Source organism: Ricinus communis, chromosome 9 (genome assembly GCF_019578655.1).
Source record: "Ricinus communis isolate WT05 ecotype wild-type chromosome 9, ASM1957865v1, whole genome shotgun sequence".
In the NCBI taxonomy this organism is placed as follows: Eukaryota; Viridiplantae; Streptophyta; class Magnoliopsida; order Malpighiales; family Euphorbiaceae; genus Ricinus; species Ricinus communis.
Window position 1 is genome coordinate 4,040,925 of NC_063264.1, and position 53,728 is coordinate 4,094,652.

The 53,728-nt window shown below is 32.1% G+C and overlaps 7 protein-coding genes and 1 non-coding gene across 10 annotated transcripts in view; 3 read left to right on the plus strand and 5 right to left on the minus strand.

Annotated features, from left to right (window-relative positions):
- Nucleotides 1–9,410: 9,410 nt before the first annotated feature.
- Nucleotides 9,411–17,443, minus strand: LOC8276163 (DNA repair protein RAD5B). Of its 2 annotated transcripts, none has more exons than XM_015725459.3 (18): nt 16,187–17,443; nt 15,970–16,103; nt 15,739–15,874; nt 15,590–15,643; nt 15,036–15,176; nt 14,804–14,955; nt 14,615–14,699; nt 14,294–14,458; nt 13,973–14,116; nt 13,508–13,660; nt 13,259–13,326; nt 12,981–13,103; nt 12,799–12,898; nt 12,535–12,647; nt 11,865–12,441; nt 11,703–11,774; nt 11,518–11,616; nt 9,411–11,142 (listed from the first exon to the last, which is right to left on the minus strand). In XM_015725459.3, exons 1-18 carry the CDS (start codon nt 17,099–17,101, stop codon nt 11,020–11,022), a joined length of 3,354 nt encoding a protein of 1,117 aa, XP_015580945.2. In that variant the 5' UTR covers nt 17,102–17,443; the 3' UTR covers nt 9,411–11,019. The 2 variants fall into 2 exon arrangements, with proteins under 2 accessions (XP_015580945.2, XP_025014913.2); XM_025159145.2 differs by having other exon boundaries at nt 11,865–12,456.
- LOC8276164 (uncharacterized protein At4g14450, chloroplastic) lies at nt 9,476–9,808 on the minus strand. The gene has a single exon (XM_002529266.3). It carries the CDS (start codon nt 9,806–9,808, stop codon nt 9,476–9,478), a length of 333 nt encoding a protein of 110 aa, XP_002529312.1.
- Nucleotides 17,444–20,977: 3,534 nt separating the features above from the next.
- LOC8276162 (enoyl-CoA delta isomerase 2, peroxisomal) lies at nt 20,978–21,897 on the plus strand. The gene has a single exon (XM_002529264.4). It carries the CDS (start codon nt 20,987–20,989, stop codon nt 21,764–21,766), a length of 780 nt encoding a protein of 259 aa, XP_002529310.2. The 5' UTR covers nt 20,978–20,986; the 3' UTR covers nt 21,767–21,897.
- Nucleotides 21,898–22,915: 1,018 nt separating this feature from the next.
- On the minus strand, nt 22,916–23,044 carry LOC112536415. Its single transcript, XR_003080440.2, has one exon. It is a non-coding gene; the product is annotated as a U11 spliceosomal RNA (small nuclear RNA).
- Nucleotides 22,917–32,459, minus strand: LOC8276161 (actin-related protein 9). The gene is made up of 20 exons (XM_002529263.4): nt 32,262–32,459; nt 32,102–32,174; nt 31,895–32,004; nt 31,748–31,807; nt 31,533–31,598; nt 31,311–31,413; nt 30,899–31,101; nt 30,392–30,512; nt 30,177–30,241; nt 28,738–28,827; nt 27,920–27,970; nt 27,243–27,374; nt 26,422–26,511; nt 26,261–26,331; nt 25,971–26,167; nt 25,848–25,891; nt 25,725–25,774; nt 24,929–24,974; nt 24,711–24,761; nt 22,917–24,169 (listed from the first exon to the last, which is right to left on the minus strand). The coding sequence occupies exons 1-20, from the start codon at nt 32,262–32,264 to the stop codon at nt 24,026–24,028; spliced, it is 1,770 nt and encodes a 589-aa protein (XP_002529309.2). The 5' UTR covers nt 32,265–32,459; the 3' UTR covers nt 22,917–24,025.
- A 4,096-nt stretch (nt 32,460–36,555) lies between these two features.
- LOC8276160 lies at nt 36,556–38,952 on the minus strand. Its single transcript, XM_002529262.4, has 5 exons — nt 38,743–38,952; nt 37,519–37,633; nt 37,323–37,412; nt 37,081–37,179; nt 36,556–36,950 (listed from the first exon to the last, which is right to left on the minus strand). The coding sequence occupies exons 1-5, from the start codon at nt 38,808–38,810 to the stop codon at nt 36,849–36,851; spliced, it is 474 nt and encodes a 157-aa protein (XP_002529308.2). The 5' UTR covers nt 38,811–38,952; the 3' UTR covers nt 36,556–36,848.
- Nucleotides 38,953–43,325: 4,373 nt separating this feature from the next.
- LOC8276159 lies at nt 43,326–45,418 on the plus strand. 2 transcript variants are annotated; one of them, XM_002529261.4, is made up of 5 exons: nt 43,326–43,532; nt 44,348–44,462; nt 44,578–44,667; nt 44,788–44,886; nt 45,000–45,418. In XM_002529261.4, the coding sequence occupies exons 1-5, from the start codon at nt 43,465–43,467 to the stop codon at nt 45,099–45,101; spliced, it is 474 nt and encodes a 157-aa protein (XP_002529307.1). In that variant the 5' UTR covers nt 43,326–43,464; the 3' UTR covers nt 45,102–45,418. The 2 variants fall into 2 exon arrangements, with proteins under 2 accessions (XP_002529307.1, XP_015580941.1); XM_015725455.3 differs by lacking the exon at nt 44,578–44,667.
- Nucleotides 45,419–49,377: 3,959 nt separating this feature from the next.
- LOC8276157 overlaps nt 49,378–53,728 on the plus strand; it is a 6,939-nt gene continuing 2,588 nt past the window's right edge. The window contains exons 1-4 of the mRNA XM_048379263.1: nt 49,378–50,009; nt 50,083–50,404; nt 50,825–51,069; nt 52,851–52,957. Of these exons, the coding sequence (XP_048235220.1) occupies nt 49,465–50,009; nt 50,083–50,404; nt 50,825–51,069; nt 52,851–52,957 (1,219 nt within the window). The 5' untranslated portion in view covers nt 49,378–49,464. The remainder of the gene's footprint in view (nt 50,010–50,082; nt 50,405–50,824; nt 51,070–52,850; nt 52,958–53,728) is intronic.

Consider the following 53,728-nt stretch of genomic DNA (forward strand, 5'->3'; position numbering starts at 1 on the left):
TGGATCCTCGTATCTCATCCTGCCATCTGGGTTTTGTCTAGGTAGGAATGTTATCCAAGGAAGGAGTAGGTGCACTTCACTAGTGGTGTATAAATTTAGAGTTTTCTTGCAAGCATTTACTCGATTATTGAGCAATTCCTTTCTTCAATTATTGGAGGATTTTAGGTGTTACCTGCTCCTCTAGTTTCAATGGGTACTTAATTAGTGTTAGAAAATTTGGGTACCTTAATTAGTGTTAGAAAATTTATGTTATTAAAGGAAGAAGACTATAAATGTAATGTCTCTTTCATTTGTAACTTATATTGATTGATTTTGTTATGTGATGAAAGAAAAACAAGCTTTATAATTGGAGTTTTGATTAAAGAAAGGTAGAGTTAGTAAAAAGTTAAACATATAGTGGGAGTTGGTAGATTATGTTTTTTTTTTTCCTTTTTTGTTGAGATGGGTTACTTAATAGCCTAGACCAATCACATGGACATTTTTTGGCTGCCCAAAATTGTAACAAAGAGGAAGATGAAACCAATAAAATTGTGAATATGTGATGTTAACACCTTGAAAGCATTGATTTGTGATGAGACCTAACATTTCGCAAGAAATCACTGTCATTTGATGATATTCATGACCAAATTTATTGTTCAATAAAAATCAGCACAGAAATCTTTAATAATGAATTATGTCAAAAAAATCTTAGAAAAGTTCAAAATAAAACTAGTCTGAATTTTCTATATGATAAAAAATACTAATTAACTAATTCTTATACACTATATTAATATTGACTAACTGTGGTTATTTGACAACTAGAAAGAAAAAGTACAATAGATAAGAGACTTGTCCAAATTATACTTGCCAGTAAAAAGGAAGAGACACAAAGGATTTAAAACATGTTGTTTGTTCTAAACTATATGTTATCAATTTTGAGCAGGGGATATTCTGGAAATCAAGTTTGTTCAGGAATCCAAATGATACAAAGGCAATGGGTATCTTCTTAAGTGTTTATAAATGGCAAAGTTTGGGGGTCCAATCAAAAGCTTCACAAAATGATAGTGAGCATACTTCAACATACATATACTCACAGAATGCTTAATAAATTGTAACCCTCTACTCTTTAATTATATGTATCACGTGGGACTCACTCCCTAATTGCAAGGGCAAATGATTAGCCCTTTGTATCAGGACATGAGAATCACCAGCTATGAACATCTTTTTTCTTTTTTCTTTTTTCTTTCTTTTTTCCAGGACCAGGGACTCGCAGGCTGTTCTTTAAAACTGCAAAAGGACCTGAAGCGCAGCGTTTTCGACTTGTTTATGACTGGAAATTGGGTTACTTTATTGAAACGGAAACGGTGCTGCTCATTGCTCAAGGACCCAAAAGGTGTTAAAAGGTAAGAGGAATGTTACAAGGACCACTTTCACTTTGCCTATCATTTTGTGCTCTCTTATCATTGTGTAGATGTCCACTTTTTACTTTGCATCATAAGAATGATATATTATATTCATTAACAATCCTTTGCTAAATGGACCTAGAAAAGAGGACCTATTTATCTCTATTTCTCTCTCAAACCGAAACTTACCTTTACTAATCCTTGTTTGTAATGGGTCTATTTAACTATCCATAAAAAAACTTCCCACGTTGGTTCAACTAAAACATTGTACTTAGCGCATTTAAGAGTAGGAACATAGGAGTTTAGTTTGGTAGGATAACAGCTAGACCCACATGCAAATGTGGAATGGTAACTAGAGGCATGCATGTTGCAGTCACATGGGACCCTTTTTTTCTTTAGAAAATACAACACGTAATTGTTCGAGTAATGGAACTATATAAGGTGCCTAAGAGATAAGTTTAGGAGAAGAAAAATAAAAGGATTGGTTAACGATGATGGTAACAAATTCCCGCCACATTGGATATGTATGTAGGTTTGTGTTTGGACTCACTTTTGGGTGGAGAATAATGTTTACATATGGGCAATTTGTCCCCAACACTAGACGTTTCTTTTTTCACTTTAGTAATACACAATTTATTAATTAAAGATTGGTCATTTTTCATGACCGGAATGAGAGCTTTGGTTTTGGTTGTTTGTGGCCTGCCTTTTTGACTGTGGTTTCCAATTGATGGGCTCGTGGGGTTCATAATCGAGTATCAAAAGTCATCAATTATTTGTTTTAACTAACCTTTTTATAGCTACCAATCAAGCTTTTCTTTTGTCTTTGTTTGGAAATTATAACTTGGAAGCTCTGAATGCATAATTTTCTTAGCATTAGTCAGATGGTGCCACTAATTGATCTCTCATTTGTCTTAGTTCATCCATTTTTCCCCCAAACATTTTGCCTTAACTTGCGATTCACATTAAACGAGAAAATATACTCTTTATAGTATCATAGGTATCTATTTACATTAAACGAAGAAAAAAAAACTTTTTATAGTGCCATAGGCATCTATTATTGATTAGAGACCGACCAACTGCAAAAAAAAAAATATATATATATATATATATATATCTCGATGGCTTAATCCTCATTCTTGGTTGATGAATAAAATTAAATATTTTTTATATTATAATAAGAAATTACTATTCTTATTATATGGCAGTCTAAAGTAAAATAAATATATTTTTTTCTCATATAAAATTTATATGATTAAAGTAATTTAAAGATTTTAAATAAAACCCATTTGATCCAAATACTATTCAATTTTATTTTATTTAGTCCTAATCATCAATTTAGTTTTAGATAATCCTTGTAAATTTATATTTTAAGTTACTTAGTCCTTATTTGACGAAGTGTACAAAATAGCTTAGGGAACCATTTATTAATTTCCACCTAAACAAATTAGAGAATAGAAAATTACCAGATCCGGCGACAAATGGATGTTGACATGGCAAAAGGGTATAAAAGTCCTTTAATTTAAATTCAGTAATTTTAGAACTACATAAGATACTCTGTTGGCATGTCCATGAACTAGCGAAGGAACAACCAGCCAGCCACTACCATACAAGCCACAGATTCCAGTTCCGGCCTTAACTTTCAAAAACCTTTATGTAAAACTCTCCAACGATGATAATCTTTTAGCCTCTATTTCCTCTAATAAGACCTGAACTATCTAGTAAGCCTCACATTTCTGTTGGGAATTTGGTTAATAACACAAAACACACTAGCTGAATGACCAAATGTATTTTTTTCCCTTTTACTAGATTTAATATGGCTATCTATAAACCTTATGGAAATAACAGAAAACATTATAAAAAAATGAGCCCACTAAGCTTTTAACGAAAATACAACTAAAAAATCAGCCTAATAACTAGCAATTTATTCCTCTACAGGTGATACTGCAATTTGACTATTTCCAACATTCCCTCCCTCGAACTTATTTCCTTGAAGCAATCACTTCATGTCTACAGCACTGCACACTCCCAGTTCTCTGCGTAATTTCTGAAAAGCTTCTAACTTGAGTGGTTTGGTCATCAGGTCAGCAAGTTGATCTTGAGTTCCACAAAACAGTAGCTGAATGACTCCTTCTTTGGTGAGGTCACGAAGGAAATGATAGGGCACTCTCATATGCTTGGTTCTTTCATGAAACACCGAGTTTTTGGACAACTTAATTGCTGAAGTGTTGTCGCACTTGATTATTGTACCATCAGTTTGCTCTTGATTAATTTCTTTCAGAACTTTTCTCAACTATATAGCTTGGCAAGCATACCTGCAGCTGTAACAAACTCTGCTTCCGTACTAGATAGAGTAACTATGGTTGCTTCCGGGAGGACCAAGCTATTGCACCACCACTTAGCATAAAAACATAACCTGAGGTGCTATTGCTGTCTTCAAAATGTCATGCGTAATCACTGTCAGTGAAGCCTATCAAATCCCTTGCGTCTCCTTTCTTGTAAAATGCTCCAAAATCTGTTGTCCCTTGAAGATATACCTTAGTATCCTTTTTGCAACCGCGAAGTGCATATGTGTTGGGTTGGACATGTAGCGGCTGAAGAGACTGACAGCGAACATTAAGTCAGGCCGGTTGCTGTGAGATACATCAAACTCCCCACTATTTGTTTAAATAATGTTGCATCCACTCTTTCTCCACCTTCATCTTTATGCAATTTCTGACCCGGAACAACTGGATATTTTTCATGGTAATTTTATTTTTTTCATAAAGAAATCTCCACTTTATATATAAACAATGCTTGTAGAATCCCGGTCCATGAATCTATATGAACCGAAATCCTTATACACGTGGGGGAGAGGGAGGTACACTTCACTTTTTTTTGAATTATAAATTGCGAGAATTTTTGTCCATGTTTTTTTTTATTTTTTTTTAAATTATATCATGCCCTTTTAATTTTTTAAAATTATTAATAAAATAAATTTATAAAAATTATATTATATTAAGAATTATATATTGAATAAATTCTTTATATATTTAAAAATTGAATCGTTTATTTGCTTATTATACAAATGTTGCAATTATTTTACTGTCGATTTTTAAAGATTTTTGTTTTGATATGTGTATTTATTTTTTATAATGGAATTTTTATTTTTTAAAATTATAATAAATTAAGATTAAAATTGATATTATTATAAAAATAATATTTTTGAATATAATTTTTATATATTTATAAAACTAGTCATTTACTCATCCGTTGTAATGACCGTCGTAATTATTTTAATTATAAATAATAATATAAATTAAATAGATCTTTTAATATTTTATAATTAATCAAAATATTTAAAAATAAAAATAACCTAAATATTTTAACATCTTTATTATTTTTTTATATTTTAAAATTTTATTAATATAAAATATAAAATTATAAATAAATTAATAGAAAAACTATAAAATTATACATAAACTTAAATTCTATGTGTCAATAATAAGTACACGTGTCAAAATCAAAATCATATATATTAGAATATAATAACACATGTCAAAAGAATTTTATTAGACTATATACATATTAATATTTTTTTATTCATTTAGATGTACTAAAATATTTATATATATATATATATATATATATATATATATATATATATAAAATATTTAATTATATGTAATATTTTATAATAATTAATTTTATTTTTGTTTTAAGGAATTTTTTTAAGCTAGCGGACTGCTTGAAAAGTTGGTTGCTTGCTCACTGCTTTACAAAAGCGCTTATCTTGAGACTGTCTTCAAGGCCTTACCACCTGGTTTGAATCTTTCCTTCCTTCCCCATAAGGTGCTAGTTTACTTAGCGCTTGCGTTAAGGACACAGTCAAACTCTATTTAAATATTCTTTAACTATGAACGGTTAATGATTATGTATTATTCACTAGTATTAATATTAATGTTTATTATTAGGTAGTGTAATGTTCTTAATTTTTTGATTTTTTCTATTTCAGTATTTAAATTATCTTTTTGTTCAATTAAGTGTTTGAACGTGTTAATTTACGTATATTATAGTGTCTGTTACCGATATAATAGATTAAATTAATAGTTTAATTCATTTTATATATTGAAATGATTTAAATATTCTTCCTCATTATTTATAATTTTTTTATTTTTTTCTCTTTTTTTATTAAATCTTTTTTTAGCACTAAAGAAGCAAAGAAGTTAGATTAATTTTTTTCATTCATTTTAAAGAAAGAAATTTACTCATTATTTTTTAATTTTAAAATATTATTTTCTTTTTTAAAAAATACTTAATACATCCTCCTCTCTATCATCTTAACTTGAAATAATATTTTTTTTATTTTTATTTTTTCAGGTGAATGCAAAGAAAAAAATAAGAAAATAATGTTTAGCTTTTTATTTGGATTAAAGAAAAAAGAAAGTTATTATTTTTTCTTTCTAATATCTTGAGAAATAAACATAAATTTTAAATAAGATAATGCTGCAAATGGATAGGAAAAAAAAAAGGAAGAGGATAAAAGAAAGAGAATGTAAAATTATTTTGAAGAAAAATATTTAAATTAATTTACTGTATAAAGTAAGTTATATTGAATATTCAGAATAGCTTTAAATATTTAATTAAATAATTAAAATATTAAAATATTAAATTTATAATTTTTATTAGACTGTATGTATATTAATATTTTAATTCATTTACATGTACTAAAATGTTCATTTTCTATATATATATAATATTCATTAAATATAATATTTTATAATAATTAATTTTTTTATATTGAAATATTTATTTTATGTGAACTTATTATTTGCTATGGTTAATGTTCATGTTCATTTTTTTGACGTATTATTCATAAATATTAATATTAATATTTATTATTAATGTTCACTATTTGTATATATAATGTTCATCAATATTTTTAAATAAAAATATTAATTATTTATGAAAGCTTTTATTATTTTAATGATGCATGTGGAAATTGTTTTATGATTGATATAAACATTCATCACTTATATATATAATATTTATCAGTTTATCAATAGATTTTTGTCATTAATGAAACTCATACCACTAATTCATTCAAATGAATATATGTGATATAAACATAATATAAATCGTTCTTACACAATTAATAATAAAAAAATTAAGCTAAAGTTATACTACAAATATTTATATTATAATATACATATCTTTTTAATAAAATTAAATTAACAAACAATAAACATTCAATACATGTTTAATGAATACAAGTTAATGAACATTTGATATAAAATTAATGAACATAAATTAGTTTTTCAAAAAAATTCGCGTCAGCTTTTGATGCGCATATTAGCATCTGACGCATGTATCAGACACTAACGTAAATTTTTTATAAATAAAACGGTGCCGGATATTCCTGAGTCCACAAAGCTATATTCACCGTAATCCATCTTATAATTTAAAAAAAGAATATAATTTTAACTGGGCCAGGTTTTGATGCGCATATTAGCATCTGACGCATGTATCAGACACTAACGTAAATTTTTTATAAATAAAACGGTGCCGGATATTCCTGAGTCCACAAAGCTATATTCACCGTAATCCATCTTATAATTTAAAAAAAGAATATAATTTTAACTGGGCCAGGTCGTAATTTAAGAAATTTGATGGCCCGAGACATGCCTTTCCTTTACAAATTAAAGAAAGGCCCAAGAATAATTATTTGAGCCTGGCCACTGGGAAAGCTTAACAGTAGCTTAGCTGCCGTATCACTCATCAGTCATCACTGGACAATTGGCTTCCTGACATAATCATATTTCATTTCCTCTGTTTAATTTGCTTGTGTGGGAGCAAAGAACATATTTTGCTGAAAGTTTGTTATTTGTCCTTTTAGGGAACCAATTTAGGGACACAACTGGAAACAGGCGAAATCTTTTTATTCATAGTAGGAGGAGTTAAAATAGATCATAGAAACAGAAAATGAATGAAATAATAATAAAACTGTGGTGATTAAAATTGGGATCTAAGAATATATAAGGGTTTAAATCTAATTATTAGGAGTATATTACTAAAAATCAATTAAAATCAATAAGGACTTGGATAAAAATATAAAAAGTTTTGGGAGGCTACTGAAGAGGTAAAATATCAGTAAATATTATTCAAGAAAGCAATATATAGAAATGGTGAATACAAGTGAAAAGAAGTTGCGGGTTAATTTACACTTAAGATTTGCAGAATAATCCATCCATAAGGAGAAATCTAGAAACCAGTCTGTGAATTATGGATTCAGACATGAAACAGAAGATATGATTTGTAAGTGGTTTTATTAAAAAATTTGCAAGTTCTAGATGCACCAAATTAGTCAGAAACTGTTATATGTAGAGATGGAGCTGCTGCTATTCATACTAGGTTTACTTTCTAATGTGTGAATATTATTCAAACCAGAAAGAAGAATCATATCTAGTTCTAGAATCAGAGCCTTGACAAATGACAATTAAAGATAAGAGGTGTGTGGAGAGGGCTTTTCCATTTTAATTTAACATTGATTAGGTTTATTTATAACCTTGGCTACTGTTTGTTTGATGCTATATGCCTGACTTTTTTGAGGGGAAAATCTCAATTGCATAAGTTTAACACTTCTCTTTTCATAATTTTATAATAATTCAAGGGCAGTGTGTCTCTGTCTGTTTCTCAGTTTAATTATTTATGTTTCTTTTTTAAATAAATAATCACATTTTTCCACTCAAGTTGATTTAACTTTAATTTTTCTTCTTCTGGGTAAATATTTTCACACCCTTTGCAATCAATAATTTATTCTTAACATGAAAAAACATCCAACAAAGAAATTCAAATCTATTAGCAAGGAATTATAAAAGGCAATTTGAAGAGTTGGCCTAAATAAGAAGGAAAATTTGGAATGATGAATTGCAAAAGCTGATGATAAGAAAAATACAAGACTCCAACTGTGATTGATCTGGAATCCATGGAAGTGGAGTGGGGTAACAACGTACAGAAATAGATAGAATTTGATGACCAAAAAGACGTTAGCTTCCCATGGCCAGGACCCACACTGTTTATGCTTAGCCATTGATTTGACAATATCGGAAGGAATATGCTCATTATTTTTAGTCAAATTTTTTTACGTCATTGAATGATTGAAACTTGTATGGTTCTGGAAAAATCTCTTTACGAATCATAATCTTTTCGTTTGTCTCCTCTTTTGCTTAAATTTAAACTTTAGTTTTATAAATACCCCTTATCATATAAAAAATATAAATTAAAATAAGACAATTCAGATTTAATACAATGACTTCACTAGCTGATTTTTATTTATCAAAAATCAAAGAAAGTTTCAGAACCTATGTAATTATGGTCTGTCAAATACATATTCTTGAACATATGATTTAAAGGATGGTGTTAATTGGGTAATATAAATTATATAAATTTAGAGGGTGAGAACTTATGATTTTTAAGTAAGAAAGGAATAGAGGGCCACTCTTTTATTAAAAAGAAAAAAGTGTAGAAACAGTCATAAAGGGCATTCATTCAATTGCACAACCGAATATTCTTCAGCTTTTGATTCATCTAAATGTTTTTAAATTCTGCATGGAACATATTTATATACTTTAGGCCTTTAAAATTGTTTATTATGTTCCTTTGAAATGAATCACGTTTGTGTATGACCATTCAAATTGGATCAGATCAAAGCTGTAGATAGAATCTGTCGGTTCATTGGCAGATTTGATTTGGTAACCGATTCTGATTACTATATAATAATTTTTACTTTCATATTTATAAAATTATTAATGCCGTTGACAGACAGAAATTGCCAATTGGAAATGAGTTAGTGATGTTAAATTTACGTAATGCATAACAATTACTCCACATAAAACAGTTTTTTTTCACAATCATTGCAGTTTTATGCAAAATCATAATGAGGATCACAATTCCTAAGTTCCAAAATCTTAGAATGATAATAAAATAATTGAAATGTTAGCAATTTTAATTATATATATATATATATATATATATATATAAGAACATCCTGTATACAAAAAGGTTAGCAAAACCTATAAGAAAAAGAAAAGAAAAACCCAAAATTAGCCCCAACTAATCTAAACAGGCACGAAGAAAGAGGGGGCAAAAGGGGCAGGCTCGTAACAAAGAGGAGCCGCCGGATGCTGCCATTTTTTGAACACAACTGCTGAAGCTGAAGCTTTCTTCTCGGACTCTACTACTCGGTGCTGTTCCTCTCTAGATTTGATTTCAGCCGTCCGAAGATGATGATTATCAATCGCAGTAGGTGAAGTAATCAGAGGAGAGAGAAGAGGAATCGCGACGTTCCAGCAAGGCCGATTTATCTGTAGCGACGCCGGTTTCTTCCGCTGGAGACGGCTGGGCTCACTCCTCGTAGATGATGATGATGACGAAGAAGAGGCAGTAGCCATGGATAAGAGATTGATGTTCTGTTTTAAAATAATTGAAAAGAAAAAACAGTAGATAAAAAAGTAGTATAGAAGTGAAGGTCTTTCAGTTGTAAGTTTGATGGGAGAGAGAAATGAGATAGGTTTATGTTTAAGAGAGAGATGGTTGAGGAGAGACATATATATAAAGAGGCTTGTGGTGTGCACGTTATGTGTGTGTGGCGCGTGTGACCAGTTGTCAATTTGTCACTCGGCTCGGCTCGGCTCAGCTTTGCTTTTCTTTTGTAACGCCTTTATTATTAAATTAAATGATTGGGACTGGGTTGTTGTTGTTAGTATTTAAGCGTGTAGTGTGTTATTGCGGTTTGGCTAAGATGCTTGGATTTAGCTGTACCTTAGCTTACTTTCACCCTTTTACACCTACTGTTTCATCCACCTAAAATTGTTTACATTTTCTTTAAATGAAGCCTGGCAAAACAGATTACAGAAAATTGTATCGGAGGAAAGTTGAAAATCTTAATGGAAGATTGTGCAAATGGGTGTTGTTCCTAATTCAGAAGAAAAAGAAAGGGAAGGCGAGGAAAGCAAAAGATGGAGCTGAGAAAAAGGAAACTTAATTAGAAATAAGGTGTCATGTCAGAGTCTGAATTGGCTTTCCAACGCTTCAAAAAATGAATTCATCAGTCACTTTTATTATCAAACCGACTTCAACTAACTTGTAAAAGCCGCGGGGACTCCCCTTTTGCTTTAGCCTTTTAACTCACACTCTTCCTCCTGTTTTTGACCTTTGAATATCAATTCCTTCACATCAACGTTTAATATTTTTATTTATTTATTTATTTATGACCAGATCTTTTTATCATTCACTCCTTTTCTTTTTTATATGCTCTTCTATGTCCCTATTTGATCCAATGGCTTGAATCTTTCCTACGTGGTTGATTCCTACCCTTTATTTGCTTGGCTTATATTTGTTCCCTTCCCTACTGGACTTTTCTGGTGGCCATTCTTCTGATAAATACATCTTTGTCATTTTCCTCCACATTTTGGCTGTTCCTTGTCAATTTTGCACTATGTGATATCACTATTGTTAGCCAAACGACCTGAATTTACTTCACATCACTATACATAGGGAACCCCTTAAAAAACTTGCATCTTCTCTTTCCCCCCTCTAATATCACAATTTTTCCTAACCCAAAAGAGATTCAATAAAAAAATAAAAAAAAAAGTTATTAGATTTATCTAAATAGCATTTTGAGTTCTTCAATCCTGGCTGACCGGACTTCTTCATCCGTGAGTGCACCGGCTATCATCCGTTGCTTCCTTGCCTGAACTTGCTGCATTCGTTCCTCCAGCGTGTCCTGCTATGACAATTTTAATCAGTTGCTATCAACATGTTGACAATATATTATTAACAGATGAAACAAATTTGTTAATTTCACCTATTTTAAATCGTTGAATGAACTCAAGTCTAACAAGTTGCTTTAGTCTAATATAATTATTCAATTAAGACAGGCTCAAATCTAATTATTCTGGATTTGGGTCCCAGTATCTATAAAATTAAATGATCGACAAACTGTCTGCTTCAGTCCGGCAATCAACTGGGAATCCTATTGAGCTTAAAAGAACCCAGATCACAAGTTTCTGGTCAAAATTTGACGAGTTCAGCTTATAAGTCTTGGAAAGAATTGAACTAATTCTGGAAGTTTCTCAACTATAAGAATAATAGTTCTCACCTTAACAATGAATCTTCTAACAGTAACTGTTCGCTTCTGTCCTATTCGATGGATTCTCATTATTGCTTGTTCCTCCACTGCAGGATTCCACCATGGATCCTACAACAATGAATGTACCAAATCTTAAGGGAGTGAGATTTCTCCTTTTTAAATTACATAAATGCATGAGATGTGAAAGTGTTTACCATTAGGAAGACATTGGAGGCTGCAGTTAGATTCAGGCCAACGCCACCAGCTTTCAGGGACATCAACAATACCTGGTTATTTATGAAAGAAATAAGCAAGCCAAGAAAACATTTTAACCATCGGGCGGAGTCAAAAATTCAGAGCACCGGAAATTTGCTTACCATTTTTTCTTTGGTTTCATTGAACTCCTTCAAGGTCCTCTCCCTTTGCTTTTGCACTAGTTTTCCATCAAACCTTAAGAACCCAATTGCTCTCCTTCTCAATGGAATCTCTAAGAGGTCCAAAAATGACGTCCACTGGCTGAAAATAATGCTCTTTTCGCCACAATCTGACCTGCGGATTCTTTCCAAGCATTCCAGGAGTTTTGAAACCTTTGAAGACTCCTTCCAATTCTCCTCAACATTAACTCTGAATTTGTTCTCTGTTGGACATGTAAGGAGGTCAGCTTTCTTCAACAAAGTTCGGCAGATTGGGCATAGCCCAGTAGTAGGTGTTCGCCAGCTTGAAAGGAGACATTCCCTGCACATCCTATGTGCACATGGTGTGAGCACAGGGTCATCTGCATACTCCATGCAAATGGGGCACTCATTGTTTTCTCCCTTCCGGATGTCCTCAACAACCTCTTCAATGTATGCTCGGGTGGGGACTGTCTGTTCTCGAGCAGCAGAATCAGCATTTGTTTCCAGGAACCTTCTTGCAAGTTTGTTCAAGTCCGTATACTGTTTTGAATCAGCTCGACTGCATATTATATAACTAATAAGGAAAAAAAATAATAGTTGGAGTCAGAAAGAGATTTCTTGTATTCATATTTGCGACTCTCTGTATTCCTACCTCAAGACAAGAAAGGGGTGATTGCAACACTGCCTCAACCGAAGCAATAGCTCAAGGATAGATGCATAATTGTGAAGAACCTTCCCTTGCGCCACAAACTGATCAAACTTAACCTGTTTTATATTGCATAAACAACGGAAGCTGCATTATCAATAGAGGCATATCCCAATTGATTGTGTATAGACAAAGCAATCAAAACACTGAAATTCTGGCTTGGGAGAAAGATGATAACAAGCAGAACTGTGTTAAGAAAGCATAATTTACCTTCGACCTTCTGAAAAGGGCATCGTAGAAATCATGTTCAGCTTCTGAATGTTCACACTCAATGATTTGTATATCCATTGGTGGAAGCACAAGTATGGGCCTGAAGTCATATGGTCAAACATCAAAATCAGAACAGGATTTTCCTGAAGAATCAAAACATAGGAAGTCAAAGAATCACTCACCTTCCTTCTTTATCCTTGGTTTCCTTGGTTCTCCTCAACATTAATGGCCTCAAAATAGCCTTGATCAATTTCATCCCTCTTGGATCACCATTCTCATAAGGCCTCTGAATCAATTTGCTCCACCTACAGAAAAATAAGCTTGTGTTATTTAGTACTAATCCAGCAATTTTATAGCTGTAGCAATTGATGGTACAATGGTGCAGTTTAGTTGAACCACAAACTACTATAGAATTTAAATTGAACAGTAATCAAGAGGTTATGGACATTCAAAATCAGACCAGGCCCAGTTGCACCAAGGTTCAACATGCAAGAAGCATAGAAGGCTGTAGAGGTCTTCCAAGTTATTCTGCAGCAATTGATAACAGAATTCTGTAAATTAATTAAACATCATATGCCAAAACTAACGAAAATGAAACAACTACTAGAAGCCTAAAAGAATAGGATTAACAAGGATGAGAACACATTCTCACAACAACCTTGTACGTGCAGTTAAGAAAAGGTGCATGCCAAAGAACAAGCAGGCAAACCTGAAGGGGTGTCCCTGTGAGACACCAGCGGCAGTGTGAGGATAATTTGAAAGCAGCTTGAGCACCCATTGTTTTCCAGGATTTGATGGTATGAGCTTCATCTAACACCAACCTATACCACTCTACCCTATGAAAAATGCTGTGCTCCAAATCCTACATCAAATATCAAGAAATACAAAAGTTTTGATGATTGAAAGTGAAATAATATGAAGAGAATAAATGGTTCACTTTAGTGTACAAGTGCTCCCCAGTTATAGCAGGGGTAGGGGGAGGTTGGGCAGACAATAGCATGCAGCCTAACCATGACCTAAGGTCACTAAAGATACAACTTTACCAGTTGCACCAAGGGTTGTCCTCATGAAGAAAATAACAAAATGAGAAAAAAAGAGGAATATAAACTTGCAATGTAAATACTTTGAAATGCAAATAAAATTGATTGGGTAATGAAAAAGCACATGTTCTTACAGATTTATAAGCTGCCGTCAGGACACCATATGTTGTCAAGACCACATCATGTCCAGAGATAACCCTGGGATCAGTTGTTCTGAAACCACCATAGTGAACAAATATGGAGATACTTCCCAGCTCTGAATGGGTTTCAAGTTCATCCTAAATTTTTTAAAATAACTGATTAGATACCTTCCGAAGTAATATCAGCCATAGTATTTCTAATGGCACTATAATTAAAAGTACATTGTAATATGCAAACTTGAGCATAGAGCAGCATAGAGAAGTCTGCATTTGATTCATTTCTTCATGTTAGAAAAATAGAGGAGAGAAGTTCACCTTCCATTGTCCTAGCAAAGCCATGGGACACACAATAAGAGTGCCACCCTTTGCTTTCTTAGTGTTTGTGCTTTCTTGGCTATCAATACTTCCCTTGCCAGGTCTTGCAAGTATCAGAGAAATTGTCATCACTGTCTTCCCAAGGCCCATTGCATCAGCAAGAATCTAAAAAGGTGACAATCAAGTTAGATGACAAGCTACAACATCTCCACTACCCTATTCCAGTGAATTCAAAACAAATACTAATGATGTACACAATTCTAATCTCAATGCAACATGCCTATAATGGATTGGGAATGAGGTGACAATATAGAAACTTACTCCTCCTCTGGCCATCTGTGTTGCTGTTGGAAATTGTGTGGTTGCCTCCCCAGAGAAGATGTTCAAATAGATTGAGGAAGCCCTTCTGCTTAGAGCATGGTAAGTATCACATTAAATTAATTTTATTTGCTAAAAACATTTAAATCAAAACTGTCTGCTTGTTTGCGTGTTTTACTAGAAACTACATACGCATCACATATACGATAGGCTGCCCAACACGGACGCAGAGTTTTTGCTGCTTTCTCAACATCGATCCCTTTTTCACATTCAGACATCCAGTACAAAGCTTGTTTCTGGTATGACCTTAAACTGCACATTAGTGTGTGTGGGGGCTCCATCTCCTACATAATCAAGAGAGGAAGGTTGGTTAAGACTTAGTATATTTAACAACATCTTGAAAAGGCTTTAATTACTTTTCTACCTCCAAGTTGTATGTATCTACAGCACCAACAAGCTTGTTGAGAGATGACTCCAAAATAGCTTGTTCGTCTTTGTTTTGTTCTAGATACTGCTGGCAACCCATTCTCCTTTTTACTATTGGTAACATTGCACCAGCTTCATCCTGATCACATTATTTTAACGAACATCAATTAAAATCTTATTATAACATTCATTTACTGTCATGAATTATTTGAATCCTTGCAATTATCTGGTAAGTGGTAACAACAGCACATAATCACTCATATGGCAAGAAGATACATCACACTGCTTTACATGATTTTGCATGTAATATAAACACATGAATCCAACATCATTGCTGAAATAATCAATTCTAAGGTTACATGATATTTGTCACATAGTTGGTGTTAATGGATACTGTTTCTTTTATGACCCAATTGAAGATGATAAATCGATATACTTAAGAAATGTGATTAAATACTTGGACGATGCAATAGATAAGATCATAATGAATAGCATAATGGAATGAAAATGCAATGTAAAAGACGAATGAGAGAAAAGAATAGCTACACATACTTGAAGATTCAATGAACGCTTTCGCGAATCAAGCTCCTCAGGGGTGAATTCCGCCTGATCAAACAAAACGACAAATACAATGCGAGAATCATATCACAATAATTAAGAGATGTTAACATTAACATCAGGAGGGTAGAAAAAGAAAACACCTTCTGATAGGGTCCAATTTTCAGCAATTTGAACAAAGTAAGGAGAGGATAAATTGTAGAATCCACATTTGAATGAGCTTCCAGCCGCCATGTTGACTTATCAAGCTCAGTGAATATTGAACTGTGAATGTAAAAGCTGCCAACAACACAAACAAAATAAACAGACTGGAAAAAATTTGACTCAAGCAGAGAACAAAACCCGCAAAGATAGCAAAATACAAGAAAATTTACCTCACGTACAACATTATCTCTTGCATAATGTGAAGAGTAGGAGGTGCAGCTATACACCGTCCAAGAAATTTCACCTTATTAGAATTAACAAGTGGAACAACACATTTTCCCCATTCCATTGGAAGCCGACCAATCTAAAAAAGGTTTTGAGTCACAATGCATATCAAATTTAAATTAAAGAAAGAAAAAAACCATAATTAATCATTATCATAATTACCTCTCCAGAACGTTTAGTAGAAAAACGAACAATCCATTGGGAGTTGAATCTGAAATTGGTATTGGGAAATACAAAATGGACAATCTCATTGTCGACTAATTTTCTGCCTTTTGTAGTGGACAAGGCGGTGAGCATAGTTGAACCAACCAAGTACCAGTCTTTCTCTTGTGGAAAATCACCATCTTCCACTTTAACACCATTTATGGTCCTTGTATCTTCAACAGCTACTACTTCTTTCTTCACATATTTAGGCTTGTCAAATATACTTCTTTGACTGGACTTCTCCTCCTCATTTACTAGCACTACTAAATCAGGCTCTTCTTTGACTTTAACGCTATCTGGCTTATAGGGTCTGCCTTCTCTGTATGAGCAAGATTCTTGAAATGTCATGTCCCTAATATTTTTTGGAAATACATGTGGATGTGGTGGTTGATTAGTCTCTGATTTCACGTCTTTTTCTCTTTTGCTTATGTTAGTCTCCTCTAATTCTGTTGCTTCTTCCTTCACTTCTTTTACTTTGCATTCATCTGTATTCCCACTGTTGGTTACTGAAACACCAAGTACTTGCTTAAATGTATCAACGTCCTCTTTTACTTCTTTAGGCTCCTGTTTTACTTTAAAAATCTCTAGTTCTTGCGGCTTCTCCTTACATTCCTCAATTGGGGTAACTCTATTAGCCCTTCCCTGCAGAAACTCATCGGAATCCAAATCCATACCTGCTTCATCCTCAAACCCCAAGTCAGGTTCCTCTTTCACCGGTTTTAAGGCAGAAGATTCTTCCTCCTGTTTGATTTCCAAAGAAACACGGAAGCCTGTACTGGTAATAGCACGCTTGACAGGACTACCATTATCAATGTTGTTACTGATTGAATCGGTTGCTGATTGGATCTTATCTTCTTTGGAAATAATCTCCATTGGTTTATTTGTTATAGAATAAACAGAGAGAGAGAGAGAGAGATCAAAATTTTCAGAAAGGAGAAATGGGTGTTTTTGAGCAAAAGCTTTCTTTTTTTTTTTCTCTCTCGTTTATGAAGAAGAGATAGAGAAGACTCAATTTGGCGCCAGAAGGATTTTCCCGCTGTAAAAGTTGGCGATAGATTTTGCTTTTATTTAAGGTTTTGGCGCGACGACAGGTAAAAGAGACAACTTAATAAAAACATTTCCAATTTTCCGCTGATTACTGCTTGCGGCATGTGTGGTTTGCGCTAAGGTAAACCGGCTGGCTCTAATTTGCTAGTTAAATACCTATAATTTAGTATTGATAATAACATAAACCGAAAAATAATAAATTTCTTTAATAAAATTAAATATCCTTTATTGTTATTTTCATTAAACTAAAATATATTTATTTTGTTTTAGACACTATTAATTTATAAAAAAATATAATCTCATTCACTTAAACTTATATTTAAAATTAAGAGTAACTATCATTTTGTTGAGCTATTTCACCGCGCCACATCCCAAATATAAAATCCATCCATATTTATTTAAACAAAAAATTTGATAAATTAACAGAAAAAACTAACTTTTGTTGCAATTAAAAAAATAATGACTATTTTATAGAAAAATACCTTTCATAAATCAAGATAATTTTTTAAATAATACATAAGAATTATACTATTATGAAAATTTGCACAATTTCTAGAAAAAATTTCAAATTAATAAAAAATATAAGTGCGAAAATAATAAATACTTTATGTCACAACCTCATCTCTAGGCCCGTGACCGGCACTAGGGAATGGGTAGGCGCAAAGTCACTGAATCCTGTTGTAAGCCTGACACTCACTCACTTAAATAAATCTCATCTCATTTAATATTATTGATTCCACAATTTCATAACTATTAAATTTATAAAATTAATTCGCTCTGCCATAAGAATTAGGCTAGACCCGAAACTACAAAGCATTACAGCTGATACATCTACTATTTCAATTGCGGAGAATCTAAGATTTTACAAATTAACATACCAAATCAAATACACCACCCGACGATGAAGTCGGGTTACTAGATAAGAGTCGCGGGAATGACTAACAGTAACGGATATGAAAAACAATAAAATTGAGGCTGTCAGTCTCGAGAGTGAGTTAAAATCATATATCCCAAAACAGTTGTAAACACTTCAATAATACATTTATTTAATTTGAAATAAACATAAGTCATGTAAAAACATACGTGTCATGCCATGCTTAAATAAAATAATTTTCACACACAACGGGACGGAGTACTTCAGTAGAACCCTAATCCCAATATAACATCTCGATCAATCTCATTACTGACATCTCGACTAATCTCAACTCTAACATCCCGACTAATCTCATTCCAACAGGACTGGTGCCCAGAGAGAGAAGCTCGATCAGAGACCTTATCTCCAGTCTAGTAACTTGTCTTAGCCTTTTGGCTCTCTTAACTCAACAGGTTTGGCGCCCAGAGAGCAAGCTCGATCAGGGTCCTTACCTCCAGCCTGAACACTTGATTTCCAACTAAGCCGGCGCCTAGAGAGCAAGCATGATTAGGGACCTTACCTCCGGCAAACACACTCTTCTAAGCCCAGAGAGTGATGCTCGACCAGGGCAAATCCTAAACCTTCCTTTTTAAATTTACCATTATACCCTTTTTCCATCACTCACGGATTCATACCGGTACACTCATCAAACTAATATGTTCTATTGTCGTCCCATCCCGTATCATTATGCAATAATAAAATCAATGATAAAGGAAATGATATATAAATGAATAGTAATCAAAAGCATGATACAAATGAATAATAATTAAATGAATAATTTGAACTTGCAATAAAATAATCACGATAGCAAATCAAAAATTTATGCATGACATGTGCATAATCGATATATGACTTTAACTCACAGCTTTGACGACCTTCTAGCTCTGCTCCGGTGCCTCGGGTGGAGCGAGCCGAACTGACAGATCATCGAGACGCTTAATTGCTCGGTCGACTCGCCTCTAGCCGCCGGAGTCCGGTCGAAGATCCGAACACACCATCGGACTCGAAACGACGCACTGATGACGATCCCTGCTTCTGATTTTTCCATCCAACCCCCGATCATCCAGAGCGATTTACAGACGATCTTGGCCGTCGATTTACAAACGAAGCCCGATCGCCATGAAACCGGTGCCGTTGCGAAGCTTGAGCTGAGGAGAGTCGGGATACGTCCTCTGATCGTCCATAGCTCGCCAGATCTCGCCGGAAAACCCAAAAACGCCGGCTGCCCCTATTTTCTCTCTCCACCGCGAACTTCCGTATCCGGCCACCAGGCGCGCTCAAGCATCGCTAAAGAGAGCCTCGCCGAGGAGTTGGCTCCACCGAAGACAAGGCCGACGGAGCAGGCGGAATGGCGCCCGAAAGCCTTCTTTGCGCGCCCGCCGACGCCACCGCCCACCGCCACCATCGTGCTCGCCATTGACGTGCGCTCCTTCCGACGTTGACGCTACCCTCGGCCGGGCCTCCAGCGTCCGTCCACCAGGGACGCCGACGCCCCTCTCTCTCCTCCCTTTCTTCCCTTCTTCTTCCTTCTTTCTTTTCTTCTTTCTTTCCTTCCAATATCGACATTAGATCCCTAAAATTTTCTTTCTTACCTTTTGGTCCCTCAACTCTTTAATTACTGCAATTGTTTCCTGAAAAATTCTCAATTAACCCCTAATTTTTTTTCTAGCTTTTCAATTAAGCTCCTAACTTATTAATTTGAGCCAAATTAGAATTATTGAAAATATATAATTATATATATACCCATGGCCGACATATTTATTTACAAAAATATCAAACATACAAATTTTTATTAAATCTCCATAATAATAAAATTATAATTTTAATCCTTATTCCAAAATAAATTTTTAATTAAATCGTAACACAATTAATTTAATTAATTAAATTGCTAAATATTTTTCAATTAAATTTAACACCATTAACTAATTAAAATACCCTTTTCTCCAATAATTCTTTTATAAAAACATCATTTACAATTTCTTTCATAACTCTCAAATATAGAATTTAACTAAATATATTCATTTGGAGGAAAATTTTAAATAACCAAAAATATAATCTATTTCTCAAATAATTTACTTAATTAATTTCTTAAAAATTCAAAATAATAGGATATAGAAAATAACTCCTTATTTATCTAGCATTAAAATTTCATTTAATTCATTCAAACTAAACCAAATAAAAATTAAATTAAATTAATTTAAATAAAAACTCATTTATTATTCATTATTAATATTATCTTTTATTAAATGAAAATTCCGGGTATTACACTTTATATTAAATGATTATCTTTTATATTTTTGTAAATTAGAATAATTTTTCATTATTTTTGTTACTTATAAAAATTTATGGTATTATTGAATAAATTAGTAAAAATTAGAAAACCATAGACATATGATCATGCTTCATTGCATCTTTTCTCTCTCTTTTATATTTATATATATATATTTCTTGTTCTTTTATTATTATATTTACGAAATTTTAACGTAATTGTAAACATTTGAATTTATAGAATTAACATGAATATTGTTTTAAAAAAACAAGACAATAATTTAGAACAATTGAATTTATAGAATTAACATAAATATTGATCAGAGCAATTTAGAAAAAATAATAGAATTTTTTATAATAATAAAATTTAAGTTATTATTCTCAATGTTATTCTTGAATAAATAATAAAATTTAAGTTAATACAAATTTGCCCTTAGTACCTGTCAAACAAAACCATACGTAACAGATTAAAACATAAAAGTGAGGATAAGTTAAAATAATATTATATTCTCTATATTTAAACCCGTCAAATGTCTTTAATATTACACATACCAAGAAGAAACGACCATCGCCTCCATTGTCACATAATGTGCACCCTATCAAAACAAGGCAATTTCTTCACTTTAACCTTAACCGGCGACGATGATCATCGCCTCAACCCCAATCTCATCGCCACCATACTCTCCGCACTCCAAAAAATCAAATCACAAGCCACGCACGGCTCGGTTCTCATAACCACATCACAAGGCAAGTTCTTCTCCAACGGCTTCGATCTCGCCTGGGCTAAAAAGTCAGCCGCCGCAGACGGTGGATCCGCCATGGAACGCCTCCATGAGATGGTCGTCTCTTTTAAACCGGTAATCTCGGAGATGATATCTCTCCCTATGCCTACAATCGCCGCCCTCCAAGGACACGCCGCCGCCGCTGGATTTTTGTTCGCTTTAAGTCATGACTATGTGCTAATGAGGAGTGATAAAGGTGTTTTGTACATGAGTGAGGTTGATTTGGGGCTTCCGTTGCCGGATTATTTCTCGGCGGCGTTTAGGGCCAAGATTTATAATGTTTGTACAAGGAGAGATATTTTATTGAGAGGTGCGAAGGTTAAGGGCGTTGAAGCGGTTAAAATGGGGATTGTGGATGCAGCGTATGATAGTGAGGAGAAGTTGGTTGAGGCAACAATGAGCTTGGCGGAGCAGTTGGCGAAGAGGAAATGGAATGGCGAGAATTATCAGGAAATAAGAAAGAGTTTGTTTCCAGATTTATGTGGAGTGCTTGGACTGGTTGAGGCAAAACTTACTGCTAGACTTTGAAAGTGTATTTTGCCTGTATCAATAATTTGTACTTAATTGTTAAGTACTTGTTGCCCCTTTGGTTTGGTGTATGATACATATTTGTCTTCAAATTAATTTTAGGCAGGGGAATCAAGTAAAAACTTATTATATAGGCCCGTCTCAATGGAGGAAACACCTGTTAAGTTGAACTGATATGGCATTTTTTTCAAAACAGGCTTAAAAAGCTGGTTACCACCATAGCTCATGTATCAATAATCATGTATTATTTTCTTCTCCACCCCATCGAGTATTTCTTTTCTTCTTTGAACGTACCCCATCAAGTGCCTATAATTGCCTGCTGTGCCCCAAAACCAGCCCTCAAGAAAGGCCCTCGTCCCGGCAAGCCTGTGATCTTTTCTTACATTTGTTTCATCATTGGATGGTCGATTTGGAGAAGATGAATCTTGATCCTCAGAAATATTAATGACTATCATTTTAAGGAGTGAAGCTTTGATTCTAATAAAAATTAAGTAAAATATTAAAAAAGAATCTATTGTTTTTTCTTTAAATATCTATTATTGGATTATCTATTTGTTTACTTAACCATATATCGTTTTTTTATCATGGAATAACTCAATGACTCTTAAGGATAACTCATGTCTAATATTTCATTATTATCATTAATATTAATAATAATATCACATAAATTTTAACTTATACCAAAAATAGAAATTAATATAAAAAATATGTCAGAATTATAAAATGAAAAACTATACTAAGTTCAAAATACAAAAAATACAAAATTCTTCTAACGATGCTCAATAATTTAAAGCAACAGCTCAACGGTTAAAAATTAATTCTAAAAACTCACTAATTTAAAGTAAGATTTAAATAAAGGTTAAATGGATAAGAGATTAGATTATTAAATACTTTTAAATTTTACTAAAATCAAGTAGATTGAAATCATAATGGAAATTACAATAATATCAACAAATGTTGATACTCATCAGAAATTAAAATTGATAATCAATAAATTTTATTACGTGCATCAAGAACTTTTGGTACTCTGTAGAAATTAGAACTAAAGCATTTAAAAGATGAAATTCATATTAAAGCATTTAATTAATGTCTGCTGAAGTTGTAATTGAGGCGATAGAATTGAAGAATAAAGGTTGAGAATATTATGAACAAGAGGGTCGACCAAGCGGGCCAACCCTATAAAGGTTCCACAAATTATGTCGGCCATATGTCTTGATTGCCATACGGCACTCACCGAACAAGGATGAGTGTGGCATAATTAGCCAACCGACCCTTTTAAATCTTTTACGTTACTGCGCAAACCAATTATATAAGAGGCGCTTTACATTGTCTTGTTTCCATTTATCGATGTGGGCTACATATCTGGTTTCTTTTGGTTTTCCATTGAGCTGACTTGACTAGAATCTCATGCAGGAATCAAGTTGTTTCAACAACAAATAGGCTAGACATCATTTTCGAGCAATCAAGTAAATTGTTCTAATTTGACAGGGTTAAGTTGGGTTAATGTGAATATATGAATCTCCAGATTACGCCGACGCCTATACGTTACATGGTGAAGTCCTTTACGAGTCGGTGAACACACAAGAACTGAATCAACAATTCATCCTTTGCAGCCTACAAGTTCTCGGTGTCCAGCGTTTCCATGCATTCCCCACATTATACTATAACTGATAGGAAAACCGAAACTTACTTTCACTTGCTTAAAATCATTATTATTATGCAATAGTTATCCACTTCCATTTGCCCTAAAATCTCCATATTATAATGCGGCGTGTTGTTAACATTCATATCCAAGTTCTAAAGCCATGATATAGCAAAAGAAAAACAATCAGGAATTGATGAACTTGAAAAATTTGATGGTCTCTTTTACAATTACAGTCAGTCAATCTCAGAATCTGGTATTTCTACACGATGTATTGCCAGGTAAGAAAATTACAACCTTCCGTCTGGCAGCTGCAGAAAAGAGTCGGTTCTCCTCTCTTTAATAATCTCCTCCAGCAGACGCCGCTATCTTTAATCCAAAGGTAAAAGGCAGAACTATCTACCCTTGGTAAGATAAAATATAATTGCAGTGAACGTCAGTGGAAGATTTTGGGGCACAATGGTGGTGAGAATCTTGATGTACTTTCAGCATTCTAAATCACCTATCCGGAGAGCAAATTCCAAGTATGCTTCCCCAAAAAAGCATTTAACAATATAATTAATTTCTAATTGTCCAGGGAGAATTAGAATTTGCTTATCTAGAAGGGAAGGCCACCTTTAAGAATTTATATAACACATCGCTTGTGCTTGAAGATAGTACGAATCCTTGTACTTTCTGCCACTACCGATGTGAATACCATTCCGAATCCAGTCCTCCCTGTGTATCCAAGCATCCCTTCCAAAATCCAAAACCCCAAGGATCTGCATTAAGAAAAAAGAAAAGAAGTTAGGCGGTCCAAAATGCCATGTTAACCCATCAACTAAAATTAAGCTGTTATCAGAGTCGGACTATTGAACCATATGAAGATTGTAATATTCAATCCAAGGGTTGCCCCAGTTAACCCAAGTATAGTATGTAAACAACTTGGTGCACTTTCATGACAATAATTGTGGTAATGAGATAGAAGACTAATAGAGCCATGAATTGAAAATTCAATTTGTTACGCTCCAGTATTGCCTAAAAAACGTTCACTTACATACATCACAACAAAATGTGAAAGGATAAAATAGTAATATATATAGCAGCTCAAAGGAATACCTGATGAACACTGCAAATTGACTGAATTTTGCCTATACTATATTGCATAAAAGATATAACAAATTACATCAGAAAATGTTCCAAGTGCTTTGTTTTCTCTTATGTAGACTACTAAAGCATTTATCATCATGACAAACGTGCTCAGTAACCAGTCACAGGAAAAGTGGAAAATGTTAAGACAAGGATAGTGAGTGCTAGACTTACTGCTCCACCTTTCCAGGTTACAAAAGTTGGATTTATTCTTGACTGGAGAACCTATTTAACATACAGAGGGTCAGATGATATCAGTCTCTGGCATCCACAACTTAATAAAGCAATGGAAAAAAGTAGCACACAAAATAATCACATTGTTTACATAGGACATAAAAGATGTATAGTGCAGGATTATCATAAAAATGAAAAATACAGAAGCATAAGCTAACCTCAACAGTGTCAATCACTTCATTTGACGGAATTGCATGTAAAACTCTGCAATAAGATAGGAGAACATGAATAAGGACAGAAAGTTGTTAAGGTCTATATTCATTAAAACTGAATAAACTCATTTGCATAAGCAGGTAATAACATTCTTCCTTAGCAGTTGTTTTAAACATAAGAAAACATTGTAGATCCTATCCGAAGTTTGAACTCCAATATATGTGCCATTCTATCATACCTTAATAGATTTATAAGCTATTGATTCACAAAATTGTACACAATTAGAAGATGCTGAAATAGAGGTTAGGGTTTTCTTGGCATGTTTGGTTACTCTTGGAATTGGAATAGGAATCAAAGTGCATGTCTAGGTCCCAATAATCATATGCTAGGTTTATTTTGGAAAAAATTAATGAAACTTAATGCAATCACATACATATACTGCTTAGAATAGATGTTATTTTAACATAAATCCAAATCATTCAAATACTAACACATTAAAAAAAAAGGATCCCTTGCAAACCAAACAAGAAAATGAAATCCTACACAAGAACTGCATCCCATTCCAGTTCTAAACAAACCAAACTTGGATTATTTTCTTTTCAACTTTATTTAAGTAGACTGCTTTCAGTTAACAAGCAAAACTGCAAGCCAGAAAGATAAGTGCATGGTTTAATGTTTCCCCATCGTTTGATTTATTATTCTGAACAGTCTTGAAATATGCCATATCATAAACAAAGATCATGCTCACAGCACCACTCAGATGATTGCATGCTCTACTTTTAAAATCAAACTGTAACCCACCTATCCTCCACTACAGGAATGAGACCGGGTGTCAAAGCCACTCCACCAATCTAGAACAACAGAAACCTATGTCATATTTCAAGAATATAATCTCATGCAGACAATCTTCTAATCACAACTCACCAATTGTATGCTGCAAAACAATTTTCTCTTAAGGTCTATACGACCTGCCAGCACAAATCCAAAATCATGTAAGTATTTAACAGATCAACCAAGGACAGCAGCAGAATTGTTTGCAAATCTGACCTGTTGAGAGAATGCTACTGGTGATAGCTTCTGCAAGACCAACCTTCTCTTCTTTCTTAGGCTTAGAAGCAAAAACTGGATAGCTATCCCACATAGGTAATCCACTGAATGCAGGAAATAAGCCATCCGACATGTCAGGTCTTCGAGGGTACTCTACATGCCATGTATCTTCTAGCATATCCTCATAATCATGGAACCTGGTGCAATAATAAAAGCAGTAGGTACTATTGTTCTACTGATACAATTGAGAAAACTGGAATAAGGCAAGAAAACTTAATAAATGTTCCTACCAAGAACGTGGTGGTGGAGGATACACATCTGGGACCAAAAGCATTGGGTAGAACAAGCCCATAGGAGGTACCTGTATGAAAAAACCATCAAGAGATAAATACTGCTTGGCTAAACATCAGTTAAGAAAAATTAATCCAGAAAATCATCATTGCAGACATACGTTAAGAGCATTTAGCCTCGTCTTATGAGACCCAGCTGGCATACCATCCTCATAAGACTGAACTACAGCCACAGCATCAACCTCTCCCTCCTGTACACAAAATCAAATTATAGACAAAAGGAGATGCAGTCCAAATATCAGTAATTGTCACTTCTTAGAGGGGTCACCATTTAGTACAATTGTAAAGGCCTTGCATGATCACGTTCAATTTGGATTTGTCTCAATTCCTCGTGAATATAATCCATGTGATTCCGAAACAAAGAATTTGTTACAGATGCAAATCCATAGTCCAAAAAACTCAAAATCCATCCACAACATAATGTATATGATTTGTGATGTACTACTGAAAGAATTTCCGGCGAAACGCTTTAGCAGAAAGAGGATTAACCACAAAAAACCTCATCTCAAGGTTTGACTTCTAGGTAACAAGAATTATGATATTATGTGGCTATCAGAAAAGAAAAGATAATCATAACAAAATAAAATCATAGGATATAATGTTTAGAAGGAAAAACCACACATTCAAAGATCAAAATGAGTTAAAGCCTTTTCAAACAAGATAAAATTGTTCCAAGGACAAAAAAACTGTATAACAAGATAATCCATAGACAACTAACGTCTTCTCCTAAGAGAAGTAGGCCCAAAATTTCCTCACAAGATTAACAGCACAACAGAGATGAATAGAACAGATGATGATTTTTCATCCTAAAGGCAACTGTAAAACAGAATGAGTTGATAAGATGGTTATAATCTGCTTTCTGTGATGTAAATTGTAATCAATTTACAGAAAGAGATTAAGTAAAAAGGCGAAATAAACTCACCTTGATCTCACAATAGGATTCCCTCAGTCTGTTAAGCATCAGGAGATCCAAAGGCTTTGTCAAAATGTCAGTTCGAATTTGGGGCCATGTCTGATGATGCCTCTGAGTCCAGAGTAGGCATCTTGATAAATCCTGAGAAAACAAAATTAGTTAACCAGTCCAAGAAAAACACCAGCACAAACCGTAAGTAAAAGTGTAAACAATATAATTTTACTGCTACTGGATATTGCATTTGAACAAAATATACCATGTTAAATATAATGCTGATCACGCACTTATAACTTATCAGAGAACGGAGTGAAAGTTATAAAGTTAAAATATCATAGTAATAACATTCCCAAAATTCGCTTCTGCTTGAGTAAGGAAACTTTCCATCCTCCCAGGAGGTAGTTTAGAATGACAAAAGGCAATCTATTCCACAGAATTTCATGTTATAGTCCTCATTTCTCAATCAAAAAGTCTAATATTTTCTTCAGCCACACAGTACCTAACAATTTTGATTGACAATAACAGGTAAACAGTATAGTGTGTAAAACACATGAATAAAAATCTTTGCCTTTTAAGAACAGCAGTAAAGCATCCTTAGAAAAAGTAACAGCAATTTTCTTGCAGACTAAAGCTTATAAACCAATTAAATATTTGAATAATGAATTCAAAATTGAAAGCAAAATTTGAACCTCTCCACCAAAGGGCAAAGTCTTCTCTGTATTAGGTAGAGCAACTCCATCCTGAACACCAAAGATGAAAGTAGTTATTACACATCAGACTTATCAGAGTCAAACTGCAGAAGCTACAGACAGAAAACAACATATTCTCCTTGTCTTTTGCTGAATGCAGGAGTATGATAAAGGGGCACGAATGGTAACAATGTGTGAAGTAAGATTGCAGTGGCAATGCTTGTGGACCAAATGCTCCTACTGAAACATCCAGGTGGAGTTCATGATTTTAAGATGACGAAGGAATCATTTAGTATAAATGTTTTATGACTGAAGAGGGCAACAATGATTGCATTACAAAGAGACTACCATTCAGGGTAAACAGGGAACCTGAAAGTGTGATAATAAAGGTAGTAGTACTGATGGCAGTGGTGGTGAGATAGGTGCCCAGAATATGTCTCAAGTAACACAACAATGATTTTGGTGATTCTGAAAGCTCTGGTGGAGATGTTAAAAAAATAGTTGGTTATGTCCTCACATGGCAACAATAGTAATAAAAGGAAAAGCACAAGCTTTTGCCTCCTAAAGAAAAACAATTTTGGTTCTCTATTAAAAGTTCTCTATAGCTGGAACTTTTTTTAAATTGACAGCAAATGCATATTGAAACACCTTTGTGGTCATTGAAAAATCATACCCTTAACTCCATCCTACCAAATATTATGGGGCTGTAAACTGCAAACCCCTCAAATCAGAATTGGCAAAACAAGCATATTTGCACAGCAATGTCTGGCTCATCTGTAGAATTCATATGTATATAATAACTTAACTGCTTATATTACCTCAATGCAGATAACGGATGTCACTTGAGCACCAATATTTATGACACAAGCGGTTGATAACCCATTCCCAAAAACTGCAGCAAGACCTTCCTGGGACAATCATTTTCAGAGAATGATCATTATATACTCGGAGCATAAACCACAACTCTAAGCAGATCAATAAACAAGACTACCTATATTAGTGAGTGAATGGGAAAGAACTGCTGTTATATCAATCTCACTTTATGTATCACTCTCTCCATTCTTGTTCCCAGACTAAAATGAATTGACTGGAATACAGAAATAGACACCAAATGCAAGCGAAAAAACTAATATTTATGGAAGGAGTTGAAGGGAAATATTCAACACTAGAAAATGAAACCAATACTCAGAAGGAGAATTCCGGTTGTTTTAGATGATAAGAGCTGCTGCACGGCTTTGAAAAAAGAAAGTGAATGAGTTTCTTCTTTTCCAGAAAGAAAGGAATTTATATTTTTGTGGTGAAGATGAAAGAATATAAATTTATTAAACATCAAAACAAAACCAACAGTATGCAAAACAATTGCTCTGACATCACCAACCACATTTCATTCAAAGCTCTAACAACAGAAGTAGAACTATCCCCATTACAACTATACCTGTTCAAAATTATGGCATTTCTATTTTGAGATCATTCAACAGAATTATATTCACGAACACAATTTTTAAATAAAATTGTGGCACTTCTTTTATTTTTTAATGATGGTTGACAAGTGGCACATTCTGCTGTATTCAGACTAATAATAATCTAAATGCTCTGGATGGAACTCATTAGAAAGGAAGAGACTCAAAGCAACAAATAAAAGATTCAAAACATGGAGGGTGTTTCAAAACAGGGCATGAAGGGATCTCCATCCATTTTTTTTAAGGGAGAAAATAAAAAGAAGCAATTTCACTCAGCGAATTGATAATACATTAATTTTTCCATATCCATATTTTATCAAACCACCAAACATGCTGTAGAATCACATGGGAAGTTAATGCATTGTCAGTGGTGGTGGTAAATATGGGTTAAATTAAACTGCATTTTTGGGCAAGTAGTATAAAGAAACCAAAAACAAAAGAAAAAGATTGTACTTTACAAAATCAAATGCCAGGTTTATTTTTCATGCACTAGCATATTGCTTTATAAATTGATAACTTAAAAAAATTGACCGCTTCTCAGGGAAGCAAAATTAATTTGATATGCACAAGGGGAGAAATTTAAGAAAGAAAATAACAAAAAGAAAAAGGATCCCATCCAATCTAGTACATTTGTATTATATCTGAACCAAAAGAAAATACCAGAAATATGCATGTTATGGAACACATCAATTGATTCTTCAGTAATACAAGCTTTCTCCACCACACATACCATACTCTGATGTTGGGACCAAAAGATAATCAGAAATAAAAGAAAAATAAGGGAAGAGGTTTCTAACCTGGTGTACTACGGCTGAGCTAAAGCGCAAATCTCGTAGCACAATAGATATCATTTCTTTTATTTCTGCTTATCACAAGTGACAAAATATAATAAGTAATGTATAATGCATAGATCATGCAACAATGTTAATTGACATACAGCCATCAACCAGTAAACTTGAAGATATCAAGATCTGAGTGATCTGTATAGAAAAAACTATCAAACAGTCATTACCTCGATGGTCAAATGTTTCCGGCAAGACAAGGATAGCAGCATACATATTTCTTTCAGATTGAGGGATATGCAGTTTCTCTATCAAAATCCAATCCCAAATAGCATGCAGGTCCTCGAGCACCTAAGCAATAAGAAAGTAATCATAGAAAATCAGAAAAAAATCTCATGTTTATGCTAAAACTTCAGAACATAACAAAATCAGTATTACACTTGGCAATAAAATTTGACAAGTCTTATGTCAAGAATATAATCTCTATCAAAATCCAATCCCAAATGCTAAAACTACTCTTATGTCAAGATGACAAGTCAATTACTATTAAGATATAGACAATAAAATTTTCAGAATTAAATCAGATGCAGTGACCCCCAGTGGAAGCATGGTGTAACCTAAGAACAAAACTGGCATTACCTCAATTCCCCTACCTAAAATGTACACATTAATGCCAGTTGAAGACTAACAATTTATGCATGTTATGAGTAGGAAGCCAATCAACACAAGGACCATACCTGCTGCATGGGATAATGTTGAGAAATGTTTAAGTGACCTCTTCGAATAGGGCGATGTAAGCAATAAGGCTCTGTAGGAGATATTTGTAATGCCTCCTCACCACATATGAATCCTCGGTATTTACTTGTACTAGGCCCCTTAGCATCTGTGCTTTCAAGCTTCTCTAAGGAGCCACCAATCTGACCTTCATTTGTTGGTCTTTCTGCACAAATAATTTGCAGCGAGTTAAGTATATAGGAGTAGTTTCCAAAATAATATAAATTCGTAATTGGAAAACTCAAAGCATTAATTCTAATGGACGATTAATCATGTGCAAGTCAGAATGCCAAACACATATTAAAGCTTTTTATAGGAAATATTATAATTAAAAGCTCATAAATAATAACCAACTATAGAACAAGATTAAATAACCTGATGCCAAAGAAGAACTAGTATCCTGCTCATACACATTAGTCCATGTAAAAGCCACATCTTTCCTTCCACTCTGTGGATTGAATCCATCAACCCGTCCTATCTGAAGAATACACATTACTCATCAATTTCAGTAAACATATGAATTGATAATTTGGCATTGTGTCAATTATTTTTTCTAATCCTATGCACTTAGCACGAAAGAAAATGTATCTACATTACCTTGCGTGGGAAAGAATTGTTAGCAACCTCTTCATCTAGAAACGGTATCTTCAAATATGAAGCAATCTTCAAACAAGTGGAAAACAACGGGAAAAAAAAAAAGAGATCAATTCACAGAACAACCAAACACCTACTGTACTATATAGTGTCATTAAAAAGTAAAAGCCAACAAAAGAAAAAGGAAATCAACATAAACAGGACATGATATGACTTACAATATCATATGCCTTCTCCCGCTCCATGTGCTGTGCAGTTGTAACCTGAGAATTCAGCATCTAAAAAAGAGAGGGACCAAAAATTAAACATTAATATACAATAAAAAAATCATAAAAAAAATAAGAGCAGAGAAGTGGTAAAAAGACCTGATCGCGAACATTTAATTTAGGAGATTGAGAGGAGTAGCGAGCAATACAATGAGGGACATTAAAAGGAGTGTCCTGTGGTGCAAGGCCAATTCTGACACTGGCAGAGCCTAATTTAGTTATAGCCAAAATAACACAATCAAAACTTGGTTACATATATGTATTAATAAAAACTGAATAAGGGATTAAAGTAAAAGCGGTGGTTACCTGGATTTATGACTACTAAATTGGAGCCTCGCTCCGCTACGAGTTGTGAAGGCACCACTGTCTTCAAGTAATCCTGCCGGTAAATCAGAAACAAAAAGTTAAAACAGAGTCGAATTAAGCAGAAAAAGAGAGAATTGTTGTTGATGAGTGTTACTTATACCATTGGCAGTTAAGAACAGTGAAGCTGGAAGTTGCTATCTTCACTTCTTCAGCTTCTCTCTCTTTTCGAGTTTTGCGATTTCTAGTTTCCGAACAAACTACACTCTGATGGAAGAATATATTTGCTCCATTAAAGGACGTCGTTGCCTTGGTTCAAATCACTGCGTCATCCTTTTTTTTTTTGTTTCATTATAAACTTTTATTGAAAAGGAAATTCTTTTTATTTCTTTGGAAAATTTCTTTAGAAATTAAACTAGAAAGCGTTTTTCGCATTATTATAAAACATTAAACTAATAGTCTAAAGTACTCTTAAAATTAGTCAATTAGCTGATGATTTACTCATACATAGGACGGTTTATTATTATTTTAAATATAAGTTAAGTTTATAAATTAATTTAGTACAATTTACAAAATTTAATATTAATTTATGATATTTAAAAAATAATAATAAATTAATTATTTCTAATTATTTCATTTTTTAAAAATTTTATTAATATAATAATATAAAATTATTTTTAAAAATTTATTAATTATTTAATATTATATAATTGATACTTATTATCAAAAATAAAAATTTGTTATATAATTAAAAATTAATTTATTATTAAATATAATATTAAAAATATTATTTTTAAAATTAAAATTATTATCTAACTAAAAATTAATTTATTAGTTTATATAATATTAAAATATAATTAATATATTATTTCTTACGATAGAATTAATATTATTATCTAATTAGAAAACTAGTTATTAATTAATATAATAGTAAAATATAATTAACATGCTATTTTTTTAAAATCGGAGTCCGTGTTTAATTAGAAATATAATTTATTAATTAATAAATAAATAAAAAGTTATAAAGTTATATATAAATTTAAATCAAATGTATCAAAAATAAATATACATAGAAATTAATATATTTATATCCAGATGATTGGGAAATACCCAGGATTCAAAAGAAGCAAATCTATGAGTTTTCAAAGTTTCCTCTCTTCAAAACTGATTTTACTATCAAAACTGAAGAAAGAGATATTCAGATTTCAATGGCTTTTGAAGAAATTTATTTTTGAATCCAAAGACCATCCAGAAGCATAAAGAAAAAACTATAAGTACATTTATATAAGCCTTGTCCAGGTAGGAATAAAGCCCATTACCAGAGAAGTTGATTACCAAAGTAATATTCCTAGACCCGTTTACAATGAACTAAAAAAAGATGATGATATAGAGACCGTCTCTACCCCCTTTTCACCATCACCATCTGCAATAACTCAAAATCTAGAAGCAGAAATCAACATGATTTCAAAAGATTTTCAAATCAATAAAAAGTTTTTACATAAAGATTTCTATTCAAAGAAAAACCATTCCAAAAAACTTTGGTTTTTTAAACATTTTTTATAAGAAAAGGACAGTATCCAAGAAAGATACTACCAATTTTGCATATAAAACAAAATCCAAATCAAATTTTTTGATTGGTTTCAGATTTATTTCAAAGAAAACAGTATTCTTTATCATTTCAAAGAAAAACTTATTAATCCAGTTACTGTAAGAAACAAGACTCCAGAGTGGAAAATCGGAGAAAACCAAACCATCCAGTCTGAACATCCTCCCCTTAGGAAAATAACCATTCCTTATGGAGAAAAAGAAATTAAAGTCACACCTTACAAATTAGTAGGAGAGGAGCTTAAGAAAAATGTCAAGAATATTGTTCAACAGAACAATTTCTCGAATACCTATCTTAACACAATAGGGAAGCAGCTTGTTAGGATAGAAAGCCAAATTCAAAAACCTCTTACAATCTTCACCACTTCAATTCCCAATACTGGTCATCCAAAAGAAATAAGCCAAACAGAAAAGCTCAAAAATCCAGTCTTCAAACCCTACCAAATCTCAAAGCCTAGTCAAGACCAATTTCAGAAGCAAACTGAGTTTGCTAGAGTAGTCAGGGAACAGCTTAGCAAATTAGCAACTTCTGAGCCCTCCAAAAACCTAGTACCCGATACTCCTCAAAGCAGTAGGAATATCAGTGCTATAGACTAAGCTCAATGCAATCTTCTTCAAAAGCTTCATTCTGCTTTTATTTTTTCAAAGTTTGATATGAAATCAGGATTTTGGCAAATCCAGATTCATCCTAAAGACAGGTACAAAACGCTTTTCGTTTGGCGATCTGAATGGAATGTAATGCCTTTCGGATTAAAAAATGCCCTTCTGAATTTCAAAAAATCATGAATGACATTTTCAATCCTTATTCAAAGTTTTGCATTGTCTATATCGATGATGTGTTGATATTTTCAAATTCTCTAGAGCAACATTTCAAACACTTGGAGACATTTTTCTATGTTGTTAAGAAAAATGGTCTAGTAGTTTCAAAGTCCAAGATATCTTTATTTCAAATAAAAATTAGATTTCTTGGCCACTACATCTCCCGGGGAACTATCACCCCAATTGAAGGGTCTCTAGCCTTTACTTCAAAATTTCCAGACAAAATTTTAGAAAAAAACTCAATTGCAAAGGTTCCTTGGCAGTTTAAATTATGTCATGGATTTATATATATATATATATAGATTGATAAATAAAACAAACCACTAAATTCCTTGTTCCATCGTTAGAGAATATAAAAACAAGTGTGGTAATTAGGAGGATGTATTTAATAAAAAAATTTAAAGACTTTTATAGATTTTTTTAAATAAATTACTTTTAAAGAGTTCCTGAATTTTTAATAATTTTTACAGAATTTATGATTTTATAAATAACTTTTACAAATTTTACTTAAAAATACTTTTATAGATATTAATAGATTTTTTTAGATAATTATTATCTATTATTTAATTATTTTAAAATAAATTTAACGATTTATTTTTATTTTTATTTTTATTTTTATTTTTTTACATTTACTTTAAATATTATTCCACGTAATGTTATACGCTATTTTAGACACAAGTAACATATTTCATTTTATTGTTGTGTACAATTCATATCATTTTTAAGTTGTCTACCACACAATATAAACACTTATTATTTTTTACCAAGAGAATAATTTAAAAAAAATTATCATATTATAATTTATCTCTAATTAAACTACCAAATTCATGTCAGATATGTTATTTTTATTTATTACTTATTTGATAAATACTTAAACTAATAATAATCACGCTTACTAATTATTTGATAAATACCTATACCGACAATTACATTTACAAAAAGAAAAATTATCCAAATAGTCTTTTTAATAAAATCTAAAAGTCTATATATGGTGGGGTTGTTTGCTCAAAATAATTTACTAAATGTTTTATTTAAAATTCATATTTTTTTATGAGAGCTATTTTAAAATTAAATTAAAAATTTAAATTAATTTTTTTATATGTTTGAGTATAAAAAAATATTATTATTAAATAATTTTTGGCTTTCGAGTTTCATCCAATTTCTTATATTTCTTCAGATAGAAAATATAGTGTAGAGAAATAAAAACGATAATGCAGGAGAATTTGAAAAAAAGAAAGTTGAGTTTTCAAAAACAAAATCTATTTTTAATTTTGAAAAAATATAAAAAAAATTAAAAAATTTATTCATTAAAATGCATAAAACATTATTAAAAGTATATAAAAGTTCATGCCTATAACAGTTAATGACTTTTTAAATACTGACTTATTTTTAAAGACTTTATAAAAAATTTAATTAAATACTCAATAAATTCTATAGACTTTTTTGAAAAAATTTTAAAAATTTATATTGAATTCTCCGCCTTAACTTTTAAACTCTATAAGTTTTTATTGGAAGCATCTTCCTCGTATTCTCTTTTTCAATTTCTTTGAGAAAAAGAACGCATAGACCAAAAAATAAGAAGATATCAACTTTTATTTGTTAGCATCAACAGTGAAGAAAACCACTTTTAGCCGGACTTTTGGAAGCCATTTTAGGGAAGGCCATTGCAATTCCCCATGGTACATCGGGCAGTTCTTCATAGATGCTAGTTTCATTAAGCTTCTGTACCAAAAGAGAGTTCATATCCCTCTTCCACTTTCTGTTTAAGTAGCAGTGGCTAGCAGCAGCATAAAAGATCAAAACAAGGAAACGGAAATTTAGAACCAAAAGACCAGGTAAAAATTCCTTTCTGCAATTTTCTGGTCAGCTACCGATTATCTATATAAGTTTTTGTCACTTTTCCAGCTCAACCTCATATTCATACAATCAACTCCACAAGCTTCTCTTTATTGCACCAGGGGGGTGCAAATTGTAAAGGACAGCTAAGAGAGCAAAGAAATATAATGATCCATACAGTCAGAACATCCACAAACTCATGAGAATCATAAATATTTTTGCTTAAACAGAAATTCTATTGGACAAAATGGAATGTATGAATGTGCCAATTCAGGCTGTGAGATGACAATATCTCGCCCCATTAATTATCACTATCAAATCTAACAACCCCAAAAAAGAAAGAAATACAAATTTTTGTTCTGGCGTAGAGAGATCAAAAAGACATCCATAGATATAATCATATGTGCAGCCCGTCGACACCCAATTTAATTTCAGCACCTGCATAGATAATCTATTCGGCGTATTCACTAATGTTGAGTCTTTGACATGCTTAACCCGCTTTTGCCTTGGGGGCCTTCTTCTTGATTTGTCTCCTTGGAATCAAGTTCTTCATCCCTAAAAAGAAGAGCAATGCGCCAAAGAGTGCAACACTCTGCCAAAGCATCATAAAACAAACAAACAAAAATTGTCATATGTAAAACAATAATTCAAAATAAATACATGAACTAATACTGAAACATAAGGAGAGGCTAAATGGAATTGTCATAGGGACAAGAACACACCTGTAAGAATTCATTTAGGAGAATGGAGAACCCAGGCTCATCGATTCCATAATTGTAGAAGTCATAAAGAAGTGGAGAAGAGACAGCCAAGTGGAGAAGCTAAAGCAAACACATAAACAGAATATCAGTTCATTCACTATTACATGAATCAACAGCAGCTGCTAGGAGAAATTCAGAATAACTTCTTAGCACGTTAAGAAAATAAATAGCAAATAAAGCCCCAAAAGGAAGGGAATCCTTACCAAGAGATTTGCACCAAATGGGGTGCCAAACACAAAGAGAAGGCCTCCGACACCCTTCAGGAAAATAATAGCTGCTACAAGATTTCTAGGCTGTGCAAATTGCATCCCAATTTGTAAAACAACCATACTTAGCAAGATGGAAGAGAAGAAACAATGAAAAGTAAATGCAAGAACGTGAGGAGGGATAATGTCTCACATCGATATCTGGTAATCCTACCCCCAGTGTGGAGGAAAGGTGTTTCTTCACAATTGCAAGCTTGGGTATCAACTCCTTTGCAGCAGGACCACCATCCTCGCCAAATTCATTGAACCTAAATACGTATGAACAAGGTAAGTGCAGATTAAATGCCTGGTTTTTATTCTGAATACAGGGCATATCAGGACAGATAAATAGAAAAATAAGCGCCAGTGTTCCACTTCAGGATTTACCAGCTTTAAGATGTGCAAAATATTTATATATTACCCAATTAAAATATGAAGCATAGAAGAAAACAACAGACAAGCCATTAGAAGCTGCTGAGCTTTGGGGTTCAAGCACAGCATCACATGATAAATCGCAACATACACCATATTGCTCATCTTAGGACATGTTAGTAAACCAATATCCGTATTGAGCAAATTCTTCCAATGACTTAATTATGTATGTTGTTTTGATGCCTTTTCTTTTCGTCTTGACGTATGATTTCTTAAACCAATTCATATCAATATCCTGAAAAGTTTTAGCTTGAGCCATTTCATTAAATTGTCTGATTCAACTTCAGACTGATAGCTAATTATGCAAATCCCACACATTCACTCTCTAACACAGCTGGCAATTTAAAAGTTGCCCAACCATGCAATGCAACATTTTATAACTCTGAACAATCTAAGTACTGAATCAATTGATAATAATAATCATTAAAAATAAAAAGGGGGATTCCAGTCAATGTTTATCCCAATATTGACCCTGAAATAATGATTTAGTGCTAACATACAATTTATGCTCAAAATTTATAAAGCAAGACCTCCAAATTAATGAAGCTTGGACCTAAGATGGCATGTATAAATATCACTCAAAAAGCAGCAAGTTTCTAAAATTTCTTCAGATATACACAGCAAGCAGAACCTCCTTTTTCTCTTTTCAACAATTCCACAAGCAATAAAATAGCAGATTTCCGCAGCTATATAATCAAACCCACACATTCAAGAGTGAAAAGCGTAACAAAAAGTACAAAAGAAAAAAACACTATACTATTAACATGAGAAATCCTATTATGTCAATCCATCCAAAAACATAATCAAGTAGAGAGAACACGTTGCACGGATCCAAAATCAAAAGACGTAGGGAAAACACATAAATCAATATTGAATAAAAATAAAAAGAGATAATAGATCTAAAGAAGAAGAAACTAAGAGAGAAAGAGAAGGAGAGGATACATACATTTGCCAAGCGGAGAGGATAAAGAGGGAAGCGAAAAGGACTCTGCCGAGGAAGGAGAAGAACCCCATTGGTTGCTGTGAGGAGAAAGTGGTTTCTCAAATCCGGGTATATCTGAGCTGAGCTCTCTCCTTTTGTTCTTCTCTTCTGGATTAATAATAGCACTGAAGCGTCGGGCTCGAGAGCAGAAGGAGAACAAGGGGGTTGGTCGTTGGGTCTTTATGGGTCAATTATAGGGGCAAGTAGCTAGTAGGGCGCACACAGATCAAGATCGAACCGGGGAATATTTTATTATTTAGTTGGACACGCTCATTTTTAGTTTGATTTTTATTTTTATTTTTTCTCTACTTGGCCAGTTTGCACGTTAATGTAGACTTAACGAAAAACGGGGGACTCCAAATTAAAATTTATTAAACTTTCACAAATAATAATCTAACTTCTGTAATTAACCTTTAACAGGTTTTAATCTTAGAAAATTCGAAAATATATTATGTTAATTTATTTATATAGAGCAAATTAATATCTCATTTTATTTTAACAAATATCTTTTAAATTTGTGATTTTGTTGCGATTTAAATAAAAAGACAAAATAAAGATGTAATTTAATATCCGTAACTTACTTAACAATGTTATTAAAACGATATAAATTACTGATAATCTAAGATAACCTTATATATATAATCCAGTTCAAAAATAATAATAATAATAATAATATATTAAAACATATAAATGCCCACTGCTAGTCTTGACTCCAATGACAAGACACGCCATCATCCTGTTAAGACTTGTATAAATAGCATAATCAAATGAAAAAGGGACCCAAAGGAAAAAAAGAAAAAAAGAGTCCATTGACAGAAGATAGTGCAGAGTGTAGGTGCATTTAGGGGTCAGTCAAACCCAACCGATAGGTTCTAATTTTATCTGCAATTCAATTTTGGGATCGGTTTAAAGAAACATAAACCACATAAATTTCGATTAAGTTCAGTTCTTGTCAAAAAAGAAAAAATGTTACGATTCAACAGACAGAAATTTTATTATTTATTGTTATATAATTTGATATTTTATAACATTTAATTATTTATAGTAAAGAATTGTTTTTATCAGTATTTATGTAAAACATAAATTTATTTTAAAATAAATTTTTTTAGATATATTCAAATATTAAAATGTAATTAAAAATTTTAAAATTAAAACTAAATCCAATCTTTCTGGTTTGATTTATTTTTTTTAATTTTTCAGTTAGACTCAATTTATTATTTTCTAAAAATTCAATTTTTTCAATATTTATAATGTTATTCAATCTGATTTTCAACTGAAATAATTATTTGCTTACTCCCAAGTGCATGTCCTCATCCTTTCTGTATTTCTTGCCACGACATACTCCATTTTGTGCATTCAATTAATATACCTCTAGAATTTAATATTGTTGCTGAAATTTATCCAACTAGAGAAATTTTATTTATAATGAAAAATTGAGTATGTGTATGTATTAAGGAACTAATCCTAATATGATAATATAAATGCATTCATATTTATCTTTTGAGATTAAAATCTTTAAATGTTTTAACTCATCTTAATATTTTTCTTAGCTATATCAAGCATACTAATTACTATTTTGTACTTCACTAGTGTCTTATTAACTAATAATGCTTTTGCGCTCGTATTATTTCCATGTGCTGTTGTAATAAAACTATGTGCGGGTTAGAAATGGTGGGTATGCTTATTAAAAGGAGACCTTAATTAATTTAAAAGATTAATTAATGATCATGATGGTCATATTTAAGAGCCGTTTACTTAAGCTAACAGTTAGAAGAATTAATTTCTTTAATACAATTAACAGATCTGATGTGGGTAACACTGATACAGAAATGTAATTACATACGTACCACATTTTTCTTAGTTGTAAACTATAAGATATTCGATCGTTAATTTTGTATAACAAAAAATAACTGCTTCGGCGATAATAATAATAATAACAAAGCGCTCTAGCCTCTAACCACTTGTGCAGACATTTACGTAATTGGGCAACGCAGACAGAACAGGAACAGTAAGTGGATAAATAAATAATTAATGTTTTGAGGAGCAGCTGCCATCCGATCCCTGTTTGAATTTGCAGTTTTAAGGTGAGATGTTATAGTCACATGGCCACCCATCTCCTTCTTGATGAGGAAGTATGGCATTCCGCTAAAATTTTCATTTTTATATTAATAGTAAATGGAAAAGGAAAAATCTAAATAAAAAATAAAATAAAAGACTATATAAAGTCATCAGCTTTGTCCCTGAATTATCAGACTTTATTATTTATTTTTTTGGGATCCAATGGAAACATGTGCAGTCGCATACATACATCCTGCCATCTTTTATCTTCTATTTTACTGTTTTCTTTTTCCTGATGAAACTCGACATCATTTTACATATCTTGTTAAATTCGTTGGCAAATGCTTTTTGATTTGGTAGAACACATGAATTTTGGGTTTTTTTTATTGTTTGATTAGATCTGTACTTTTCTTTTTTGCCAAAACTTATGTTTGAAGTTTGCAAAAATTTAATCAACATAGCTAATTGTTGACACGTTCATACCACGACTGTAGATTCTAATTATAAAGTTCGCCATGCCTGAGCTTGTTTTCTTTTTTCTTTTTTTCTATTGACTGTTGGAACTACGCCCCTGGTCTAATATTGCTGGCCTTTTATATATAAACAAATAAATCTAATGTTTTTAGCATGAAAACAAAATGTCTTTTATTGAAGCAAGTTGTGAAAATAAAATTTTAATAGAAAGAAAAAGGAAAAATCTACCCATGTTTTCTTTTCCTGTAATTACAGTTTTGGTCGTTGGATCAAAGTGCTTCAAGATCTGTTATGTAAGATTATAAAAATTATGAAATTCAACATTTGAAAAGAAATATTCATGTTACTTTATTCTTACTTGCTCCGTCAAATATCTTTTTGCAATATGTGGACATTGTACAACATCAACCTAGAATTTAAAATATTAGGTTAGCCAACTTTTTAATTGTAAACGTGTTTGGTTTAAAATTTAAAATAGATGAGTTTTTAAAAAATTATCGAATCTGTAAAGAGAATAAAACCGTAACATACGAAAAGGGCAAAAATGAATAATATCTCATATAATATAGTTATAATTTATTATAAATGGATCTAAAAATTTTATTTATATTATTTAAATAATCAATAAATTAAAAGGACTTAGGATACATGCATCAACAAAATGTTGCCAATCACAGCATATTTCTTTTATTTTGTTTTTTGAGAGAAGTTTGTCTTATTTTGTTAAACATTTTAAACAAATCTTTCCATTTCATCTTTTTTCCTTCTGATGAGATTTTCTCATTTTCTTTAATCATAAAATGGGTAGTTTCTTTTTCCATAAAATATTAGAATATCTTATTTGTGATTTAAAAAAAAACAGTTGACTAATAGATATTCAAAGTGAGTTAAAAAATTATATAACAATTGTAAGATTGGTATTGCTCAAAACATGTAAACATTATTATTGCAAAAAAACGAATACATTATTCATTCTAAATTGACAGTTAACAAGTTCTTCATCCGTTACAAAAATTAATTAATTTGTCAATTACTGGTTTAGTAAATAATAATATTATTTATTGATTAATATGAACATAACTTTATTAAAAAATTTACAGTAAAAAAACACAAATTAGTGCCTTTTTTTTGTTTTTTTAATTCGTATGTAAATAAAAAACAAACTATTAAATTGAGACAGTGGAAGTATTACTGCATTCCATCCGCCCAGTTTATTTGATCCCAGGAAAGAAAAGAAAAGAAGAATAAAATTAAAAATAAACGCGCAAAGAAGCAATTCAATTACAATAGAAAGCGCGCAAGTGTAAAAATTGGGACTCCACAGACACCGTTTATGGGGCTTTTTAACTTTTTCCAAAACGCAGATACACCACTGTCCTCCAACACGACAATGATTCAGAACCCCTATCTCTTTACTCACTCTCAACTTTATTAAATTCGTACACTCGCTTCAGCATTTCACCACGTCATCATCACAAACCATTCTGATTGGTCCAACGACGTGCAGTTTTCCAATTACTAACACGTCGTTTGAATTCTCCGAGTTGTATTCTTTTCTGTACTCGCAAGATTACACCTGCTGCCGACAGAGCTTTTAGGCGCCCGAGCACCCAAGAAAATACTTCCTTTTGTTTTGATGAACAAGAAAGGAAAAAAAGAAGAATTCAGTCTACTTTTGTATATGAACTAATTGTATAACACCCTTGAAGTTCATTAATATACAATTCAGTCCTTAATCAGTTTAAAATCGCTGGACATAGACTTTCATAATGCTTTACTTTTTAGTAATTATCTGTAAGAATATAAGATTTCTATTACAATTTCTTTAACCTATACAATTTGATTTCACTTTTATTCTAAATCAGTTTAGCACCTTAAAAATTATTTTAAAATACATTATTTGTCAGCCGCATAGTAAAAGAATTAATACTGCTATAATTGAAAAATCATGGATCAAAATGTAAATAATGGAGAACTCAAGGGTGTCTTAGTAAGTGACTCTTCATTTAATTAAGTTGGTGAGAAAATATAAAGCGCCGTCCCTCGATTTGCTCCCTTTATATCTGGGCTGTGTCTCGATTTGAGAAAAAAAACAGAGACAATTCAAAATTTGAAAATTTTGAACTCTGAAGAAGTGTCTCCGTCCGTACAGTAATGGCTTTCGCTTCTTTCGTTGGGAGAGTGCTTTTCGCTTCTGTGTTCATTCTCTCTGCTTGGCAAGAGTAAGTAGTACTTCTCTTAGATCTGATTTCTACGATTGCAATCTTCTTCTTCTTCTTCTTCTTCTTCTTATTATTATTATTATTATGTTTTAGATTTAATTGAGGTTATTTGGTTTGCAGTGAAAACTGAGATGCAATTAAATTTGTTGGTGAATGTAATGTTTGTTTAGTCAATGTCTTAGGTTGTTGTTTTTCCGTTTTAACTGTTTCCCATTTAATTTGGTGATTGTTTTGGTGTAGTGATTTTTTTTGCTTTTAAACGTAAAATAAAATTTATAGATTTCACTTTCTGGTTTCTTCAAGGTTTTGGATCTGATAGTGCAAGTTAGGGTTTTTGGATGTTTAGTTATTGATGGTTGTATTATGTTGTTATGGTCTGGTTTAAGCCAGAGGTATTCTTTTATTGTTTGATTCTTTGGTTGATAATAAAGCTCATAGATTGCCTCTTTGTATTACTAAAAAGATGTGATTTTGCTTTTATATATATATATATATATATATAGGATCAATAGGGATGTCGAATTTTAACGATATTTACATATTTGTAATGACTTGTCTTTATTTCATATGGCATTTATCTCTTTGCAATTTAAATTAGGTGATAGATGTTTATGTTAGGAACTCTCATTGGGAACAATCAGTTGACCGTTTCTGCTTATTTTGCGTTCTTTTTTTGTTAAAGAAATTTCTTAACCCAGTTGCTCATCTCCTCCAAATGCTTCTCATAAGATGTTCTTAGCTCAGTAACAGTTGGGACATTTGCTTTGCTGCGAGGTTTGTTTCCGTTTATCATTGTTAAATCTTGCTCACTGCAGGTTCAATGATTTTGGTGTTGACGGTGGCCCTGCAGCAAAGTCTTTTGCACCAAAATTTAACGTTTTCTCAAGACATGTTTCATCTAATACAGGGTTTCAAGTACCACCAGTTGAAGTGAGTGATACTAATTCCATGCTAGTTATCTCTTCTTTTTTTCTTTTAAATTCTTATTTTATTTTGCTTATTAGTTCTGTTTGAATAATTCATTTCTTGCTGTTTTTATTTATAGATTAAGCATTTAGTTGCTGCTGCCATAGCTGTGAAGGGTCTTGGAGGCCTTCTATTCATCTTTGGCAGTTCTTTTGGTGCTTATCTTCTGGTGTGCACAAGTCTATATATTCCAGTTTTGAACTGGCAGTTTGGCTTACTAAACAAATTTAAGATTTTCTTTTTTTGAGAAGTTGACCAATTTAAGAGTTACTTCTTCTCTTTCTTGCAGCTTCTGCACCAGGCTGTTGTTACTCCAATATTGTACGACTTCTACAACTATGATGCTGACAAGAAGGAATTTCATCAGCTTTTCACAAAGTTCACACAGGTTAGCAATTTTGATTCATTACTCCAAACTTCTTTCCTAATTCATCTATGTTCTCTGCTACCTCTCCCGCTTTGGTATGTATTTGATGAATTCCTAATGAATCTCTTCTGCAGAACTTGGCATTGTTCGGGGCATTGCTCTTCTTCATTGGCATGAAGAACTCAATTCCAAGGAGACAGCTCAAGAAAAAGACTCCCAAATCAAAGACAATGTAGAAAGTAACATTTGAGACACGAAATTATGGCCAGGTGTTTATGTTTTGAGTTTTGCCCAAAATCTAGTTTTGTATGTTCGTATCAGATTTTCCTCTTGTAGAGGTTAGGGATCTATAAAGGAGAAAAAGGAAGGGGAGTTTTAGTTCTGCTATTGTTATCTACTCTGCCATTTTAGGACCAAAATTGAGGTTTAGTTGTGATCTTTGACGTCCAGTTCTCTTTTTAAGTTTGATGTTCTACACCAATTTGAATTTAAAGGTCTAATGTGAAATGTGTCAGTTCTCTCCTGCTAGGCTTGTAGAGAATTTGATGTTGAATGCCGTTAGCCACTTAGCGCGCAAGTCATTTTACCAGTTCAGTTCAGGTGAATTTTCTTGATGATTGCTGCTACAATTTGTTATAGGCACTGGCACACGTATTGGTATCCATCACTAACAGCGAAACATATTTTGCTTCTAAATTTGGCAATTGGCAATTCATCTCTTGCTCTTATGATCCAATTTCTCCGACTTGATGGATTACCACCAAGTTCTCCAATGAGTTGCAGGTAAAATGCTGACGGCTTTTTGTCATATCGGACCTTTCTCTTAGTTATTTCTTCATAATCTAACTTGAGGCGTTAAGACACATTTACCCGGAACCAAAGGCTGTGGGAGGCTGTTGAAGGATGTGAGGATTATTTTTTGGCAAGAATATGGAATAACTTATAATGTAAAAAAGGACAAATTCATTAACTTTACTTAAATCACCCTAATGGCTAGGGTCAAATTAAATTAAATTTGTTAATAATTTATTTATACTCTTTTTATTTTGAATCTTTAGGTCATTTTGTTTAATTTATGGACTGTATTAGTTCATGACTATGGGTTTGAATTAGCTTTAGAGCTAATCTGATTTATATAATATTATTAAGTATAAATTGCGCTTGAGAGGGCAGTGTTGAAGGATGTGACAATTATTTTACATCAAAGAGTTTATAATGTAAAAAGGATAAATTTATTAACTTTATTTAAGTCATGTTGATAATTGGATTTAAATTAAAATTGATTTGTTAATGATTTGATTCATAGATTTCCAGAGAGGCTAAGTAATGTTGATAATTAGATCCAAATTGAAATTAATTTATTAATAATCCATTTACATCCTTTTTATTTCTAATAGTTTTTGGACTCATAGATTTCTAGAGATGGTCTAAAAAAGAGATATATTTATCTATCAAAAAATTATTCCATTTAAAAGTTTAGAGTATTAGTTGAGGTGTAAATTTAAGTCTTTAAGTCATTTTAATATTTTAGCGTAAAAGTAAAATGAAAATGAAAATGCCCTTGATCACGTTTCAAGTCTAATAGACATGCTTTAAGCTTTTCAATGTCAAATACATCAAATTCATTTGTTATGAGAAATAGAAAATGATATAACGTGTTTAGTAAAAGGTACGAATAAAGCTTGAATTTTACTCTAAAGAATAATTAATTGGTCAATGTTCAAAGTGTCTATTTGAAACTTCAAACATATTTAAAAGGTTTAAATAAGCTCAAAACACAATTCTAGAGCTTATTATTGGGGATTGAAAAATTGTTAGATTACACAGATGATTGACTCTGTATACTAACTCGTCAGCAAAGATGACGACTTTAAAATTTTAACCCTGTTAATTTTACATTATTTTATATAATATTAAAATATTTTATTTTATTTTTTTTATTTTTTAAATAAAATAATTTTTTAATAAATTTCAATCATTGAACAAAATATATATGAAAAAGAAGAGGCGATGGTTTGATAGCTAATGATTAGATAAAATAATCTAAAAAGTACCACCGTTTGATAGCCTGATTAGATAAAATAATCTCAAAAAAATCGACTACTAACTTCCATTAAAAAGATGGCACTGGCACATAAATTCTAGTCGCGAGGGTAAAGCTGAAATTTTAGAATTCAATTCAAACTAGTTGTTTATTCGTATGTTGCACGATTGTTGTTATTATTTTAATTATAAAATTAGGTTGATAAATATAATTTAATATTAATTTATACAATTTTAAAAAATAATAGCAAACTAATTATTTTTACTCCACGATAATCCATTCTTAGTATTACACAGTCAGTCCCACATGAGTAGAGGTGCGCAGGCAAGCGAATAGAAAAGTAGCTTTTATCCGCGATAATCATATAAAGTACCGAACAGCCGGAGGAGTAGGCTTCCTAATGCTGAATTCTATTCCTTAGGTTCAGAGGTTTATAGGTCATTAGGCTCCTGTCCTTAATTTTTTTACAATTCTAAAATTTTATTAATAAAATAATATAAAATTATTTTAAAATATATTTATTAATTAATTTTAGTATTATATAAATTAATATATTAATATAATTGATAGTACTATTTTTTAAAATTAAAAATTTATTATATAATTAAAAATTTAATTTATAATTAAATATAATTTTAAAAATATAATTTAAGATGTTATTTTATAGATTAGAATTATTATCTAATTATAAAACTAATTTATTGATTAATATAATATCAAAATATAATTAATATGTTATTTTTTAAGATAGAATTAGTATTATTATCTGATTAGAAACTTATTTATCAGTTAATATGATATTAAAATATAATTAATATGCTATTTTTAGGATTAGAGTCGGTACTTAATTAGAATATAACTTATAAATTAATAAAAAAATATAAAATTATGCATAAATTTAAATTCTATGTATCAAAAGTAAATACACATGTTAAAATAAATATCTTATGTGTCAAAACTTAAACGTACATGTTAAAATAAATATCTTACATGTCAAAAATTAAATATATATGTCAAAAAATTTTTAAGTCTCAAAAATTAATATATATACATATTCAACTATTTTAAAATAAGAGACGAGGGAGTGAAGGCTGATAATCATTTCACTTCTCAAAGCCTAGCTTTATAAGGTCATTATTTGGTATCATATGTTAAATTTTAATAGTTGGATTACTTATTTTAAATCTCAACCATTCAATTTCAGTTATTTAAATAACCTCTGACTTGAACAAATGGTTAAAGAAATTAGATTTAATTCAAAATAATAACAATAGATGAATGGTCATTTTTTCAAAAATAATTAATTTCTATTCATTAAATTAATCATGTTTATTAAATCAAAACAGAAAATTAATATATTTTAATTTATTTTATTTCTAATTCTTTTCTTTTGATTAATACAATTAAGTATTTACTTAAAAATAGAAAATATGTTACTTATTCAATTTTATGAATATTGTTCATATAACTGTAATTGATAGGTCATATAAAAATAATATATTAATGAAGCAATTAATTTACATATATTTATCAAATAATTCTAAATTAAATTATTAATTCATTAATTATCAATTCATATAAATTATATTCTTAAAATTAATTTAATCACATATTGTATATATAATGGTATTTATATTATTACATGTATAAAAAAGATTAAATAAAATAAATATAAAATTTTAATATAAAATATTTATGAAAAATAAAATGGTACCACTTCAAAAATGCTAGACGAAGTCCTATTATGATTGAATTATATTAGGTTATGATTTATTTGTAATAATTGAATAAGAAAAGTTAATGAAATCAACAAAAATATGGTATAGAGAAACTTAGTCCATATAATTGAAAATTATTTAATTTTATCTAATTAAATTTTATGTTTGAACAGTAAAAATTTTATTTGGTATCATTTCCCACTAATTTATAGATATGTATTGTTGGATTTGATTCCATCAAACATTAATAATTCATTACAAATCTCTTAATATAGAATTATTTTCAAATTTAAGTCCATCAGTAAAAAAATTACATCATGGGTTTTTAATTTTTTATGTTTAATAAATTAAATATGTAAGATATAAATTTTTAATTAACTAATTTATTTTTATTTTTTCTGAAATTTAAAAATATTTATCATTTTTATATATACTATTTTAGTGCAGCAAAAATTTAAAATAAAAATAATTGAAAGAGAAAAATAATTTGCAGATTTTCTTGAATAAAAAGTATTTTATAATTGGCCTAATTTTAACTCTAATAATTTTTAAATAATATTAATATCAGAAACAATTTTGTTTGTTACTATTTTTACCTGTTATTATAAATAAAAGTAATTGTTACACTTATGTCATATGATACCCACTCAATGCTTTATAATATCTTTTAAAAAAAATTGAAATATATAGTCACCACAAGCTCGTGGTGACGTGGTAATCGCAAAGACCAAAGATAATATTACACATTAAGCAAGTACATGGTAATAACAAAGGGTAACGATGACAACCCTAACTATGTATTCTTGTCTCTCTTAGAAAAGAGATAGGGAAAGAAGAATGGAACTGAGCAGCAGAAATGCAGCTTCAGGAACAATCAACCATGAATATGATCGAAATAGTGAATTAAAAGCTTTCGACGAAACAAAGCTTGGTGTTAAAGGCCTAATTGATGCAGGAGTTACTAAGGTTCCTCGCATATTCCATAAGCCACATGATTATCCTGATGACATTTCATCTGCAGCAGAAGATGCTCAGTTTAGAATTCCTATCATAGACCTTGAAGCTGTGGAAATGGATTCAACTACACATGAAAAGGCTGTCGAAGAAATCAGAAATGCGGCAGAAACATGGGGCTTCTTTCAGATAATCAATCATGGGATTGATTTAAGCATTACGGAGGAAATGATAAATGGGGTACGCAGATTTTTTGAGCAAGATAGTGAAGTCAAGAAAAAATTCTATTCACGTGAAGCCGGAAAAAGTTTCATGTATGTTAGCAACTTCGATCTGTACTTTTCTAAGTTCGCTAGTTGGAGGGACACCTTTTCGTGCAATATCGCACCTAATACTGTTAAACCTGAAGAACTACCTGAAGTATGCAGGTACGCAAGATTTTGAGTTATGGAGACTGGGATTAGTTATTGTATTTGACTAACTTTACTCATTAAATTACAGAGATATAACATTGGAGTACTCGAAGAAGGTGAGGAGGGTGGGGATTTTTCTTTTTGAACTGTTGTCGGAGGCTTTAGGGCTAAAACCAAATCGCCTCAGGGAGATGGAGTGTACAGAAGGACTTGTTGTTTTATGCCATTATTATCCACCTTGTCCTGAGCCTGAACTAACTACGGGGACGGTTGGCCATACCGATCCGGGCTTCCTTACAGTTCTGCTCCAAGACCAGATTGGAGGCCTACAAGTTCTGCATCAGAATAAGTGGGTTGATATTCCTCCAGTGCCTGGAGCCCTTGTTGTCAATCTCGCAGACATGCTACAGGCAAGTTTTTGCTCTTTTTTAATTTCTGCCTGTGTTACTTTCGCGTGTTGTTTGAGACTTGCTTTAGTCACAGATTAATTATAATATCCTGATAAAATAAGATTTATTGTCCATATCATTACTAATAAAGACTATGAGATAAGATAAGGATCATAAAGACTATCAAGTAAAAGAAAGTCTATTCTGCCAAGTTCACAGAGTTGTGGAGAAGCAAGTGGAAATTGTTTGACATTTATCTGTGGTCAGCCCAATTTCTCTATGTTGTAGATGTTATATTAGAGTAATGCAAAATTGAAAAATCTTGAAACTTAAAAATCTTACTTGAAGATTCACATAGCAACCGAAGTTAATATTCTAGACCTTATGTAGCTGTTACATGTGTAAAATGCTTTATTTTCATTAGTTATTCCCAATTTTCAGCTCATATCCAACGACAAGTTCAAAAGCTCTATGCACAGAGTACTGTCAAACCGAATAGGTCCAAGAATATCAGTGGCAAGCTTTTTCAGCACCGGTTTTCAGAAATCATCAAAGCTATTCGGACCGATTAAGGAGCTGCTATCAGAAGACAATCCTCCAATCTACAGAGAAACTGCAGTCTATGACTTCGCTACATCTCTCAAGGATGGCAAAGGAGGATTGCAGAATTTTAAGCTACAAACATAGTTATGCTGCAGAGTTTTTAGTTAAGAATGGCTATTGAGTTGGATGAGTAATTACAATCAAGTTTATGAAAAAGAATGACAACGAAATTAAAAAATGTATGCAGGGAATTTTAATTGAAAATTATTATACAAGCATTAGTACTTCTGATGCAGTTCATCCACTGTAAATCTGCTAATGCAATCCAATCCTCAAAGGAGCAGTTGACAGTGGTCTCAAGGCCGGCTTAATGCAAGGATAAAGAATGGTTGCTAGAACTGTAAATTGTTACATTTGAATTAATTTATAGCAGTAATGATTGCATTTTGTCCTCTTTTTTTTGTTGGTTACAAAAGGAGTGCAAAGTCTAAAAATGGAAAACTAAGAAGCATAACTAGAATCATGAAGATCATCAGCTAATAAATCCATCAACTCATTAGGAGGAGATTGAAAATAAACTATACCAAAAGGCTGCCCAGAACTCATCTTGCGCAAACGATTTGCAGATGAATTACTCTCTCTTGGAACATGCTGAATCATGGCATCCCAAGACAAATGCAATAGTTGTCAAAATTTTTGGACCAGAGCACGATGAGGACCATAATCCTCTGCCACCTCCATAGCAGACTGCACAAGATAAATAGAATCAACTTCTAAGATTATTTTGTTGCATCCCAAATTACGAGCCATTTCAAGACCTGAGATAGCAGCACAAAACTCAGCACATAAGGATGTGTATATTGACGAATATGGTAGCTAAATCCAGCGAACCAAGCTCCACAATGATCTCGAATTAAGCCCCCTGCAGCAGAATTCCCCGAGTCTCATCATGGCACCATCTGTTTTAAATTTGTCCTTTAGTGAATATTGTTATTGATGACACAAGATTACCCAATATTTGGTGAACTGCATCAGAACCGTCCGTCCTTTAAGGGATTTTTCTTTTAAAAAAAAGCAGCTGATGGTACTTGCCAAATAAAGACCTTGTATGTAATATTCGAAATTTTCTCTAAATAATAATATTAGTAATAATTAATGAAGAATTTTTATTTAATTTAATTTAATTTAATTTTAAATATTTGAATTATATATATATATCACTTAATTTTTCTCCAATATGAGTATATAAATCAAATTATATACTTGAAAGTTATGAAAGAATTAATAAATAATATTTTATGAAAGGAATTATTGGGGAATGAAAATTTTTAATTAGCAAATGGTGTTGATTTTAATTGAAAAATAGTTAGTAAATTGATTATTTAAGTTAAATTAAGTGTTAGGGCTAAATTGACAATTAATTTTGAAATGAGGGCTAAAAGTATAATTTTATTAATATGAGATTTAAATGAAAATTTGTATGGTTAGTTTTTTTGTAATTAAATGTGGCGGTAAGGGCATTTTAGTAGTTTTAACTTTAAAAGCAAGGGTAAATAAGTAATTCTCTATTTTTAATAATTATAATTTGGCCCAAATTAAATAGTTAGGGGCTTAATTGAAAAGGTAAAGAAAAGTTGGAGGGTTAAATAGGAATTTTGCAGAGTGAAATTGTTAGTAATTAAAAAGTTGAGGGATTAAATGGTAAAGAAGAAAAGTTTGGGGACCAAAAGGCGTTAAGGGAAGAAAGAAAAGGAGAAGAGATCACAAGGGAGAGAAGGACTTTCGAACCTTGGTACCGCCATCGTCCATGGTCATTGTCTGGGTCTTGCATGCTGGCCGAAAAGCCGCTGGCCTGAGAGCGTGGCTTGAAAGAGAGCGCGAAGAAGCGCAATGCCAACGCCATTCCGGGCATTTCCTTTGGCAGCGAGGTTGGTCTTAAAATGACCGGTGAGTTGAGGGCTTCCTTTTCGGAGTTGGTGTTGGTGGCTAGAGGAAGGAGTTCCGGCGAAGTGATGGAAGCCGAGTTTTCGGGTTTTTCCGCCTGCCTCTAGCGAGCTTTGGCTGATTGGAGGGCATATCCGGACTCCACTCAGCTCAAGCTTTCCAATGGTACCAGTTTCGCAGCGATCGGACTCCGTTTGAAAATTGACAGCCGAGATCGTTCGTAAATTTCTCTGGATAATTGGAGATCGGATCAGAAGATCGGGTGCTGGGATCATCATCACTGGGTTGTCTCGAGTCCGTAGGCACGCTCGGATCGTCGATCGGACTCCGGCGGTTGGAGGCGAGTCGACCGAGTGATCAAGTGTCTCGGCAATTCTCTATCCCATAGATTTTAGAGTTTGTTGAGAAAAAATTATGTGATTAATTATTGTGTTAAGCATTAAAGAATTATGTGATTATTATTGTGTTGAGCATTAGAAAATTATGCGAGGTTTGTTTGTCGAAATAATAAATTGTCAGACCATCTACCAATTATTGTAATTTGTGATGTGTGGCGGAGTCAGGAAAAATAATGAAGTCGTGGTGACCCGACTCCTGTTAAATAAATTGTTGGAAATTTGAAATGTTTTCTAGCAGGTCTTGGACTCGTTATACGGGGGATAGACGTCCGTGTTTAGGGGAGTTTCTGCTGAATTTTCGGTAGAATTTATCTGAGTCGAAATTCTTAGACAGTTAATCTAGGAGTCTAAGCCTAGGGTTATTTATCAAATATTTTACTTTTTTCTGACTGAATTGTTCACATGATTAGATAAATCCGTCAGTTCTGCTCGCTCTAGCTGAGGCATCAGAGCAGAGCTA

Coding starts and splice junctions, on each gene's coding strand:
- LOC8276164 (XM_002529266.3), bottom strand. CDS start 9,808: ATGGCTACTGCCTCTTCTTCGTCATCATCATCATCTACGAGGAGTGAG.
- LOC8276163 (XM_025159145.2), bottom strand. CDS start 17,101: ATGGAGATTATTTCCAAAGAAGATAAGATCCAATCAGCAACCGATTCA. Junction 16,104..16,186: donor CTACTAAACGTTCTGGAGAG/GTAATTATGATA, acceptor AACCTTTTTTAG/ATTGGTCGGCTTCCAATGGA. Junction 13,327..13,507: donor TCACAGGGACACCCCTTCAG/GTTTGCCTGCTT, acceptor CAATTGCTGCAG/AATAACTTGGAAGACCTCTA.
- LOC8276162 (XM_002529264.4), top strand. CDS start 20,987: ATGTCTTTAATATTACACATACCAAGAAGAAACGACCATCGCCTCCAT.
- LOC8276161 (XM_002529263.4), bottom strand. Junction 26,168..26,260: donor CCTCCACCACCACGTTCTTG/GTAGGAACATTT, acceptor TTATTGCACCAG/GTTCCATGATTATGAGGATA. Junction 24,975..25,724: donor ATTCCTGTAGTGGAGGATAG/GTGGGTTACAGT, acceptor ATCTTATTGCAG/AGTTTTACATGCAATTCCGT.
- LOC8276160 (XM_002529262.4), bottom strand. CDS start 38,810: ATGGGGTTCTTCTCCTTCCTCGGCAGAGTCCTTTTCGCTTCCCTCTTT. Junction 37,413..37,518: donor TAGGATTACCAGATATCGAT/GTGAGACATTAT, acceptor CAATTTGCACAG/CCTAGAAATCTTGTAGCAGC. Junction 37,180..37,322: donor CATTTGGTGCAAATCTCTTG/GTAAGGATTCCC, acceptor TGTTTGCTTTAG/CTTCTCCACTTGGCTGTCTC.
- LOC8276159 (XM_002529261.4), top strand. CDS start 43,465: ATGGCTTTCGCTTCTTTCGTTGGGAGAGTGCTTTTCGCTTCTGTGTTC. Junction 44,668..44,787: donor CTTTTGGTGCTTATCTTCTG/GTGTGCACAAGT, acceptor TCTTTCTTGCAG/CTTCTGCACCAGGCTGTTGT. Junction 44,887..44,999: donor TTTTCACAAAGTTCACACAG/GTTAGCAATTTT, acceptor TCTCTTCTGCAG/AACTTGGCATTGTTCGGGGC.